The 60948-nt window shown below is 42.6% G+C and overlaps 2 protein-coding genes and 1 pseudogene across 2 annotated transcripts; all 3 read left to right on the plus strand.

Moving 5' to 3' along the window:
- Positions 1–48699: 48699 nt before the first annotated feature.
- Positions 48700–50813, plus strand: LOC140992007 (uncharacterized). Its single transcript, XM_073462204.1, has 3 exons — positions 48700–49969; positions 50012–50729; positions 50810–50813. Exons 1-3 carry the CDS (start codon positions 48700–48702, stop codon positions 50811–50813), a joined length of 1992 nt encoding a protein of 663 aa, XP_073318305.1.
- Positions 50814–51324: 511 nt separating this feature from the next.
- LOC140992017 (uncharacterized) lies at positions 51325–52168 on the plus strand. Its single transcript, XM_073462216.1, is given in 2 exon segments — positions 51325–51852; positions 51854–52168. Coding segments are annotated over 2 exon segments (843 nt in total).
- A 1-nt stretch (position 52169) lies between these two features.
- Positions 52170–55984, plus strand: LOC140992023 (uncharacterized; annotated as a pseudogene).
- The last annotated feature ends 4964 nt before the right edge of the window (positions 55985–60948 follow it).

Below are 60948 nucleotides of genomic sequence, written 5' to 3' on the forward strand. Positions count from 1 at the left end.
TACACTCATTGCCAATGGCCTCCTGAGGACAGCTGATGAAGGTGTTACCGATCTGACACTAGGTGGCGCTCTGGTGGCAGTTTCATTTTATAATTGGCACTGTGCCCACACCATAACACTTATGGATATGAAATTCATAGGGGCGGTATAGACTGGCATCTGTAACTCACACACCAAAAATCACCAGCAGGTGGCGCTATTATCAACACAAACCGTTTTTGCCTAATAACTCCCACATACTTTGTCGCACATTCAAAAACCTTATATCCACGCGTTCAGTGAATCTTGCTGAATCTCCTGATATAGGCCACGCCCATTTGCGCCTAGCGTTTTTTTTCGCTAGCTCGCGAAATGTCGCAAACCTACTTTTTCGAACTCCTCCCAGGCAATTTCACCGATTTTCACCAAACTTTGCACACAGCATCAGTGGACCCTTCTGACAAAAAGTTATTAAAAGAATTTTGATACGCCAAAGAATACTCAACTTATTAAATAACAACTTCCTGTGGATTCGGGTCAAAACAGGAAGTGTTGCATATCTCCACATTGGTGTGTCCAAATGACATGAAACTGAGGACACTACTTCCCCATGAGCCCCTAAGGCTCTGTGCAAAATCTTGGCCCATGACCACTAGGTGGCGCTATTTAAATTGAAGTATTTTATATCTCGACGTCAGTTGGTCGGATTAACACGAAACTTGGTACACTGATTGCCAATGGCCTCCTGAGGACAGCTGACGAAGGTGTTACCGATCTGACACTAGGTGGCGCTCTGGTGGCAGTTTCATTTTATAATTGGCACTGTGCCCACACCATAACACTTATGGATATGAAACTGATTGGGCCGGTATAGACTGGCATCTGTAACTCACACACCAAAATTCACCAGCAGGTGGCGCTATTATCAACACAAAACCGCTTTTTGGCTATCAGTTAAGACATGCGCGCACAATAACGGGGCAATGGGTCCGGGTAAGGAGCACGCCCCGACAGCAGCACGGCCCGACCCGCGTGGCCTGCGAGGGCCCGTTCATCGCTGCTTGCAGCTTTAATTATTATTATTATTTTTCTTTGTCCGTAATGATCGCATTTTTCACTGCCTGAACATACCCCAAAAGTCACCAAACTTGGAATATAGATCAGACCTGGCGAAAAATTTTATAATCTGTTGTCGTTGTGGACTTTCACCACTAGGTGGCGCTATAATCAAGAAAAGTGTGTTTTGGCTAATAACTCCCACATACTTTGTCGCACATTCAAAAACCTTACATCCACGCGTTCAGTGAATTGTGCTGAATCTCCTGATATAGGCCACGCCCATTTCTGCCCACCATTTTTTTTCGCTAGCTCGCCAAATGTGGTAAACCTACTTTTTCGAACTCCTCCCAGGCAATTTCACCAATTAGCACCAAACTTTGCACACAGCATCTGTGGACCCTTCTGACAAAAAGTTATTAAAAGAATTTAAAAATGCCAAAGAATACTCAAGTTATTAAATAACAACTTCCTGCAGATTTCGTTCCAAACAGGAAGTGTTGCATATCTCCACATTGGTTTGTCCAAATGACGTGAAACTCAAGATACTACTTTCCCATGAGCCCCTAAGGCTCTGTGCTAAATCTTGGCCCATCACCACTAGGTGGCGCTATTTAAATAGAAGTATTTTATATCTCGACATTGGTTGGTCGGATTAACACAAAACTTGGTACACTGATTGCCAATGGCCTCCTGAGGACAGCTGACGAAGGTGTTACCGATCTGACACTAGGTGGCGCTCTGGTGGCAGTTTCATTTTATAATTGGCACTGTGCCCACACCATAACACTTATGGACATGAAACTGATTGGGGTGGTATAGACTGGCATCTGTAACTCACACACCAAAAATCACCAGCAGGTGGCGCTATTATCAACACAAAACCATTTTTGGCTATCAGTTAAGACATGCGCGCACAATAACGGGGCAATGGGTCCGGGTAAGGAGCACGCCCCGACAGCAGCACGCCCCGACCCGCGTGGACTGCGAGGGCCCGTTCATCGCTGCTTGCAGCTTTAATTATTATTATTATTATTATTATTTTCCTTTGTCCGTAATGATCGCATTTTTCACTGCCTGAACATACCCCAAAAGTCACCAAACTTGGAATATAGATCAGACCTGGCGAAAAATTTTATAATCTGTTGTCGTTCAGAATTTTCACCACTAGGTGGCGCTACAATCAAGGAAAGTGTGTTTTGGCTAATAACTCCCATATACTTTGTCGCACATTCAAAAACCTTATATCCACGCGTTCTGTGAATTCTGCTGAATCTCCTGATAGAGGCCACGCCCATTTGCGCTGGCGTTTTTTTTCGCTAGCTCGCGAAATGTCGCAAACCTACTTTTTCGAACTCCTCCCAGGCAATTTCACCAATTTGCACAAAACTTTGCACACAGCATCTGTGGACCCTTTGGACAAAAAGTTATTAAAAGAATTTTGATATGCCAAAGAATACTCAAGTTATTAAATAACAACTTCCTGTGGATTCGAGTCAAAACAGGAAGTGTTGCATATCTCCACATTGGTGTGTCCAAATGATGTGAATCTCAGGATACTACTTCCCCATGAGCCTCTAGGGCTCTGTGCAAAATCTTGGCCCATGACCACTAGGTGGCGCTATTTAAATTGAAGTATTTTATATCTCGACATTGGTTGGTCGGATTAACACAAAACTTGGTACACTCATTGCCAATGGCCTCCTGAGGACAGCTGACGAAGGTGTTACCGATCTCACAATAGGTGGCGCTCTGGTGGCAGTTTCATTTCATAAGTGGCACTGTGCCCACACCATAACACTTATGGATATGAAACTGATTGGGGTGGTATAGACTGGCATCTCTAACTCACACACCAAAAACCACCAGCAGGTGGCGCTATTATCAACACAAAACCGTTTTTGGCTATCAGTTAAGACATGCGCGCACAATAACGGGGCAATGGGTCCGGGTAAGGAGCACGCCCCGACAGCAGCACGCCCCGACCCGCGTGGACTGCGAGGGCCCGTTCATCGCTGCTTGCAGCTTTAATTATTATTATTATTTTTATTTTTAGTTTTTTTTCTTTGTCCAAAATGATCGCATTTTTCACTGCCTGAACATACCCCAAAACTCACCAAACTTGGAATATAGATCAGACCTGCCGAAAAATTTGATAATCTGTTGTCGTTGTCAATTTCCACCACTTGGTGGCGCTACAATCAAGGAAAGTGCGTTTTGGCTAATAACTCCCATATACTTTGTCGCACATTCAAAAACCTTATATCCACGCGTTCAGTGAATTGTGCTGAATCTCCTGATATAGGCCAGGCCCATTTTTGCCTATCGTTTTTTTTCGCTAGCTCGCGAAATGTCGCAAACCTACTTTTTCGAACTCCTCCCAGGCAATTTCACCAATTTGCTCCAAACTTTGCACACAGCATCTGTGGACCCTCCTGACAAAAAGTTATTAAAAGAATTTTGATATTCCAAAGAATACTCAAGTTATTAAATAACAACTTCCTGCAGATTTCGTTCCAAACAGGAAGTGTTGCATATCTCCACATTGGTTTGTCCAAATGACGTCAAACTCAGGATCCTACTTCCTCATGAGGTCCTAAGGCTCTATGCTAAATTTTGGTTGATGACCACTAGGTGGCGCTCTTTAAATTGAAGTATTTTATATCTCGACATCGGTTGGTCGGATTAACACAAAACTTGGTACACTCATTGCCAATGCCCTCCTGAGGATAGCTGACAAAGGTGTTACCGATCTCACAATAGGTGGCGCTCTGGTGGCAGTTTCATTTTATAATTGGCACTGTGCCCACACCATAACACTTATGGACATGAAACTGATTGGGGTGGTATAGACTGGCATCTGTAACTCACACACCAAAAACCACCAGCAGGTGGCGCTATTATCAACACAAAACCGTTTTTGGCTATCAGTTAAGACATGCGCGCACAATAACAGGACAATGGGTCCGGGTAAGGAGCATGCCCCGACAGCAGCACGCCCCGACCCGCGTGGACTGCGAGGGCCCGTTCATCGCTGCTTGCAGCTTTAATTAGGGCCCGAGCAGTGAAACTGCGAGGACCCTATTGTAATTGTAATGATTATTAGGGCCCGAGCAGTGAAACTGCGAGGACCCTATTGTAATTGTAATGATTATTATTATTATTATTATTATTATTATTATTTTCCTTTGTCCGTAATGATCGCATTTTTCACTGCCTGAACATACCCCAAAAGTCACCAAACTTGGAATATAGATCAGACCTGGCGAAAAATTTTATAATCTGTTGTCGTTCAGAATTTTCACCACTAGGTGGCGCTACAATCAAGGACAGTGTGTTTTGGCTAATAACTCCCATATACTTTGTCGCACATTCAAAAACCTTATATCCACCCGTTCTGTGAATTCTGCTGAATCTCCTGATATAGGCCACGCCCATTTCTGCCTACCATTTTTTTCGCTAGCTCGCCAAATGTCGTAAACCTACTTTTTCGAACTCCTCCCAGGCAATTTCACCCATTTGCGCCAAACGTTGCACACAGCATCTGTGGATGCTCCTGACAAAAAGTTATTAAAAGAATTTTGCTATTCCAAACAATACTCAAGTTATTAAATAACTACTTCCTGCAGATTTCGTTCCAAACAGGAAGTGTTGCATATCTCCACATTGGTTTGTCCGAATGACGTGAAACTCAGGATACTACTTGCTCATGAGCCCCAAAGGCTCTGTGCTAAATTTTGGCCGACGACCACTAGGTGGCGCTATTTAAATTGAAGTATTTTATATCTCGACATTGGTTGGTCGGATTAACACAGAACTTGGTACACTCATTGCCAATGGCCTCCTGAGGACAGCTGACAAAGGTGTTACCGATCTCACAATAGGTGGCGCTCTGGTGGCAGTTTCATTTTATAATTGGCACTGTGCCCACACCATAACACTTATGGACATGAAACTGATTGGGGTGGTATAGACTGGCATCTGTAACTCACACACCAAAAACCACCAGCAGGTGGCGCTATTATCAACACAAAACCGTTTTTGGCTATCAGTTAAGACATGCGCGCACAATAACAGGGCAATGGGTCCGGGTAAGGAGCATGCCCCGACAGCAGCACGCCCCGACCCGCGTGGACTGCGAGGGCCCGTTCATCGCTGCTTGCAGCTTTAATTATTATTAGGGCCCGAGCAGTGAAACTGCGAGGACCCTATTGTTTTTGTAAGGATTATTTTTTGTTATATTTAGTTTTTCTTTGTCGCAAATGATTGCATTTTTCACTGCCTGAACATACCCCAAAACTCATCAAACTTGGAATATATGTCACACCTGGTGAAAAATTTTATAATCTGTTGTCATGGTGAACTTTCGCCACTAGGTGGCGCTACAATCAAGGAAAGTGCGTTTTGGCTAATAACTCCCACATACTTTGTCGCACATTCAAAAACCTTATATCCACGCGTTCAGTGAATTGTGCTGAATCTCCTGATATAGGCCACGCCCATTTCCGCCTAGCGTTTTTTTTCGCTAGCTCGCGAAATGTCGAAAACCTACTTTTTCGAACTCCTCCCAGGCAATTTCACCGATTTGCACGAAACTTTGCACACAGCATCTGTGGACCCTTCTGACAAAAAGTTATTAAAAGAATTTTGATACACCAAAGAATACTCAAGTTATTAAATAACAACTTCCTGTGGATTCAGGTCACAACAGGAAGTGTTGCATATCTCCACATTGGTGTGTCCAAATGACGTGAAACTCAAGATACTACTTCCCCATGAGCCCCTAAGGCTCTGTGCAAAATCTTGGCCCATGACCACTAGGTGGCGCTATTTAAATTGAAGTATTTTATATGTCGACATTGGTTGGTCGGATTAACACAAAACTTGGTACACTCATTGCCAATGTCCTCCTGAGGACAACTGACGAAGGTGTTACCGATCTGACACTAGGTGGCACTCTGGTGGCAGTTTCATTTTATAATTGGCACTGTGCCCACACCATAACACTTATGGATATGAAACTGATTGGGGTGGTACAGACTGGCATCTGTAACTCACACACCAAAAATCACCAGCAGGTGGCGCTGTTATCAACACAAAAGCCTTTTTGCCTATCAGTTAAGACACGTGCGCACAATGATGGGGCAATGGGTCCGGGTAAGGAGCACGCCCCGACGGCAGCACGCCCCGACCCGCGTGGACTGCGAGGGCCCGTTCATCGCTGCTTGCAGCTTTAATTATTATTATTTTTCTTTGTCCGTAATGATCGCATTTTTCACTGCCTGAACATACCCCAAAAGTCACCAAACTTGGAATATAGATCAGACCTGGCGAAAAATTTTATAATCTGTTGTCGTTGTGGACTTTCACCACTAGGTGGCGCTATAATCAAGAAAAGTGTGTTTTGGCTCATAACTCCCACATACTTTGTCGCACATTCAAAAACCTTACATCCACGCGTTCAGTGAATTGTGCTGAATCTCCTGATATAGGCCACGCCCATTTCTGCCCACCATTTTTTTTCGCTAGCTCGCCAAATGTCGTAAACCTACTTTTTCGAACTCCTCCCAGGCAATTTCACCAATTAGCACCAAACTTTGCACACAGCATCTGTGGAGTCTTCTGACAAAAAGTTATTAAAAGAATTTAGAAATGCCAAAGAATACTCAAGTTATTAAATAACAACTTCCTGCAGATTTCGTTCCAAACAGGAAGTGTTGCATATCTCCACATTGGTTTGTCCAAATGACGTGAAACTCAAGATACTACTTCCCCATGAGCCCCTAAGGCTCTGTGCTAAATCTTGGCCCATCACCACTAGGTGGCGCTATTTAAATAGAAGTATTTTATATCTCGACATTGGTTGGTCGGATTGAGACAAAACTTGGTACACTGATTGCCAATGGCCTCCTGAGGACAGCTGACAAAGGTGTTACCGATCTGACACTAGGTGGCGCTCTGGTGGCAGTTTCATTTTATAATTGGCACTGTGCCCACACCATAACACTTATGGACATGAAACTGATTGGGGTGGTATAGACTGGCATCTGTAACTCACACACCAAAAATCACCAGCAGGTGGCGCTATTATCAACACAAAACCATTTTTGGCTATCAGTTAAGACATGCGCGCACAATAACGGGGCAATGGGTCCGGGTAAGGAGCACGCCCCGACAGCAGCACGCCCCGACCCGCGTGGACTGCGAGGGCCCGTTCATCGCTGCTTGCAGCTTTAATTAGGGCCCGAGCAGGGAACCTGCGAGGTCCCTATTGTTTTTCGAATGATTAGGGCCCGAGCAGGGAACCTGCGAGGTCCCTATTGTTTTTCGAATGATTATTATTATTATTATTATTATTATTATTATTTTATTCCTTCGTCCAAAATGATCGCATTTTTCACTGCCTGAATGTGAATGAAAACTCGATTTTATTTGGCAAAGTCATTAGGCTTGGCGAAAAATTTTATAATCTGTTGTTGTTGTGAATGTGCACCACTAGGTGGCGCTATTATCAAGGAAAGTGCGTTTTGGCTAATAACTCCCACATACTTTGTCGCACCTTCGAAAACCTTATATCCACACGTTCAGTGAATTGTGCTGAATCTCTTGATATAGGCAACGCCCATTTATGCTTTGCGTTTTTTTCACTAGCTCGCGCAATGTCGCAAACCTACTTTTTCGAACTCCTCCCAGGCAATTTCACCGATTTGCACCAAACTTTGCACACAGCATCTGTGGACCCTCCTGACAAAAAGTTATTAAAAGAATTTTGATATTCAAAAAAATACTCAAGTTATTAAAAAACAACTTCCTGCAGATTTCGTTCCAACCTGGAAGTGTTGCATATCTCCACATTGGTTTGTCCAAATGACGTGAAACTCAGGATACTACTTGCTCATGAGGCCCAAAGGCTCTGTGCGAAATTGTGGCCGATGACAACTAGGTGGCGCTATTTAAATTGAAGTATTTTATATCTCGACATCGGTTGGTCGGATGAACACAAAACTTGTTACACTCATTGCCACTGCCCTCCTGATGACAGCTGACAAAGGGGTTAGTGATCTGACACTAGGTGGCGCTCTGGTGGCAGTTTCATTTTATATTTGGCACTGTGCCCACACCATAACACTTATGGATATGAAATTCATAGGGGTGGTATAGACTGGCCCCTGTAACTCACACACCAAAAATGACCAGCAGGTGGCGCTATCATCAACACAAACCATTTTTGCCTAATAACTCCCACATACTTTGTCGCACATTCAAAAACCTTATATCCACACGTTCAGTGAATCTTGCTGAATCTCCTGATATAGGCCACGCCCATTTGCGCCTAGCGTTTTTTTTCGCTAGCTCGCGAAATGTCGCAAACCTACTTTTTCGAACTCCTCCCAGGCAATTTCACCGATTTTCACCAAACTTTGCACACAGCATCAGTGGACCCTTCTGACAAAAAGTTATTAAAAGAATTTTGATACGCCAAAGAACACTCAAGTTATTAAATAACAACTTCCTGTGGATTTGGGTCAAAACAGGAAGTGTTGCATATCTCCACATTGGTGTGTCCAAATGACATGAAACTGAGGACACTACTTCCCCATGAGCCCCTAAGGCTCTGTGCAAAATCTTGGCCCATGACCACTAGGTGGCGCTATTTAAATTGAAGTATTTTATATCGACGTCAGTTGGTCGACTTAACACGAAACTTGGTACACTGATTGCCAATGGCCTCCTGAGGATAGCTGACGAAGGTGTTACCGATCTGACACTAGGTGGCGCTCTGGTGGCAGTTTCATTTTATAATTGGCACTGTGCCCACACCATAACACTTATGGATATGAGACTGATTGGGGTGGTATAGACTGGCATCTGTAACTCACACACCAAAAACCACCAGCAGGTGGCGCTATTATCAACACATAACCGCTTTTTGGCTATCAGTTAAGACATGCGCGCACAATAACGGGGCAATGGGTCCGGGTAAGGAGCACGCCTCGACAGCAGCACGGCCCGACCCGCGTGGCCTGCGAGGGCCCGTTCATCGCTGCTTGCAGCTTTAATTATTATTAGGGCCCGAGCAGGGAACCTGCGAGGACCCTATTGTTTTTCGAATGATTATTAGGGCCCGAGCAGGAAACCTGCGAGGTCCCTATTGTTTTTCGAATGATTCTTATTATTATTATTATTTTTATTTTTATTGTTCCCAAATGATCGCATTTTTCACTGCCTGAACATACCCCAAAACTCACCAAACTTGGAATATAAATCAGACCTGGCGAAAAATTTTATAATCTCTTGTCGTTGTGAATTTTCACCACTAGGTGGCGCTACAATCAAGGAAAGTGTGTTTTGGCTAATAACTCCCATATACTTTGTCGCACCTTCAAAAACCTTACATCCACGCATTCAGTGAACTGTGCTGAATCTCCTGATATAGGCCACGCCCATTTCCGCCTACCGTTTTTTTTCGCTAGCTCGCAAAATGTCGCAAACCTACTTTATCGAACTCCTCCCAGGCAATTTCACCAATTTGCACCAAACTTTGCACACAGCATCTGTGGATGCTTCTGACAAAAAGTTATTAAAAGAAATTTGGTGTTCCAAACAATATTCAAGTTATTAAATAACAACTTCCTGCACATTTCGTTCCAAACAGGAAGTGTTGCATATCTCTACATTGGTTTGTCCGAATGACGTCAAACTCAGGATACTACTTGCCCATGAGCCCCTAAGGCTCTGTGCAAAATTTCAGCTGATGACAACTAGGTGGCGCTATTTAAATTGAACTATTTTATATCTCAACATCGGTTGGTTGGATTAACACAAAACTTGGTACACTCATTGCCAATGGCCTCCTGAGGACAGCTGACAAAGGGGTTACCGATCTGACACTAGGTGGCGCTCTGGTGGCAGTTTCTTTTTATATTTGGCACTGTGCCCACACCATAACACTTATGGATATGAAATTCATAGGGGTGATATACACTGGCCCCTGTAACTCACACACCAAAAATGACCAGCAGGTGGCGCTATTATCAACAAAGAAAGTTTTTTGCTAATTACTCCCACATAATATGGTGCACATTGTTAAACATTATATCTATATGTTCCCTGAATACAGCCGAACCGTGTGATGTAGGCCACGCCCACGTTCGCACTGAATTTCCATTTGCAAATTCGCCAAATGTCGCAAACCTACTTTTTCGAACTCCTCCCAGGCAATTTTTCCAATTTGCACCAAACTTTGCACAGAGCATCTGTGGACTCTCCTGACAAAAAGTTATTAAAAGAATTGTGATAGTCTTAAGAACGACCAAAATATAAAACACAGTTTGGTGCTCTATGGAAGTTGTTGCATATACAAGCCTCGACAGCAGCATGCCCACACAGCAGCATGTAACGACAGCAGCATGCCACGACAGCAACATGCCCCGACAGCAGCATGTCACGACAGCAGCATGCCCCGACAGCAGCATGTCCCGACAGCAGCACGCCCCGACCCGCGTGGACTGCGAGGGCCCGTTCATCGCTGCTTGCAGCTTTAATTATTATTATTATTTTTCGGCCAAAATGATCGCATTTTTCACTGCCTGAACATACCCCAAAAGTCACCAAACTTGGAATATAGATCAAACCTGGCGAAAAATTTTATAATCTGTTGTCGTTGTGGATTTTCACCGCTAGGTGGCGCTGTAATAAGGAAAGTGCGTTTTGGCTAATAACTCCCACATACTTTGTCGCACATTCAAAAACCTTGTATCCACGCGTTCAGTGAATTGTGCTGAATCTCCTGATATAGGCCACGCCCATTTCCGCCTACCGTTTTTATGCTAGCTCGCGAAATGTCGAAAACCTACTTTTTCGAACTCCTCCCAGGCAATTTCACCAATTTGCACCAAACTTTGCACACAGCATCTGTGGACCCTCCTGACAAAAAGTTATTAAAAGAATTTTGATATTCCAAAAAATACTCAAGTTATTAAATAACAACTTCCTGCAGATTTCGTTCCAAACAGGAAGTGTTGCATATCTCCACATTGGTTTGTCCAAATGACGTCAATCTCAGGATCCTACTTCCTCATGATGCTCTAAGGCTCTGTGCTAAATTTTGGCCGATGACCACTAGGTGGCGCTCTTTAAATTGAAGTATTTAATATCTCGACATCGGTTGGTCGGATTAACACAAAACTTGGTACACTCATTGCCAATGGCCTCCTGAGGACAGCTGATGAAGGTGTTACCGATCTGACACTAGGTGGCGCTCTGGTGGCAGTTTCATTTTATAATTGGCACTGTGCCCACACCATAACACTTATGGATATGAAACTGATTGGGGTGGTATAGACTGGCATCTGTAACTCACACACCAAAAATGACCAGCAGGTGGCGCTATTATCAACACAAAACCGTTTTTGGCTATCAGTTAAGACATGCGCGCACAATAACGGGGCAATGGGTCCGGGTAAGGAGCACGCCCTGACAGCAGCACGCCCCGACCCACGTGGACTGCGAGGGCCCGTTCATCGCTGCTTGCAGCTTTAATTATTATTAGGGCCCGAGCAGGGAACCTGCGAGGTCCCTATTGTAATTGCAATGATTATTATTATTTTTAGTTTTTTTTCTTTGTCCAAAATGATCGCATTTTTCACTGCCTGAATGTGAATGAAAAGTCAATTTTATTTGGCAAACACATTAGGCTTGGCGAAAAATTTTATAATCTGTTGTCGTTGTGATTTTTCACCACTTGGTGGCGCTACAATCAAGGAAAGTGCGTTTTGGCTAATAACTCCCACATACTTTGTCGCACATTCAAAAACCTTATATCCACGCGTTCAGTGAATCGGGCTGAATCTCTTGATATAGGCCACGCCCATTTCCGCCTACGGTTTTTTATGCTAGCTCGCAAAATGTCGCAAACCTACTTTTTCGAACTCCTCACAGGCAATTTCACCGATTTGCACGAAACTTTGCACACAGCATCAGGGGACCCTCATGACAAAAAGTTATTAAAAGAATTTTGGAATTCCAAACAATACTCAAGTTATTAAATAACAACTTCCTATAAAATCGGGTCAAAACAGGAAGTGTTGCATATCTTCACATTGCTTTGTCGAAATGACATGAAACTGAGGATACCACTTTCCCATGAGCCCATAAGGCTCTGTGCGAAATTGTGGTGGACGACCACTAGGTGGCGCTCTTTAAATTGAAGTATTTTATATCTCGACATTGGTGGGTCGGATTAACACAAAACTTGGTACAATTCTTGCCACTGCCCTTCTGAGGACAGCTGACGAAGGTGTTATTGATCTGACACTAGGTGGCGCTCTGGTGGCAGTTTCATTTTATAATTGGCACTGTGCCCACACCATAACACTTATGGATATGAAACTGATTGGGGTGGTACAGACTGGCATCTGTAACTCACACACCAAAAATCACCAGCAGGTGGCGCTGTTATCAACACAAAAGCCTTTTTGCCTATCAGTTAAGACACGTGCGCACAATGATGGGGCAATGGGTCCGGGTAAGGAGCACGCCCCGACGGCAGCACGCCCCGACCCGCGTGGACTGCGAGGGCCCGTTCATCGCTGCTTGCAGCTTTAATTATTATTATTTTTCTTTGTCCGTAATGATCGCATTTTTCACTGCCTGAACATACCCCAAAAGTCACCAAACTTGGAATATAGATCAGACCTGGCGAAAAATTTTATAATCTGTTGTCGTTGTGGACTTTCACCACTAGGTGGCGCTATAATCAAGAAAAGTGTGTTTTGGCTCATAACTCCCACATACTTTGTCGCACATTCAAAAACCTTACATCCACGCGTTCAGTGAATTGTGCTGAATCTCCTGATATAGGCCACGCCCATTTCTGCCCACCATTTTTTTTCGCTAGCTCGCCAAATGTCGTAAACCTACTTTTTCGAACTCCTCCCAGGCAATTTCACCAATTAGCACCAAACTTTGCACACAGCATCTGTGGAGTCTTCTGACAAAAAGTTATTAAAAGAATTTAGAAATGCCAAAGAATACTCAACTTATTAAATAACAACTTCCTGCAGATTTCGTTCCAAACAGGAAGTGTTGCATATCTCCACATTGGTTTGTCCAAATGACGTGAAACTCAAGATACTACTTCCCCATGAGCCCCTAAGGCTCTGTGCTAAATCTTGGCCCATCACCACTAGGTGGCGCTATTTAAATAGAAGTATTTTATATCTCGACATTGGTTGGTCGGATTGAGACAAAACTTGGTACACTGATTGCCAATGGCCTCCTGAGGACAGCTGACAAAGGTGTTACCGATCTGACACTAGGTGGCGCTCTGGTGGCAGTTTCATTTTATAATTGGCACTGTGCCCACACCATAACACTTATGGACATGAAACTGATTGGGGTGGTATAGACTGGCATCTGTAACTCACACACCAAAAATCACCAGCAGGTGGCGCTATTATCAACACAAAACCATTTTTGGCTATCAGTTAAGACATGCGCGCACAATAACGGGGCAATGGGTCCGGGTAAGGAGCACGCCCCGACAGCAGCACGCCCCGACCCGCGTGGACTGCGAGGGCCCGTTCATCGCTGCTTGCAGCTTTAATTAGGGCCCGAGCAGGGAACCTGCGAGGTCCCTATTGTTTTTCGAATGATTAGGGCCCGAGCAGGGAACCTGCGAGGTCCCTATTGTTTTTCGAATGATTATTATTATTATTATTATTATTATTATTATTTTATTCCTTCGTCCAAAATGATCGCATTTTTCACTGCCTGAATGTGAATGAAAACTCGATTTTATTTGGCAAAGTCATTAGGCTTGGCGAAAAATTTTATAATCTGTTGTTGTTGTGAATGTGCACCACTAGGTGGCGCTATTATCAAGGAAAGTGCGTTTTGGCTAATAACTCCCACATACTTTGTCGCACCTTCGAAAACCTTATATCCACACGTTCAGTGAATTGTGCTGAATCTCTTGATATAGGCAACGCCCATTTATGCTTTGCGTTTTTTTCACTAGCTCGCGCAATGTCGCAAACCTACTTTTTCGAACTCCTCCCAGGCAATTTCACCGATTTGCACCAAACTTTGCACACAGCATCTGTGGACCCTCCTGACAAAAAGTTATTAAAAGAATTTTGATATTCAAAAAAATACTCAAGTTATTAAAAAACAACTTCCTGCAGATTTCGTTCCAACCTGGAAGTGTTGCATATCTCCACATTGGTTTGTCCAAATGACGTGAAACTCAGGATACTACTTGCTCATGAGGCCCAAAGGCTCTGTGCGAAATTGTGGCCGATGACAACTAGGTGGCGCTATTTAAATTGAAGTATTTTATATCTCGACATCGGTTGGTCGGATGAACACAAAACTTGTTACACTCATTGCCACTGCCCTCCTGATGACAGCTGACAAAGGGGTTAGTGATCTGACACTAGGTGGCGCTCTGGTGGCAGTTTCATTTTATATTTGGCACTGTGCCCACACCATAACACTTATGGATATGAAATTCATAGGGGTGGTATAGACTGGCCCCTGTAACTCACACACCAAAAATGACCAGCAGGTGGCGCTATCATCAACACAAACCATTTTTGCCTAATAACTCCCACATACTTTGTCGCACATTCAAAAACCTTATATCCACACGTTCAGTGAATCTTGCTGAATCTCCTGATATAGGCCACGCCCATTTGCGCCTAGCGTTTTTTTTCGCTAGCTCGCGAAATGTCGCAAACCTACTTTTTCGAACTCCTCCCAGGCAATTTCACCGATTTTCACCAAACTTTGCACACAGCATCAGTGGACCCTTCTGACAAAAAGTTATTAAAAGAATTTTGATACGCCAAAGAACACTCAAGTTATTAAATAACAACTTCCTGTGGATTTGGGTCAAAACAGGAAGTGTTGCATATCTCCACATTGGTGTGTCCAAATGACATGAAACTGAGGACACTACTTCCCCATGAGCCCCTAAGGCTCTGTGCAAAATCTTGGCCCATGACCACTAGGTGGCGCTATTTAAATTGAAGTATTTTATATCGACGTCAGTTGGTCGACTTAACACGAAACTTGGTACACTGATTGCCAATGGCCTCCTGAGGATAGCTGACGAAGGTGTTACCGATCTGACACTAGGTGGCGCTCTGGTGGCAGTTTCATTTTATAATTGGCACTGTGCCCACACCATAACACTTATGGATATGAGACTGATTGGGGTGGTATAGACTGGCATCTGTAACTCACACACCAAAAACCACCAGCAGGTGGCGCTATTATCAACACATAACCGCTTTTTGGCTATCAGTTAAGACATGCGCGCACAATAACGGGGCAATGGGTCCGGGTAAGGAGCACGCCTCGACAGCAGCACGGCCCGACCCGCGTGGCCTGCGAGGGCCCGTTCATCGCTGCTTGCAGCTTTAATTATTATTAGGGCCCGAGCAGGGAACCTGCGAGGACCCTATTGTTTTTCGAATGATTATTAGGGCCCGAGCAGGAAACCTGCGAGGTCCCTATTGTTTTTCGAATGATTCTTATTATTATTATTATTTTTATTTTTATTGTTCCCAAATGATCGCATTTTTCACTGCCTGAACATACCCCAAAACTCACCAAACTTGGAATATAAATCAGACCTGGCGAAAAATTTTATAATCTCTTGTCGTTGTGAATTTTCACCACTAGGTGGCGCTACAATCAAGGAAAGTGTGTTTTGGCTAATAACTCCCATATACTTTGTCGCACCTTCAAAAACCTTACATCCACGCATTCAGTGAACTGTGCTGAATCTCCTGATATAGGCCACGCCCATTTCCGCCTACCGTTTTTTTTCGCTAGCTCGCAAAATGTCGCAAACCTACTTTATCGAACTCCTCCCAGGCAATTTCACCAATTTGCACCAAACTTTGCACACAGCATCTGTGGATGCTTCTGACAAAAAGTTATTAAAAGAAATTTGGTGTTCCAAACAATATTCAAGTTATTAAATAACAACTTCCTGCACATTTCGTTCCAAACAGGAAGTGTTGCATATCTCTACATTGGTTTGTCCGAATGACGTCAAACTCAGGATACTACTTGCCCATGAGCCCCTAAGGCTCTGTGCAAAATTTCAGCTGATGACAACTAGGTGGCGCTATTTAAATTGAACTATTTTATATCTCAACATCGGTTGGTTGGATTAACACAAAACTTGGTACACTCATTGCCAATGGCCTCCTGAGGACAGCTGACAAAGGGGTTACCGATCTGACACTAGGTGGCGCTCTGGTGGCAGTTTCTTTTTATATTTGGCACTGTGCCCACACCATAACACTTATGGATATGAAATTCATAGGGGTGATATACACTGGCCCCTGTAACTCACACACCAAAAATGACCAGCAGGTGGCGCTATTATCAACAAAGAAAGTTTTTTGCTAATTACTCCCACATAATATGGTGCACATTGTTAAACATTATATCTATATGTTCCCTGAATACAGCCGAACCGTGTGATGTAGGCCACGCCCACGTTCGCACTGAATTTCCATTTGCAAATTCGCCAAATGTCGCAAACCTACTTTTTCGAACTCCTCCCAGGCAATTTTTCCAATTTGCACCAAACTTTGCACAGAGCATCTGTGGACTCTCCTGACAAAAAGTTATTAAAAGAATTGTGATAGTCTTAAGAACGACCAAAATATAAAACACAGTTTGGTGCTCTATGGAAGTTGTTGCATATACAAGCCTCGACAGCAGCATGCCCACACAGCAGCATGTAACGACAGCAGCATGCCACGACAGCAACATGCCCCGACAGCAGCATGTCACGACAGCAGCATGCCCCGACAGCAGCATGTCCCGACAGCAGCACGCCCCGACCCGCGGGGACTGCGAGGGCCCGTTCATCGCTGCTTGCAGCTTTAATTATTATTATTATTTTTCGGCCAAAATGATCGCATTTTTCACTGCCTGAACATACCCCAAAAGTCACCAAACTTGGAATATAGATCAAACCTGGCGAAAAATTTTATAATCTGTTGTCGTTGTGGATTTTCACCGCTAGGTGGCGCTGTAATAAGGAAAGTGCGTTTTGGCTAATAACTCCCACATACTTTGTCGCACATTCAAAAACCTTGTATCCACGCGTTCAGTGAATTGTGCTGAATCTCCTGATATAGGCCACGCCCATTTCCGCCTACCGTTTTTATGCTAGCTCGCGAAATGTCGAAAACCTACTTTTTCGAACTCCTCCCAGGCAATTTCACCAATTTGCACCAAACTTTGCACACAGCATCTGTGGACCCTCCTGACAAAAAGTTATTAAAAGAATTTTGATATTCCAAAAAATACTCAAGTTATTAAATAACAACTTCCTGCAGATTTCGTTCCAAACAGGAAGTGTTGCATATCTCCACATTGGTTTGTCCAAATGACGTCAATCTCAGGATCCTACTTCCTCATGATGCTCTAAGGCTCTGTGCTAAATTTTGGCCGATGACCACTAGGTGGCGCTCTTTAAATTGAAGTATTTAATATCTCGACATCGGTTGGTCGGATTAACACAAAACTTGGTACACTCATTGCCAATGGCCTCCTGAGGACAGCTGATGAAGGTGTTACCGATCTGACACTAGGTGGCGCTCTGGTGGCAGTTTCATTTTATAATTGGCACTGTGCCCACACCATAACACTTATGGATATGAAACTGATTGGGGTGGTATAGACTGGCATCTGTAACTCACACACCAAAAATGACCAGCAGGTGGCGCTATTATCAACACAAAACCGTTTTTGGCTATCAGTTAAGACATGCGCGCACAATAACGGGGCAATGGGTCCGGGTAAGGAGCACGCCCTGACAGCAGCACGCCCCGACCCACGTGGACTGCGAGGGCCCGTTCATCGCTGCTTGCAGCTTTAATTATTATTATTATTATTATTTTATTCCTTCGTCCAAAATGATCGCATTTTTCACTGCCTGAATGTGAATGAAAAGTCGATTTTATTTGGCAAAGTCATTAGGCTTGGCGAAAAATTTTATAATCTGTTGTTGTTGTGAACGTGCACCACTAGGTGGCGCTATTATCAAGGAAAGTACGTTTTGGCTAATAACTCCCACATACTTTGTCGCACCTTCAAAAACCTCATATCCACGCTTTCAGTGAATTGTGCTGAATCTCCTGATATAGGCCACGCCCATTTCTGCCTGGCGTTTTTTTTCACTAGCTCGCGAAATGTCGCAAACCTACTTTTTCGAACTCCTCCCAGGCAATTTCACCAATTTGCACCAAACTTTGCACACAGCATCTGTGGACCCTCCTGACAAAAAGTTATTAAAAGAATTTTGATATTCCAAGAAATACTCAAGTTATTAAATAACAAGTTCCTGCAGATTTCGTTCCAAACAGGAAGTGTTGCATATCTCCACATTGGTTTGTCCAAATGACGTCAACCTCAGGATCCTACTTCCTCATGAGCCCCTAAGGCTCTTTGCTAAATTTTGGTTGATGACCACTAGGTGGCGCTCTTTAAATTGAACTATTTTATATCTCCATATTGGTGGGTCGGATTAACACAAAACTTGGTATAATTCTTGCCACTGCCCTTCTGAGGACAGCTGACGAAGGTGTTACCGATCTGACACTAGGTGGCGCTCTGGTGGCAGTTTCATTTTATATTTGGCACTGTGCCCACACCATAACATTTATGGACATGAAATTCATAGGGGTGGTGTAGACTGGCCCCTGTAACTCACACACCAAAAATGACCAGCAGGTGGCGCTATTATCAACATAAAGCAGTTCTTGGCTAATAGCTCCCACATAATATGGTGCACATTGTTAAACCTTATATCTACGTGTTCCCTGAATTCAGCTGGACTGTGTGATGTAGGCCACGCCCACTTTCTCGCCAGAACTCAATTGGCAAATTCGCCAAATGTCGCAAACCTACTTTTTCGAACTCCTCCCAGGCAATTTCACCAATTTGCACAAAACTTTGCACGCAGCATCTGTGGACCCTTCTGACAAAAAGTTATTAAAAGAATTTTGATATGCTAAAGAATACTCAAGTTATTAAATAACAACTTCCTGTGGATTCGGGTCAAAACAGGAAGTGTTGCATATCTCCACATTGGTGTGTCCAAATGACGTGAAACTCAGGATAGTACTTCCCCATGAGCCCCTAAGGCTCTGTGCGAAATCTTGGCCCATGACCACTAGGTGGCGCTATTTAAATTGAAGTATTTTATATCTCGACATTGGTTGGTCGGATTAACACAAAACTTGGTACACTGATTGCCAATGGCCTCCTGAGGACAGCTGACGAAGGTGTTACCGATCTGACAATAGGTGGCGCTCTGGTGGCAATTTCATTTTATAATTGGCACTGTGCCCACACCATAACACTTATGGATATGAAACTGATTGGGGTGGTATAGACTGGTATCTGTAACTCACACACCAAAAATCACCAGCAGGTGGCGCTATTATCAACACAATACCATTTTTGGCTATCAGTTAAGACATGCGTGCACAATAACGGGGCAATGGGTCCGGGTAAGGAGCACGCCCCGACCCGCGTGGCCTGCGAGGGCCCGTTCATCGCTGCTTGCAGCTTTAATTAGGGCCCGAGCAGGGAACCTGCGAGGTCCCTATTGTTTTTCGAATGATTATTATTATTATTAGGGCCCGAGCAGGGAACCTGCGAGGACCCTATTGTTTTTCGAATGATTATTATTATTATTATTTTTCGGCCAAAATGATCGCATTTTTCACTGCCTGAACATACCCCAAAAGTCACCAAACTTGGAATATAGATCAAACCTGGCGAAAAATTTTATAATCTGTTGTCGTTGTGGATTTTCACCGCTAGGTGGCGCTGTAATAAGGAAAGTGCGTTTTGGCTAATAACTCCCACATACTTTGTCGCACATTCAAAAACCTTGTATCCACGCGTTCAGTGAATTGTGCTGAATCTCCTGATATAGGCCACGCCCATTTCCGCCTACCGTTTTTATGCTAGCTCGCGAAATGTCGAAAACCTACTTTTTCGAACTCCTCCCAGGCAATTTCACCAATTTGCACCAAACTTTGCACACAGCATCTGTGGACCCTCCTGACAAAAAGTTATTAAAAGAATTTTGATATTCCAAAAAATACTCAAGTTATTAAATAACAACTTCCTGCAGATTTCGTTCCAAACAGGAAGTGTTGCATATCTCCACATTGGTTTGTCCAAATGACGTCAATCTCAGGATCCTACTTCCTCATGATGCTCTAAGGCTCTGTGCTAAATTTTGGCCGATGACCACTAGGTGGCGCTCTTTAAATTGAAGTATTTAATATCTCGACATCGGTTGGTCGGATTAACACAAAACTTGGTACACTCATTGCCAATGGCCTCCTGAGGACAGCTGATGAAGGTGTTACCGATCTGACACTAGGTGGCGCTCTGGTGGCAGTTTCATTTTATAATTGGCACTGTGCCCACACCATAACACTTATGGATATGAAACTGATTGGGGTGGTATAGACTGGCATCTGTAACTCACACACCAAAAATGACCAGCAGGTGGCGCTATTATCAACACAAAACCGTTTTTGGCTATCAGTTAAGACATGCGCGCACAATAACGGGGCAATGGGTCCGGGTAAGGAGCACGCCCTGACAGCAGCACGCCCCGACCCACGTGGACTGCGAGGGCCCGTTCATCGCTGCTTGCAGCTTTAATTATTATTATTATTATTTTCCTTTGTCCGTAATGATCGCATTTTTCACTGCCTGAACATACCCCAAAAGTCACCAAACTTGGAATATAGATCAGACCTGGCGAAAAATTTTATAATCTGTTGTCGTTCAGAATTTTCACCACTAGGTGGCGCTACAATCAAGGACAGTGTGTTTTGGCTAATAACTCCCATATACTTTGTCGCACATTCAAAAACCTTATATCCACCCGTTCTGTGAATTCTGCTGAATCTCCTGATATAGGCCACGCCCATTTCTGCCTACCATTTTTTTCGCTAGCTCGCCAAATGTCGTAAACCTACTTTTTCGAACTCCTCCCAGGCAATTTCACCCATTTGCGCCAAACGTTGCACACAGCATCTGTGGATGCTCCTGACAAAAAGTTATTAAAAGAATTTTGCTATTCCAAACAATACTCAAGTTATTAAATAACTACTTCCTGCAGATTTCGTTCCAAACAGGAAGTGTTGCATATCTCCACATTGGTTTGTCCGAATGACGTGAAACTCAGGATACTACTTGCTCATGAGCCCCAAAGGCTCTGTGCTAAATTTTGGCCGACGACCACTAGGTGGCGCTATTTAAATTGAAGTATTTTATATCTCGACATTGGTTGGTCGGATTAACACAGAACTTGGTACACTCATTGCCAATGGCCTCCTGAGGACAGCTGACAAAGGTGTTACCGATCTCACAATAGGTGGCGCTCTGGTGGCAGTTTCATTTTATAATTGGCACTGTGCCCACACCATAACACTTATGGACATGAAACTGATTGGGGTGGTATAGACTGGCATCTGTAACTCACACACCAAAAACCACCAGCAGGTGGCGCTATTATCAACACAAAACCGTTTTTGGCTATCAGTTAAGACATGCGCGCACAATAACAGGGCAATGGGTCCGGGTAAGGAGCATGCCCCGACAGCAGCACGCCCCGACCCGCGTGGACTGCGAGGGCCCGTTCATCGCTGCTTGCAGCTTTAATTAGGGCCCGAGCAGTGAAACTGCGAGGACCCTATTGTAATTGTAATGATTATTATTATTATTATTATTAGGGCCCGAGCAGGGAACCTGCGAGGACCCTATTGTTTTTCGAATGATTATTAGGGCCCGAGCAGTGAAACTGCGAGGACCCTATTGTAATTGTAATGATTATTATTATTATTATTATTATTATTATTATTATTATTATTATTTTCCTTTGTCCGTAATGATCGCATTTTTCACTGCCTGAACATACCCCAAAAGTCACCAAACTTGGAATATAGATCAGACCTGGCGAAAAATTTTATAATCTGTTGTCGTTCAGAATTTTCACCACTAGGTGGCGCTACAATCAAGGAAAGTGTGTTTTGGCTAATAACTCCCATATACTTTGTCGCACATTCAAAAACCTTATATCCACGCGTTCTGTGAAGTCTGCTGAATCTCCTGATAGAGGCCACGCCCATTTGCGCTGGCGTTTTTTTTCGCTAGCTCGCGAAATGTCGCAAACCTACTTTTTCGAACTCCTCCCAGGCAATTTCACCAATTTGCACAAAACTTTGCACACAGCATCTGTGGACCCTTTGGACAAAAAGTTATTAAAAGAATTTTGATATGCCAAAGAATACTCAAGTTATTAAATAACAACTTCCTGTGGATTCGAGTCAAAACAGGAAGTGTTGCATATCTCCACATTGGTGTGTCCAAATGATGTGAATCTCAGGATACTACTTCCCCATGAGCCTCTAAGGCTCTGTGCAAAATCTTGGCCCATGACCACTAGGTGGCGCTATTTAAATTGAAGTATTTTATATCTCGACATTGGTTGGTCGGATTAACACAAAACTTGGTACACTCATTGCCAATGGCCTCCTGAGGACAGCTGACGAAGGTGTTACCGATCTCACAATAGGTGGCGCTCTGGTGGCAGTTTCATTTCATAAGTGGCACTGTGCCCACACCATAACACTTATGGATATGAAACTGATTGGGGTGGTATAGACTGGCATCTGTAACTCACACACCAAAAACCACCAGCAGGTGGCGCTATTATCAACACAAAACCGTTTTTGGCTATCAGTTAAGACATGCGCGCACAATAACGGGGCAATGGGTCCGGGTAAGGAGCACGCCCCGACAGCAGCACGCCCCGACCCGCGTGGACTGCGAGGGCCCGTTCATCGCTGCTTGCAGCTTTAATTATTATTAGGGCCCGAGCAGTGAAACTGCGAGGACCCTATTGTTTTTGTAATGATTATTATTAGGGCCCGAGCAGGAAACCTGCGAGGTCCCTATTGTTTTTCGAATGATTCTTATTATTATTATTATTTTTATTTTTATTGTTCCCAAATGATCGCATTTTTCACTGCCTGAACATACCCCAAAACTCACCAAACTTGGAATATAGATCAGACCTGGCGAAAAATTTTATAATCTGTTGTCGTTGTGAACTTTCACCACTAGGCGGCGCTATAATCAAGGAAAGTGTGTTTTGGCTAATAACTCCCACATACTTTGTCGCACATTCAAAAACCTTATATCCACGCGTTCAGTGAATCTTGCTGAATCTCCTGATATAGGCCACGCCCATTTCCGCCTACCGTTTTTTTTCGCTAGCTCGCAAAATGTCGAAAACCTACTTTTTCGAACTCCTCCCAGGCAATTTCACCGATTTGCACGAAACTTTGCACACCGCATCTGTGGACCCTCCTGACAAAAAGTTATTAAAAGAATTTTAATACACCAAAGAATACTCAAGTTATTAAATAACAACTTCCTGTGGATTCGGGTCACAACAGGAAGTGTTGCATATCTCCACATTGGTGTGTCCAAATGACGTGAAACTCAGGATACCACTTCCCCATGAGCCCCTAAGGCTGTGTGCAAAATCTTGGCCCATGACCACTAGGTGGCGCTATTTAAAATGAAGTATTTTATATCTCCACATCGGTTGGTGGGATTAACACAAAACTTGGTACACTCATTGCCACTGCCCTCCTGAGGATAGCTGACAAAGGGGTTACCGATCTGACAATAGGTGGCGCTCTGGTGGCAGTTTCATTTTATATTTGGCACTGTGCCCACACCATAACACTTATGGATATGAAACTGATTGGGGTGGTATAGACTGGCATCTGTAACTCACACACCAAAAATCACCAGCAGGTGGCGCTATTATCAACCCAAAGCAGTTTTTGACTAATAACGCCCATATAATTTGTCGGACATTGTTAAACCTTATATCTACGTGTTCCCTGAATTCACCTGAATTGTATGATGTAGGCCACGCCCACTTTTGCGCAACATTTCCATTCGCAAATGCGCACAATGTCACAAACCTACATTTTCGAACTCCTCCCAGACAATTTCTCCGATTTGCACCAAACTTTGCACGCAGCATCTGTGGACCCTCCTGACAAAAAGTTATTAAAAGAAATGTGCTAGTCCACAGAACGGCCAAAATATAGAACAACAATTTCCTGCACATTGTGGTCAAACAGACATTCTTGTGTATCTTGATGAAATACAGTCCGATTAACACAAAACTTTTCCCAGTTGTGTTCCATGGCCACATGACGTTTTCTGACAAATTTGGTGCAAATCGGCCAATAGGGGGCGCTTTTATTGCTAAATGACTAAATAACAGCTTGACTGCCTTCACTTTTGATTCCTCAACGGAAGTTGTTGCATGAACAAGCCCCGACAGCAGCATGTAACAACAGCAGCATGTAACGACGGCACCATGCCGCAACAGCAGCACGCCTCGACGCGCGTGGACTGCGAGGGCCCGTTCATCGCTGCTTGCAGCTTTAATTATTATTATTTTCCTTTGTCCGTAATGATCGCATTTTTCACTGCCTGAACATACCCCAAAAGTCACCAAACTTGGAATATAGATCAGACCTGGCGAAAAATTTTATAATCTGTTGTCGTTCAGAATTTTCACCACTAGGTGGCGCTACAATCAAGGAAAGTGTGTTTTGGCTAATAACTCCCATATACTTTGTCGCACATTCAAAAACCTTATATCCACGCGTTCTGTGAATTCTGCTGAATCTCCTGATAGAGGCCACGCCCATTTGCGCTGGCGTTTTTTTTCGCTAGCTCGCGAAATGTCGCAAACCTACTTTTTCGAACTCCTCCCAGGCAATTTCACCAATTTGCACAAAACTTTGCACACAGCATCTGTGGACCCTTTGGACAAAAAGTTATTAAAAGAATTTTGATATGCCAAAGAATACTCAAGTTATTAAATAACAACTTCCTGTGGATTCGAGTCAAAACAGGAAGTGTTGCATATCTCCACATTGGTGTGTCCAAATGATGTGAATCTCAGGATACTACTTCCCCATGAGCCTCTAAGGCTCTGTGCAAAATCTTGGCCCATGACCACTAGGTGGCGCTATTTAAATTGAAGTATTTTATATCTCGACATTGGTTGGTCGGATTAACACAAAACTTGGTACACTCATTGCCAATGGCCTCCTGAGGACAGCTGACGAAGGTGTTACCGATCTCACAATAGGTGGCGCTCTGGTGGCAGTTTCATTTCATAAGTGGCACTGTGCCCACACCATAACACTTATGGATATGAAACTGATTGGGGTGGTATAGACTGGCATCTGTAACTCACACACCAAAAACCACCAGCAGGTGGCGCTATTATCAACACAAAACCGTTTTTGGCTATCAGTTAAGACATGCGCGCACAATAACGGGGCAATGGGTCCGGGTAAGGAGCACGCCCCGACAGCAGCACGCCCCGACCCGCGTGGACTGCGAGGGCCCGTTCATCGCTGCTTGCAGCTTTAATTATTATTATTATTAGGGCCCGAGCAGGGAACCTGCGAGGACCCTATTGTTTTTCGAATGATTATTAGGGCCCGAGCAGTGAAACTGCGAGGACCCTATTGTAATTGTAATGATTATTATTATTATTATTATTATTATTATTATTATTATTATTATTTTCCTTTGTCCGTAATGATCGCATTTTTCACTGCCTGAACATACCCCAAAAGTCACCAAACTTGGAATATAGATCAGACCTGGCGAAAAATTTTATAATCTGTTGTCGTTCAGAATTTTCACCACTAGGTGGCGCTACAATCAAGGAAAGTGTGTTTTGGCTAATAACTCCCATATACTTTGTCGCACATTCAAAAACCTTATATCCACGCGTTCTGTGAAGTCTGCTGAATCTCCTGATAGAGGCCACGCCCATTTGCGCTGGCGTTTTTTTTCGCTAGCTCGCGAAATGTCGCAAACCTACTTTTTCGAACTCCTCCCAGGCAATTTCACCAATTTGCACAAAACTTTGCACACAGCATCTGTGGACCCTTTGGACAAAAAGTTATTAAAAGAATTTTGATATGCCAAAGAATACTCAAGTTATTAAATAACAACTTCCTGTGGATTCGAGTCAAAACAGGAAGTGTTGCATATCTCCACATTGGTGTGTCCAAATGATGTGAATCTCAGGATACTACTTCCCCATGAGCCTCTAAGGCTCTGTGCAAAATCTTGGCCCATGACCACTAGGTGGCGCTATTTAAATTGAAGTATTTTATATCTCGACATTGGTTGGTCGGATTAACACAAAACTTGGTACACTCATTGCCAATGGCCTCCTGAGGACAGCTGACGAAGGTGTTACCGATCTCACAATAGGTGGCGCTCTGGTGGCAGTTTCATTTCATAAGTGGCACTGTGCCCACACCATAACACTTATGGATATGAAACTGATTGGGGTGGTATAGACTGGCATCTGTAACTCACACACCAAAAACCACCAGCAGGTGGCGCTATTATCAACACAAAACCGTTTTTGGCTATCAGTTAAGACATGCGCGCACAATAACGGGGCAATGGGTCCGGGTAAGGAGCACGCCCCGACAGCAGCACGCCCCGACCCGCGTGGACTGCGAGGGCCCGTTCATCGCTGCTTGCAGCTTTAATTATTATTATTATTATTTTTCGGCCAAAATGATCGCATTTTTCACTGCCTGAACATACCCCAAAAGTCACCAAACTTGGAATATAGATCAAACCTGGCGAAAAATTTTATAATCTGTTGTCGTTGTGGATTTTCACCGCTAGGTGGCGCTGTAATAAGGAAAGTGCGTTTTGGCTAATAACTCCCACATACTTTGTCGCACATTCAAAAACCTTGTATCCACGCGTTCAGTGAATTGTGCTGAATCTCCTGATATAGGCCACGCCCATTTCCGCCTACCGTTTTTATGCTAGCTCGCGAAATGTCGAAAACCTACTTTTTCGAACTCCTCCCAGGCAATTTCACCGATTTTCACCAAACTTTGCACACAGCATCAGTGGACCCTTCTGACAAAAAGTTATTAAAAGAATTTTGATACGCCAAAGAATACTCAACTTATTAAATAACAACTTCCTGTGGATTCGGGTCAAAACAGGAAGTGTTGCATATCTCCACATTGGTGTGTCCAAATGACATGAAACTGAGGACACTACTTCCCCATGAGCCCCTAAGGCTCTGTGCAAAATCTTGGCCCATGACCACTAGGTGGCGCTATTTAAATTGAAGTATTTTATATCTCGACGTCAGTTGGTCGGATTAACACGAAACTTGGTACACTGATTGCCAATGGCCTCCTGAGGACAGCTGACGAAGGTGTTACCGATCTGACACTAGGTGGCGCTCTGGTGGCAGTTTCATTTTATAATTGGCACTGTGCCCACACCATAACACTTATGGATATGAAACTGATTGGGCCGGTATAGACTGGCATCTGTAACTCACACACCAAAATTCACCAGCAGGTGGCGCTATTATCAACACAAAACCGCTTTTTGGCTATCAGTTAAGACATGCGCGCACAATAACGGGGCAATGGGTCCGGGTAAGGAGCACGCCCCGACAGCAGCACGGCCCGACCCGCGTGGCCTGCGAGGGCCCGTTCATCGCTGCTTGCAGCTTTAATTAGGGCCCGAGCAGGGAACCTGCGAGGACCCTATTGTTTTTCGAATGATTATTATTATTATTATTTTTCGGCCAAAATGATCGCATTTTTCACTGCCTGAACATACCCCAAAAGTCACCAAACTTGGAATATAGATCAAACCTGGCGAAAAATTTTATAATCTGTTGTCGTTGTGGATTTTCACCGCTAGGTGGCGCTGTAATAAGGAAAGTGCGTTTTGGCTAATAACTCCCACATACTTTGTCGCACATTCAAAAACCTTGTATCCACGCGTTCAGTGAATTGTGCTGAATCTCCTGATATAGGCCACGCCCATTTCCGCCTACCGTTTTTATGCTAGCTCGCGAAATGTCGAAAACCTACTTTTTCGAACTCCTCCCAGGCAATTTCACCAATTTGCACCAAACTTTGCACACAGCATCTGTGGACCCTCCTGACAAAAAGTTATTAAAAGAATTTTGATATTCCAAAAAATACTCAAGTTATTAAATAACAACTTCCTGCAGATTTCGTTCCAAACAGGAAGTGTTGCATATCTCCACATTGGTTTGTCCAAATGACGTCAATCTCAGGATCCTACTTCCTCATGATGCTCTAAGGCTCTGTGCTAAATTTTGGCCGATGACCACTAGGTGGCGCTCTTTAAATTGAAGTATTTAATATCTCGACATCGGTTGGTCGGATTAACACAAAACTTGGTACACTCATTGCCAATGGCCTCCTGAGGACAGCTGATGAAGGTGTTACCGATCTGACACTAGGTGGCGCTCTGGTGGCAGTTTCATTTTATAATTGGCACTGTGCCCACACCATAACACTTATGGATATGAAACTGATTGGGGTGGTATAGACTGGCATCTGTAACTCACACACCAAAAATGACCAGCAGGTGGCGCTATTATCAACACAAAACCGTTTTTGGCTATCAGTTAAGACATGCGCGCACAATAACGGGGCAATGGGTCCGGGTAAGGAGCACGCCCTGACAGCAGCACGCCCCGACCCACGTGGACTGCGAGGGCCCGTTCATCGCTGCTTGCAGCTTTAATTATTATTATTATTTTTCGGCCAAAATGATCGCATTTTTCACTGCCTGAACATACCCCAAAAGTCACCAAACTTGGAATATAGATCAAACCTGGCGAAAAATTTTATAATCTGTTGTCGTTGTGGATTTTCACCGCTAGGTGGCGCTGTAATAAGGAAAGTGCGTTTTGGCTAATAACTCCCACATACTTTGTCGCACATTCAAAAACCTTGTATCCACGCGTTCAGTGAATTGTGCTGAATCTCCTGATATAGGCCACGCCCATTTCCGCCTACCGTTTTTATGCTAGCTCGCGAAATGTCGAAAACCTACTTTTTCGAACTCCTCCCAGGCAATTTCACCAATTTGCACCAAACTTTGCACACAGCATCTGTGGACCCTCCTGACAAAAAGTTATTAAAAGAATTTTGATATTCCAAAAAATACTCAAGTTATTAAATAACAACTTCCTGCAGATTTCGTTCCAAACAGGAAGTGTTGCATATCTCCACATTGGTTTGTCCAAATGACGTCAATCTCAGGATCCTACTTCCTCATGATGCTCTAAGGCTCTGTGCTAAATTTTGGCCGATGACCACTAGGTGGCGCTCTTTAAATTGAAGTATTTAATATCTCGACATCGGTTGGTCGGATTAACACAAAACTTGGTACACTCATTGCCAATGGCCTCCTGAGGACAGCTGATGAAGGTGTTACCGATCTGACACTAGGTGGCGCTCTGGTGGCAGTTTCATTTTATAATTGGCACTGTGCCCACACCATAACACTTATGGATATGAAACTGATTGGGGTGGTATAGACTGGCATCTGTAACTCACACACCAAAAATGACCAGCAGGTGGCGCTATTATCAACACAAAACCGTTTTTGGCTATCAGTTAAGACATGCGCGCACAATAACGGGGCAATGGGTCCGGGTAAGGAGCACGCCCTGACAGCAGCACGCCCCGACCCACGTGGACTGCGAGGGCCCGTTCATCGCTGCTTGCAGCTTTAATTATTATTATTATTATTATTATTATTTTCCTTTGTCCGTAATGATCGCATTTTTCACTGCCTGAACATACCCCAAAAGTCACCAAACTTGGAATATAGATCAGACCTGGCGAAAAATTTTATAATCTGTTGTCGTTCAGAATTTTCACCACTAGGTGGCGCTACAATCAAGGAAAGTGTGTTTTGGCTAATAACTCCCATATACTTTGTCGCACATTCAAAAACCTTATATCCACGCGTTCTGTGAATTCTGCTGAATCTCCTGATAGAGGCCACGCCCATTTGCGCTGGCGTTTTTTTTCGCTAGCTCGCGAAATGTCGCAAACCTACTTTTTCGAACTCCTCCCAGGCAATTTCACCAATTTGCACAAAACTTTGCACACAGCATCTGTGGACCCTTTGGACCAAAAGTTATTAAAAGAATTTTGATATGCCAAAGAATACTCAAGTTATTAAATAACAACTTCCTGTGGATTCGAGTCAAAACAGGAAGTGTTGCATATCTCCACATTGGTGTGTCCAAATGATGTGAATCTCAGGATACTACTTCCCCATGAGCCTCTAAGGCTCTGTGCAAAATCTTGGCCCATGACCACTAGGTGGCGCTATTTAAATTGAAGTATTTTATATCTCGACATTGGTTGGTCGGATTAACACAAAACTTGGTACACTCATTGCCAATGGCCTCCTGAGGACAGCTGACGAAGGTGTTACCGATCTCACAATAGGTGGCGCTCTGGTGGCAGTTTCATTTCATAAGTGGCACTGTGCCCACACCATAACACTTATGGATATGAAACTGATTGGGGTGGTATAGACTGGCATCTGTAACTCACACACCAAAAACCACCAGCAGGTGGCGCTATTATCAACACAAAACCGTTTTTGGCTATCAGTTAAGACATGCGCGCACAATAACGGGGCAATGGGTCCGGGTAAGGAGCACGCCCCGACAGCAGCACGCCCCGACCCGCGTGGACTGCGAGGGCCCGTTCATCGCTGCTTGCAGCTTTAATTAGGGCCCGAGCAGGGAACCTGCGAGGTCCCTATTGTAATTGCAATGATTATTATTAGGGCCCGAGCAGGGAACCTGCGAGGACCCTATTGTTTTTCGAATGATTATTATTATTATTATTTTTCGGCCAAAATGATCGCATTTTTCACTGCCTGAACATACCCCAAAAGTCACCAAACTTGGAATATAGATCAAACCTGGCGAAAAATTTTATAATCTGTTGTCGTTGTGGATTTTCACCGCTAGGTGGCGCTGTAATAAGGAAAGTGCGTTTTGGCTAATAACTCCCACATACTTTGTCGCACATTCAAAAACCTTGTATCCACGCGTTCAGTGAATTGTGCTGAATCTCCTGATATAGGCCACGCCCATTTCCGCCTACCGTTTTTATGCTAGCTCGCGAAATGTCGAAAACCTACTTTTTCGAACTCCTCCCAGGCAATTTCACCAATTTGCACCAAACTTTGCACACAGCATCTGTGGACCCTCCTGACAAAAAGTTATTAAAAGAATTTTGATATTCCAAAAAATACTCAAGTTATTAAATAACAACTTCCTGCAGATTTCGTTCCAAACAGGAAGTGTTGCATATCTCCACATTGGTTTGTCCAAATGACGTCAATCTCAGGATCCTACTTCCTCATGATGCTCTAAGGCTCTGTGCTAAATTTTGGCCGATGACCACTAGGTGGCGCTCTTTAAATTGAAGTATTTAATATCTCGACATCTGTTGGTCGGATTAACACAAAACTTGGTACACTCATTGCCAATGGCCTCCTGAGGACAGCTGATGAAGGTGTTACCGATCTGACACTAGGTGGCGCTCTGGTGGCAGTTTCATTTTATAATTGGCACTGTGCCCACACCATAACACTTATGGATATGAAACTGATTGGGGTGGTATAGACTGGCATCTGTAACTCACACACCAAAAATGACCAGCAGGTGGCGCTATTATCAACACAAAACCGTTTTTGGCTATCAGTTAAGACATGCGCGCACAATAACGGGGCAATGGGTCCGGGTAAGGAGCACGCCCTGACAGCAGCACGCCCCGACCCACGTGGACTGCGAGGGCCCGTTCATCGCTGCTTGCAGCTTTAATTATTTTTAGTTTTTTTTCTTTGTCCAAAATGATCGCATTTTTCACTGCCTGAATGTGAATGAAAAGTCAATTTTATTTGGCAAACACATTAGGCTTGGCGAAAAATTTTATAATCTGTTGTCGTTGTGATTTTTCACCACTTGGTGGCGCTACAATCAAGGAAAGTGCGTTTTGGCTAATAACTCCCACATACTTTGTCGCACATTCAAAAACCTTATATCCACGCGTTCAGTGAATCGGGCTGAATCTCTTGATATAGGCCACGCCCATTTCCGCCTACGGTTTTTTATGCTAGCTCGCAAAATGTCGCAAACCTACTTTTTCGAACTCCTCACAGGCAATTTCACCGATTTGCACGAAACTTTGCACACAGCATCAGGGGACCCTCATGACAAAAAGTTATTAAAAGAATTTTGGAATTCCAAACAATACTCAAGTTATTAAATAACAACTTCCTATAAAATCGGGTCAAAACAGGAAGTGTTGCATATCTTCACATTGCTTTGTCGAAATGACATGAAACTGAGGATACCACTTTCCCATGAGCCCATAAGGCTCTGTGCGAAATTGTGGTGGACGACCACTAGGTGGCGCTCTTTAAATTGAAGTATTTTATATCTCGACATTGGTGGGTCGGATTAACACAAAACTTGGTACAATTCTTGCCACTGCCCTTCTGAGGACAGCTGACGAAGGTGTTATTGATCTGACACTAGGTGGCGCTCTGGTGGCAGTTTCTTTTTAGATTTGGTACTGTGCCCACACCATAACACTTATGGATATGAAATTCATAGGGGTGGTATAGACTGGCCCCTGTAACTCACACACCAAAAATGACCAGCAGGTGGCGCTATTATCAAGAAAAAACGTTTTTTGCTAATTACTCCCACATAATATGGTGCACATTGTTAAACATTATATCTACGTGTTCCCTGAATACAGTCGAACAGTGTGATGTAGGCCACGCCCACGTTCACACTGAATTTCCATTTGCAAATTCGCCAAATGTCGCAAACCTACTTTTTCGAACTCCTCCCAGGCAATTTTTCCAATTTGCACCAAACTTTGCACGCAGCATCTCTGGACCCTCCTGACAAAAAGTTATTAAAAGAAATGTGCTAGTCCACAGAACGCCCAAAATAAAAAACAACAATTTCCTGCGCATTGTGCTCAAACAGACATTCTTGTGTATCTTGATGAAATACAGTCCGATGAACACAAAACTTTTGGCAATTGTGTTCCATGGCACGATGAGCATTTTTACAAAATTTCTTGCAAATCGACCAATAGGTGGCGCTTTTATTGCTAAATGACCAAACAGCAGCTTCACTGCCTTCAGTTTTGTTTCCTCTACGGAAGTTGTTGCATGAACAAGCCCCGACAGCAGCATGCCCACACAGCAGCATGTAACGACAGCAGCTTGCCCCGACAGCAGCATGTAACGACGGCAGCACGCCCCGACGCGCGTGGACTGCGAGGGCCCGTTCATCGCTGCTTGCAGCTTTAATTATTAGGGCCCGAGCAGTGAAACTGCGAGGACCCTATTGTAATTGTAATGATTATTATTATTATTATTATTATTATTATTATTATTATTATTATTTTCCTTTGTCCGTAATGATCGCATTTTTCACTGCCTGAACATACCCCAAAAGTCACCAAACTTGGAATATAGATCAGACCTGGCGAAAAATTTTATAATCTGTTGTCGTTCAGAATTTTCACCACTAGGTGGCGCTACAATCAAGGAAAGTGTGTTTTGGCTAATAACTCCCATATACTTTGTCGCACATTCAAAAACCTTATATCCACGCGTTCTGTGAATTCTGCTGAATCTCCTGATAGAGGCCACGCCCATTTGCGCTGGCGTTTTTTTTCGCTAGCTCGCGAAATGTCGCAAACCTACTTTTTCGAACTCCTCCCAGGCAATTTCACCAATTTGCACAAAACTTTGCACACAGCATCTGTGGACCCTTTGGACAAAAAGTTATTAAAAGAATTTTGATATGCCAAAGAATACTCAAGTTATTAAATAACAACTTCCTGTGGATTCGAGTCAAAACAGGAAGTGTTGCATATCTCCACATTGGTGTGTCCAAATGATGTGAATCTCAGGATACTACTTCCCCATGAGCCTCTAAGGCTCTGTGCAAAATCTTGGCCCATGACCACTAGGTGGCGCTATTTAAATTGAAGTATTTTATATCTCGACATTGGTTGGTCGGATTAACACAAAACTTGGTACACTCATTGCCAATGGCCTCCTGAGGACAGCTGACGAAGGTGTTACCGATCTCACAATAGGTGGCGCTCTGGTGGCAGTTTCATTTCATAAGTGGCACTGTGCCCACACCATAACACTTATGGATATGAAACTGATTGGGGTGGTATAGACTGGCATCTGTAACTCACACACCAAAAACCACCAGCAGGTGGCGCTATTATCAACACAAAACCGTTTTTGGCTATCAGTTAAGACATGCGCGCACAATAACGGGGCAATGGGTCCGGGTAAGGAGCACGCCCCGACAGCAGCACGCCCCGACCCGCGTGGACTGCGAGGGCCCGTTCATCGCTGCTTGCAGCTTTAATTAGGGCCCGAGCAGGAAACCTGCGAGGTCCCTATTGTTTTTCGAATGATTCTTATTATTATTATTATTTTTATTTTTATTGTTCCCAAATGATCGCATTTTTCACTGCCTGAACATACCCCAAAACTCACCAAACTTGGAATATAGATCAGACCTGGCGAAAAATTTTATAATCTGTTGTCGTTGTGAACTTTCACCACTAGGCGGCGCTATAATCAAGGAAAGTGTGTTTTGGCTAATAACTCCCACATACTTTGTCGCACATTCAAAAACCTTATATCCACGCGTTCAGTGAATCTTGCTGAATCTCCTGATATAGGCCACGCCCATTTCCGCCTACCGTTTTTTTTCGCTAGCTCGCAAAATGTCGAAAACCTACTTTTTCGAACTCCTCCCAGGCAATTTCACCGATTTGCACGAAACTTTGCACACCGCATCTGTGGACCCTCCTGACAAAAAGTTATTAAAAGAATTTTAATACACCAAAGAATACTCAAGTTATTAAATAACAACTTCCTGTGGATTCGGGTCACAACAGGAAGTGTTGCATATCTCCACATTGGTGTGTCCAAATGACGTGAAACTCAGGATACCACTTCCCCATGAGCCCCTAAGGCTGTGTGCAAAATCTTGGCCCATGACCACTAGGTGGCGCTATTTAAAATGAAGTATTTTATATCTCCACATCGGTTGGTGGGATTAACACAAAACTTGGTACACTCATTGCCACTGCCCTCCTGAGGATAGCTGACAAAGGGGTTACCGATCTGACAATAGGTGGCGCTCTGGTGGCAGTTTCATTTTATATTTGGCACTGTGCCCACACCATAACACTTATGGATATGAAACTGATTGGGGTGGTATAGACTGGCATCTGTAACTCACACACCAAAAATCACCAGCAGGTGGCGCTATTATCAACCCAAAGCAGTTTTTGACTAATAACGCCCATATAATTTGTCGGACATTGTTAAACCTTATATCTACGTGTTCCCTGAATTCACCTGAATTGTATGATGTAGGCCACGCCCACTTTTGCGCAACATTTCCATTCGCAAATGCGCACAATGTCACAAACCTACATTTTCGAACTCCTCCCAGACAATTTCTCCGATTTGCACCAAACTTTGCACGCAGCATCTGTGGACCCTCCTGACAAAAAGTTATTAAAAGAAATGTGCTAGTCCACAGAACGGCCAAAATATAGAACAACAATTTCCTGCACATTGTGGTCAAACAGACATTCTTGTGTATCTTGATGAAATACAGTCCGATTAACACAAAACTTTTCCCAGTTGTGTTCCATGGCCACATGACGATTTCTGACAAATTTGGTGCAAATCGGCCAATAGGGGGCGCTTTTATTGCTAAATGACTAAATAACAGCTTGACTGCCTTCACTTTTGATTCCTCAACGGAAGTTGTTGCATGAACAAGCCCCGACAGCAGCATGTAACAACAGCAGCATGTAACGACGGCACCATGCCGCAACAGCAGCACGCCTCGACGCGCGTGGACTGCGAGGGCCCGTTCATCGCTGCTTGCAGCTTTAATTATTATTATTTTCCTTTGTCCGTAATGATCGCATTTTTCACTGCCTGAACATACCCCAAAAGTCACCAAACTTGGAATATAGATCAGACCTGGCGAAAAATTTTATAATCTGTTGTCGTTCAGAATTTTCACCACTAGGTGGCGCTACAATCAAGGAAAGTGTGTTTTGGCTAATAACTCCCATATACTTTGTCGCACATTCAAAAACCTTATATCCACGCGTTCTGTGAATTCTGCTGAATCTCCTGATAGAGGCCACGCCCATTTGCGCTGGCGTTTTTTTTCGCTAGCTCGCGAAATGTCGCAAACCTACTTTTTCGAACTCCTCCCAGGCAATTTCACCAATTTGCACAAAACTTTGCACACAGCATCTGTGGACCCTTTGGACAAAAAGTTATTAAAAGAATTTTGATATGCCAAAGAATACTCAAGTTATTAAATAACAACTTCCTGTGGATTCGAGTCAAAACAGGAAGTGTTGCATATCTCCACATTGGTGTGTCCAAATGATGTGAATCTCAGGATACTACTTCCCCATGAGCCTCTAAGGCTCTGTGCAAAATCTTGGCCCATGACCACTAGGTGGCGCTATTTAAATTGAAGTATTTTATATCTCGACATTGGTTGGTCGGATTAACACAAAACTTGGTACACTCATTGCCAATGGCCTCCTGAGGACAGCTGACGAAGGTGTTACCGATCTCACAATAGGTGGCGCTCTGGTGGCAGTTTCATTTCATAAGTGGCACTGTGCCCACACCATAACACTTATGGATATGAAACTGATTGGGGTGGTATAGACTGGCATCTGTAACTCACACACCAAAAACCACCAGCAGGTGGCGCTATTATCAACACAAAACCGTTTTTGGCTATCAGTTAAGACATGCGCGCACAATAACGGGGCAATGGGTCCGGGTAAGGAGCACGCCCCGACAGCAGCACGCCCCGACCCGCGTGGACTGCGAGGGCCCGTTCATCGCTGCTTGCAGCTTTAATTATTATTTTTATTTTTAGTTTTTTTTCTTTGTCCAAAATGATCGCATTTTTCACTGCCTGAACATACCCCAAAACTCACCAAACTTGGAATATAGATCAGACCTGCCGAAAAATTTGATAATCTGTTGTCGTTGTCAATTTCCACCACTTGGTGGCGCTACAATCAAGGAAAGTGCGTTTTGGCTAATAACTCCCATATACTTTGTCGCACATTCAAAAACCTTATATCCACGCGTTCATTGAATTGTGCTGAATCTCCTGATATAGGCCAGGCCCATTTTTGCCTATCGTTTTTTTTCGCTAGCTCGCGAAATGTCGCAAACCTACTTTTTCGAACTCCTCCCAGGCAATTTCACCAATTTGCTCCAAACTTTGCACACAGCATCTGTGGACCCTCCTGACAAAAAGTTATTAAAAGAATTTTGATATTCCAAAGAATACTCAAGTTATTAAATAACAACTTCCTGCAGATTTCGTTCCAAACAGGAAGTGTTGCATATCTCCACATTGGTTTGTCCAAATGACGTCAAACTCAGGATCCTACTTCCTCATGAGGTCCTAAGGCTCTATGCTAAATTTTGGTTGATGACCACTAGGTGGCGCTCTTTAAATTGAAGTATTTTATATCTCGACATTGGTTGGTCGGATTAACACAAAACTTGGTACACTCATTGCCAATGCCCTCCTGAGGATAGCTGACAAAGGTGTTACCGATCTGACACTAGGTGGCGCTTTGGTGGCAGTTTCTTTTTATATTTGGCACTGTGCCCACACCATAACACTTATGGATATGAAATTGACAGGGGTGGTATAGACCGGCCCCTGTAACTCACACACCAAAAACGACCAGCAGGTGGCGCTATCATCAACACAAACCGTTTTTGCCTAATAACTCCCACATACTTTGTCACACATTCAAAAACCTTATATCCACGCGTTCAGTGAATCTTGCTGAATCTCCTGATATAGGCCACGCCCATTTGCGCCTAGCGTTTTTTTTTACTAGCTCGCGAAATGTCGCAAATCTACTTTTTCGAACTCCTCCCAGGCAATTTCACCGATTTTCACCAAACTTTGCAAACAGCATCAGTGGACCCTTCTGACAAAAAGCCATGGAACACAACTGGGAAAAGTTTTGTGGTAATGGGACTATATTTGGTAAAGATATGCAAGACTGTCTGTTTGACCACAATGTGCGGGAAATTGTTGTTTTATATTTTGGGCGTTCTTTAGACTATCACAATTCTTTTAATAACTTTTTGTCAGGAGGGTCCACAGATGCTGCGTGCAAAGTTTGGTGCAAATCGGAGAAATTGCCTGGGAGGAGTTCGAAAAAGTAGGTTTGCGACATTTCGCGAATTTGCGAATGGACATTCAGTGCGAACGTGGGCGTGGCCCACATCACACAATTCAGCTGAATTCAGGGAAGAGGTAGATATAAGGTTTAACAATGTGTGACAAATTATGTGGGAGTTATTAGCCAAGAACTGCTTTATGTTGATAATAGCGCCACCTGCTGGTCATTTTTGGTGTGTGAGTTACAGGGGCCAGTCTATACCACCCCTATGAATTTCATGTCCATAAGTGTTATGGTGTGGGCACAGTGCCAAATATAAAATGAAACTGCCACCAGAGCGCCACCTAGTGTCAGATCGGTAACACCTTCGTCAGTTGTCCTCAGGAGGCCATTGGCAATCAGTGTACCAAGTTTTGTGTTAATCCGACCAACCAATGTGGAGATATAAAATACTTCAATTTAAATAGCGCCACCTAGTGGTCATGGGCCAAGATTTTGCACAGAGCCTTAGGGGCTCATGGGGAAGTAGTATCCCGAGTTTCATGTGATTTGGACACACCAATGTGGAGATATGCAACACTTCCTGTTTTGACCCGTATCTACAGGAAGTTGTTATTTAATAACTTGAGTATTCTTTGGAATATCAAAAATCTTTTAATAACTTTTTGTCACGAGCATTCACAGATGCTGTGTGCGTATTTTGGTGCAAATTGGTGAAATTGCCTGGGAGGAGTTCGAAAAAGTAGGTTTGCGACATTTTGCGAGCTAGCGAAAAAAAACGGTAGGCGGAAATGGGCGTGGCCTATATCAGGAGATTCAGCACAATTCACTGAACATGTGGATATAAGGTTTTTGAATGTGCGACAAAGTATATGGGAGTTATTAGCCAAAACGCACTTTCCTTGATTATAGCGCCACCTAGTGGTGAAAATTCACAATGACAACTGATTATAAAATTTTTCGCCAGGTCTGATCTATATTCCAAGTTTGGTGAGTTTCGGGGGATGTTCAGGCAGTGAAAAATGCGATCATTTGCGACAAAGAAAAAAAATCATTCGAAAAACAATAGGGACCTCGCAGGTTTCCTGCTCGGGCCCTAAAAAATTAAAGCTGCAAGCAGCGATGAACGGGCCCTCGCAGGGTATGCTGATGTCGGGGCATGCTGGTGTTGCGGCATACTGCTGTTGGGGCGCGCACGTCCTTCCTCTAGAAAATTTAAGACAAATATCATTTCAGCTGTGAACAGAGGTTTGGCAAAATGTTTGAGCAAAGCTTAAACAGTCTTAAAAGTAGTATTGTCAAAGTCGTCCACAGTTATTGAATTGAATTGTGCTTTCTTTACACAGCACAACCAAAACCAGATAGTCCGTGAAACACCAACTTGCTGTGCCTTCCAGCAGAAAGAGAGTGTTGCAAAGAGGAGAGAGGAGTGACAAGTCATTGCAACTGATTATGACAACAAACGGCATGCCTGTCTCCCTACAAGCATTTGGGTATACTTCAGGTGTTTAGTAATTGATCACAATTAGATACAATAACTCTACTGTTTGATTATTTTAGTCTACTGTAATTATTCTACAGTGATGTGCTGGTTTTTTGACTCATGCATGTCAATCAAGGTAGAAAAGATTTAGCAGAGGAGAGTGTTTCATACTGTAAGCACTTTTACCTACTCTGCATTGCTTTTGCATTTAAAGCTTCTGTGAAAAGGCTTTGACATTTGTCACTCTGCTTGAAACACGATATAATGGGTTTGGATTGAAAACTGGGAGGAATCCAATGTGATCACTGTTAATCTTGGTTGGGATTGTCCTTAGCTTTTTAATGATTGTGATTGTAAAATGTATCAGTCACGAAGAATAAATTTATTGTGTTATCATAGAAATGTAAAGATTTTCAGTGTTTTCAGTTTTATATAATGCCAGATTAAAGAAGACACATAATTTCCTTTTTACAGAAAATTCCAAATGATTCTGTTTGTTATCAGAAGAAGCTGTAATTAAGTTTTGGCTCTGTTTATTAGTAAGTTGTCATCTGTGTGGCCTCCTCCTTAACAGTGGTGTTTCTTCTTGCATGTGAACATATAGTTTTGCAGCTACATGTTATTTGTATGAAATGTGCTATATAAATAAAGTGTGATTGATGGATATGAGGCAGGCTTTTTATTTGCAGTGGGTGATGCCATGGAAAGGTGCTTACCTAAATATGATACATGTTACACAGAAGACAACAGTGAGATTTTTAATCTGCAATGTGAGGAGGTACTTACATTTGTGCCTGTGTTTTGTTTGAGAGAAAGTGTGTGTGTGTGTGTTTGTGTGTCTGGGTTTTTGTGTGTCTCGCTTTTGCAGCATTGTTTTGACACTTTGAAAAAAATAGCACTACTTAACACAACACAACACACTAAGGACACTACACTACACTCTAACCCTTTTCACATGGAGACTCAGCTGCGTTTCGCCAATTGTCCGCCGTTGTTTCTACACACACAGCCCACACCTCCAGCGTAAAAGACAAACCACAGTGTAATTCACACAGCAAGCCGGCGCTTCTCCTCCAAAAGAGGTGTCACGGTACACGTCATAATGATGACGTGTATGTTTTTTTCAAGGTGTTTCCCCGGTATCCTCCTGATAATTTAAACATATACTCGCTGACTGTTTAAGATCATATAGATGCTGTTATAATGTGTTGTGCTTGACATCCTCACCCACCAAACATCCTGGAAAGTGACAAAGTGACGATTTGCGCTCTAAATTACATAATAACATAATCGCCATCAGTAAACATGACGCTGTCTGACTCATTCACTCGCGGGGAGGGAGGCTGTATTTTTGGGGAAACTTAACTGAAGTGAAGGGAGGGAATATCGTCGCGGGACCGCGACAAGGACTTGGTGAGTTAGAGTTTTATGCCAGGGATTGACGCTGTTTTTCGGGCAGAAATGTTACTAAGAGTCTGTCCAACCGACAAGGCTGAAAGACACTTCTCGACGTATAACTGCGGTATTTGTTTACTCACATAAGTTGCCAAAGACAGTACGAATTACTACGTTATTGTGTTTTGTCCTGTAACGTTGCTTTGTGTGACATTTGTCTGTATTTTGTTGAGTGAACGACATGTTTACTTATCAGACTGTCACATCGACTACGGCTGTGATAGGCTACCGCCTCCGGGGGCGCATCAGAGCCGGATGCGAATGCGGAGAATTAGCTCAGCATCCCTGCATGCAAACGGCAGTGTGAATGGGGTAACTATAAAGTCCTAACACGCTAAATGTCAGAGATCTCAGAAATCACTAAGCTATTGCTTGCACTCTGTCATTGACGTCACTCCGACAACTTTCCCCTGTTGCTCAGCAATCAAATGCCGTGCGCTGCCATATCATTTGTTGATTGATTAATGTGTTGCATTTCTCCATCAATGATCACAGGGTGAGGTCATGTTGATATCCTCGCAATCAATTTAGTTTGCCAGCACTCTGTTGAGAATATTAATTGTTTCTTCCTTCATTAAACGCACATCAAACGTGACAAGAATATATTGTAATTGTAAATTATTTTTCATAAGTGTGGTTTTACTTTGCCTATCAGCAAATGGAAAAACTGGTATAAAGTCAGAAGTAGGCACTTTCGACACGTTTTGAAAGAAAACGAGTCGGCTGCGTGTGGCTGCCTCTTGCTGTTACGTCAAGTGCGACGTGATTGTCAGTCAACGATGTCTCCATGGTTTCCAGAGATTTCTGATAGGTTGTTTGAAAAACGTCTCCTCCCATACATTAGCGGGCTATAAAGTCCGCGGTACCTCTGCTTTGCCGGTCTTTTTCTCTGCGGAAGAAAAGGTAAGTACCTCACCTCTCATTCACCTGTAAGACAACAACTAAAATGACGATATTACACGTTAATAACAAAACATAGCTATTAGCAACACTGATAGTTGTCACGCTAGGTTGTTTTACCATTCAGACATTGTATTGAAAGTGTCTACTGATGTTGCATGTTATTGCTGGTTAGCTAGCTATCTGACTAACGTCAGCTACGAAGTGGCAACGTTAGCGTTGGGTGAACACACAAATTAAAATGTGCATTTTACAAGTAATATTAATATTGGTGTTGTTAGTGTGTGATTGAGTGATATGTAATAATTGTGAACGGGTTGTGTGTTTTTATAGAAAATGGCTTCAGCTATGTCACCGATGAAGTTTGCCGAAGTGCAAGACCCTGAGCTCGTGCAGCTCAGGCAGGATTTCCAGCTGCTTTGTGTAAGTATTTAATGTAGCATTTGGTGAGAGTGGTGTCATGTAATGTGTTTGAGTTGTTGTAGTTGTGAGTATTGTTAGGTAAATGTGTGTATGTTGTGTATGTTGCAGTATACTTCTGTAGATCCCGAGGTGTCCCCACAAGACAGATACGCACAGTGCGTCAACATGGGGCACCGCACTATTTCCATTACTTCGAAGTACTTGAAGAGGAGCATTGCGGCCAGCAAGCAGGTGGCCTTGCTGCGCAATGTAGTGGAGCAGCAGGAGGCAACAATTCAGCAGCTGCGGGCAGAACTGCAGCTGCTGAAGGAGGAGCCTTTGCCTCTTTCAGCTGGTAAGTATAGCTGTTGTGTCAGTCATCAGTACAAGTATATGGAAAGTATGTGTGGGAATAACTGAAAGACTTCGTGTAACAGAATGGTGATTGTGGCTATTTGCAGATATAAGTGATGCTGAAATCCTAGAGGCCTGTGTGGATGGTAAGTTTTAAATGTGGTAGTTTGTGACATTTGGTCCCTGCCTTTATATGTGAGTGTAATTAAAGTGTAATAACTTAGTTGACTGTGTTGTTTATGTTGTTTGTTGTAGTAGCAGAAGGTGAAGAAGCAGAAGGTGGCATTTCTCCAAGTCCTCCTGGCGCCATTTAAATTGTTTTTATGTTGTTTTGTTCATGTTCATGTTCAGGTTTAAGTTATTAATAAAGTTATTGTTTAGAACGTAGATGTGTGTTTGTTTCCTTTTGTATACATTTTGTATGGTGTTGAGGGTGTTTGAAATTGTCATAAGTTTTCACACAGAAAACAATCATAATCTTACAATGTTGGAAGTCTTCCAGATGTGTTACTGTTAGCCATTAGTTATCTTTGTGTGTGTAAAAGGTGGAATTCAATTTTTGTGATGTTTGACTGTAGCATGTGAGAGGCGGTTTGTTTTGTAATCAAAAACCTAAGAGAATTGATGGAGGCAAGTAAGCATTATTTGAAGTATAAAGTTAAGTTCATATTTCTCCTTAAAAGTTTTTTATGTTGAGTTGTTTGGTGTAATTATTTTCAGCACAATTTCACTTTTGATTTTAGACCGTTATTCATCCCACATTGGGGAAATATACTTGTTACAGTAGCAGGTAGACATACAATAAATACAAGAGCAGGTTGACAGACGTCCAATACGTACAGGGGACAACAAACAAGTGCACTTAAAAATTACTGAAAAAAGATTTAAATAAGATACAGAAAATATAAATATGTAGAAAAATTAAAAATGGTATTATTGCACAGGGTAATTGCACAAGATGGTGGAGGTAGAAATGTTAAGTAGTGCAAGATATGAAAGGTGCTTATGGTGCTATATTACTTTTCCAGTAGTATTTTAATTTAGTCATTGTATTAATATATTTAACTTAAAATCACACATAAAAATACAATGTCAGTAGGAAAAAGTGTGATTTATTACTGTCAACACATTGTGTTTTTCCACCAATAAGAAAAGGGGCTTGGCATGTTATTTTGCCTGCATACAGTGGGGCTGTGTGTCAATGCTACGTCATCTCAAATCTGTCATCTGTTACCTGCTCGTCATTTTTGGTGTGTGTGTTACAATCGCCAGTTTATAGCACCGATGAATTTTGTTGACATAAGTATTGTGATGTTTAATATTTCAGACTGAAGAATTAGGTGGTATTTATGGTGATCTCTGTCTTTCTGACGGTAATATGCTCACCTCGCAGCCATAGTCTCCTAACAATGTATCATATCTGTTGATTATGGAAAACGCTGCGAAAAAGCAGCGGAGTTGGATTTTTCTCAGCTTTTGAAATGGTTTGAACGCATCAACCAATCACGTCGTGAGAAAAATCACTCCAGTACACAATAGACTAAAAGACAGTACACTAGACACACACTCGCCCTTTTCATATAGAGACTCTGCATTATCGCCGCAGCTGCGTTTTGGCTAATTGTCCGCCATTGTTTCTACGCACACAGCCAAGCATCTCCGGCGTTAAAAAGCAACCGAGCCGGCGCTTCTGCTCCAAAAGAGGCGTGACGGTACACGTCATGATAATGACGTGTGTGTTTCCCCGGTGTCCTCCTGTTAATTTAAACATTTACCCGCTGACTGTTTGTCATCATATGGATGTTGTTATAATGTCTTGTGATTAATATCCTCACTCACCATGCCTTCTGGAAAGTGACAATTGTTTGACAAATGTTTAATATTTCAGACTGAAGAATTAGGTGGCATTTAAGGTAATCTGTGTCTTTCTCGCGGTAATATGCCCACCTGGCAGCCATAGTCTCCTAACACTGTATCATATTTGAACGCATCAACCAATCACGTCGTGAGAAATAACGTGACATCAGAGCTGCAATGTTTGAACCTCTTTGTCTGTTATCTGGATCTCGTCCTGTGCACACTCATCTACCCCTTCGCCGGCATTGTAGTGCTTGACTGCAGACAGAGAGAGAAAAAGGTGTATATGTATATATATATATATACATATATATATATATATATATATATATATATATATATATATATATATATATATATATGTGTGTGTGTGTGTGTGTGTATATGTGTGTATATGTGTGTATGTGTGTGTATATATGTGTATGTGTGTGTATGTGTATATATATATATATATATATAGATATAGATGTGTGTGTGTGTAAATCTAAAAAACAAGCAACTTAGTGATTGCACACTCTACTATACTCCTAATTTAGCAATATAATCAAACTGTAGAACGACAATCCACTAGCTGTAAAGAGCTTTTCAGTAATTATTGTTTACATGAATATAGCTATGTTTTGGGGAGAATGTTATTGTAAAATGGCTACATGGAAATAAGTTCTGTGTTCTCCCAATCAAAAATGACTGGCACAGAAAATGAAAGGATACTAGATTATTTTCATTCTCTCTCTCTTTTTCTCTGTCTCTCTCTCTCTCTCTCTTTGCTCTCTCTCACTCACTCACTCACTCACACACACACACAGAGATGACTGTTCATGTTGATTTTCTGATTTTCTGTGAATTTGGTCTGTGTTTTGATGATTATTCTAATTTTCAGTGTCTATTGTTTGGATATTCACTGCAGTTATTGATGTTCAGTGCTAGTTGGATACATTATTTACAGCAGTAAAAGGTGTTAAATAGAATTTGGTGCTGATTATGTTTGAATGAGGTTTTTGTGTTAATGTAAGAGCAGTTAAACCAGACCGGTCAAATTTGACCGGGAACACCAAAGTAAGGGGGGCAAACAAACATAATACAAGGGTTAAAGTAAACCATCACCATTTTAGTGTAGTATTTTTCTGTGTGTATGAATATTTAAAGTTAAGTAACAATTTAAATTCTTCTTCTGCCATCACTGCTTGCTTGTTAAATGTGTGTTTGAGATGTATTTGTTTAATTATTGCAGGCTAAAGATGAGTTGTAATGTCAATATTAATCAATTGTCTACATGTTATTAGATGCCACGGGGCAAGTCTTTTCGTCGTTCGGAGGCAGCCAAAAGACGCATGGCAGAACGGCGAACGGTTGACGTGGAACCGCAGCAGTCCGCCAATGTCTCTGTCGCACGTATGTAAATTTTTTCCTTGTATGTGTATGGTGGATATATTTGCCTAGTGGCAAGGTGTGTTGCCTTTACATGATTTGTGATGATGATTTGTAAGGTTTCATTAATTGTGTATTGTGGTGTCTTTCTTTTCTTTGTGTATTAATAGAGCACGGCACCGGTAACTGCAACCCTGTGCGACAATGGCCAAAGTCGTCACTGACGGGACGAAAGCACAAGTTGGTCATTCCGTGCCAACTCCCTGATGAGAAGGTAAAATAATAATAATAAGAATAATTATTATAATAATAATAACAAGACTTGGAATAATTAGTGAATTTCATTCTACAACAATCACATTTTTTTTTCCAGTTTGTTCTTCTTGTAGGAGATTCCCACCTGCGAGCTATCGCAGATGGCTTTGTCCCGATGCCAGAGGGCTCCCTCTCCTTTGGCATCATGTCCACGCCCGGGGCCTGTGCGAGGGAGCTGAGGACCGAGTTGCTGCATGCTGCTGTTCCTCGGTCTCCTGACGCAGTCCTGGTCTTGGCACCCAGCAACAACCTGACATCCAGCAGGACCATCGACGAGGCAGGGGCAGACTTCGCTAAGCTCCTGCACGCTGCCTGCGAGCGATGGTCTAACGTAGGTTTTTTTCTATTGTATTTATTGATATATTACCATAGTTAATGTAGTTGTATGAACTGTTGCAGAATAATGTATATTTATATTATTAGTTATGGCATTTTCAGAAAAAATTTATTTGTTATTAACAACCACTTTGCTCTACAGGTGTGTGTCACAGACTTCCCACCTCGTTTGGCCGCTGAAGTCCTTCAGCAAGACTTCATGCGTCAAGAGTTCCGCCGTGTGGCAGCACGTATGGGTAAGCTTTAAAAAGACTAGTTCGACCACAATTCCATGTATAATGCATCATATGTTGTTAGGCAGACTGTTTGAATGAATATTATAATTTCCATAATCATTCCGGTAAAACTTTAAATATAACACAGAGATATTACAATAATGTATGTTATTTGTCTTTTTAGGTGTCAGGTACTTCCCTACAGCTGGGCATTTTCCCATGAACTGCCGTGAGCTGTGGAGCAGAGATGGTGTAAGTAGAATACATAGTGTCATCTACACTTTCTCTGTAGTTGAATGACAAGTTTATTGCAGATACATATCATTTAATCTGTTTCATTTTCGTTATTTTCACAGGTTCACCTCAGCGATAGTGACGGCATGCCCATTCTAGCCAGTCTGCTGTGGACGACTGCATTCGAACAACTGCAGCCTCCAACACCGAAGCTACAGGCTGCTCCCAGAACGTCGCCGCCTCGTAGGCAGGTCGTCCCAAAGGTGGTTGTCAGGGGACAGGTCACCGTACCTCGTCCATCCAACCCCTTTGAGTGGACAGCTGTTGGCAAGGGCGGGAAGGTAAAAACCACGGTGTGGTTGATGTATTTTTGATCAGCTGACCTCTGTAATGGTTGACGGGGTGTTTAATACAAAATATCTTATTTTGTCATTACAGAGGAGAGCACCTGAGGAACTTGAGCAGTCCTCTGGTGCAGAGAGGGTGGTTCAGCAGCAGGTATGTTACGATCGATTTAACCTGGACTGTTTTGGATACGATTGTTGATTAGATGATGGCGTTTTGACAGAGCAGTCGTTCTCTATATGTATTTCACAGGTTGACGCAAGTGCACTGCAGCACTGTTTCATCCAGCCCAACCCTGTTTGGTTCAGCAGTTCAGTGTTGGCTGCGATGGATGCTGCTGTTCCATCCCATCTTCCTACCCCTGATTCAACTGCTGTTCCACGAAGCTCAAAGGTAAACTGCATGCAAGTTGTATCTCTTGGTTTGTTGAAGTCTGTTTAGTATCTCCTTTTTCCTGATACACTCACAACAACATGCAAAACTGCACAATATGGTCCACAAGGGCTTTTGCTCAAATATGGCTTCAGAAAGTGTATTTTGTTTTTCTTCTATTAGCGTCCAAAAGTGGAACATCTTCGGACTTCTGCGAGCCAGAAGGTTTGTCTTGATTTTATTCAATATTTGACTTATTGGGAATTTTTTTTTGTGCATGTCTGCAGTAATACAGCAATAATTGGATAATCATTGGAAAAAAATCTTCTCTAGGTCCCGGCGAGAGCTTTGCCCGTGGTGAAACCCGTGCCACCGCCTGCAACTGCTCATCTGAAAGTGGACGCCAGGGGCGAGGTTAGTACAGTTTGTGCAAAATGTGTGTCTAGTACCTTTTTATAATAATAGTAGTATAGTTTATTTATCCAGATCATTTAATTTTTTTTTTTTCTTCTAGGTTGCCGCCGCCGCCGCCGCCGCCACCACCACCACCGTCGTCGCTGCGCCGGGGGGGGACCTTCAGCCTGTCGTCGATCTTGGTGTCTCGCCGACACCAAGATCCAACAAAGGTAAGGGTGACGCTGACCCCGTTTCTTGCAGGTGTGCAGAGCCCCTGCAGTCTGTTGTTCCTGGTATTTATGTCAGAAGTGCACCAGACTCTTATGATATAAATACACCCATGGCATGTGGCGTTGCAGCAGTTATGCAACATGTCATTTCTCCAGTGTGTACGTGGAAAGGGACAGATATTGATAGCATAGGCGTAGAAGGTGGCAAACTGGCCAGTTACATTGAAGCTAGGCAGAAGAGCGACGCTAAACAGGAGTTGTGCAAGTTGATTGAACAGCACAATGTGTTTGGCAGGCAGTGGCAGGTAGCTATTCCTCCTCCAGCACGTAGTGATTTTAATTGGCTGGAGGAGGACACCGTGATGTACGAGAAGCTGCAAGAGCATTTGTTTAACCACGGCACGTGTCTGTTGAACCTCGGGGGTGCGGTTAGTGCCATTATTCTCCATAACGACTATTTTGTGGTTGTTGATTGTGGCACGCGTGATGCATCTGGGATGGCGTCTAGTATTGGCACATCTGTGGCTGTGTTCAACACATGCCTTAATGACTTGATGCTTCACATCAGTCATTTGAAGGAGTCTTTAGGTGCGAAGTGGTATGCCGTCCATGGCATTTCTGTCATGTCGTGTCCAGTAGATGGCGACAGGGAGAGTGCTAAATTGTTTGCAGACGAGACTGTTGACGTCGGCGTTGCAGCAGAGCTCGAGGATATTTCAGTCAGGCCAGAGACCGACGTAAGTTCCATCAGGGGAACTTTTCACCAAGGGGACGTTCGGTTCCAACACGGAGAGCTCCAGTGTATGGCTGTAAGTTTGGTAGCTTTAGCCAAACACAGCATCGATACTGTGTTTTCGTGGCAGTCCGGCGATCTGGATAAGGTTGTAGAGTTAGGGGACGAGCTCTACACGTCGTTGCGGGAAAGTAATTCCATCAGTGGGAGGTCTGAACTGCTGTGTGTTCCAGATTTGCCCAAAGAGTCCATTATTGATGGACAGAAATTTCAGTTTGAGTATGATGACTACGTTTCTGGTGATGTTGATGTGGTTGAGGGACAGCTTGTTGATGCAGGTGTGTACACCACTCTCAGGAATGGTTTGGGAAAGATGTGTAGCAAATATGACACATGCTTTCTGACTGTGAGTGGCACCACGTGTGCTATCATTGGTCGAGATGGGCAGTATGCCGTTGTTGACTCCCACGCACGCGATGCAGATGGCATGGTAGATGTGAACGGGTTTAGCGTTGTTGTGTATTTTAGTTGCCTTGACCGTGTGTTTGATCACATATGCAAATTTGCCACCGCAATGAACACTCCAATGCTGTTTGAGATTGCCGGTGTTTGTGTCACTCACAAAAGTCAAAGTGCAAATGAGGAAAGCAGAGAGGTTGACTTTGGTTGTAGCTTACCTCTTCAGCCAGCGCTTAAAGTGTCGGCTGAACAGGTAACACTTGACAGCAACAGTCAGACAGGTGTGAAACGCAAGATTTCAGTGGGTAATCGTGCATCCAAAAAGTTGAAAAGCAGGGATGTTAATGCGGTTAATTCAGACGTTTTATTTGTCAGCGATGTGACAAGTAAATGTCTTGAGTTTAATCCGCTGAGTAGTGACGTTGCACAAGCTTTGTGCAAACAGTGGAACGTAGAGTCGGAGAAACTTGATCTGGTATCGACAGAGGTCGGTGCATTAGGGGCTCCTTGTAAGAACGAGCAAATAGTTGGTGATGGTAATTGTTTCTTTAGATCGGTTAGTCAAGCTGTGTGTGGCACACAGAAGAATCATAGAAAAATTAGATTTGCTGTGTTTAAGCAATTACAGGCCAATCCTCTAGCATATATGTTGCGTCCCGAGTATACCTCAATGGCAGATTATCTGAGTAGATCAAGAATGCGCTATGTTGGTAGTTGGGCCACTGAAGTGGAGATTCAAGCAGCAGCAGATTGTTTGGGAGTAAATATTTTCACGTTTTGTGGTGATCGCTGGCTTGAGTACAGTTGTAAGAATAAGCAGTTGTGTAATCAGGCAGTGTACTTAGAAAATTGCAACGGTAACCATTATGAGACTGTTGTTTGTGTTAAGCGGCCTCAAATGCAGACTTGTTATTGTTACTGCAAAGTGAACGCGTCTTCTTGTGGAGGGTACAATTTTAGACTGCAAAGTAGAGAGAGTAGTGTTTGTGTTGACACTTCAAGTCCAGTTGTAGCTTCAGGTTGTGTAGCTGAAGAAGTTATAGATATTGAAAATAATGTTATACAACAGCAGGATAGTACTGTGTCTACGCAAGAGCAGACTTCATTTACATTGAAGTCAACTAATGTTAATTCTTCTAAGTATTTGAAAAGTAAAAAGAGCTTAAAAACAAAAACAAAATACCAGGAAAATGATTTGCATAGAGAGAAAGTGAAGGAAATTGGGAAAGGGAAATATAAGACAAATGTGTTGCATAGGATGAAAGTCATTGAAATCAATAAAAGGAAATATATCGAAAATGTAGTATATAAGCATAAAGTTAAGGAGAGGAGTCAAAGGCAATATAGAGAAAATGTAGTGCATAAGCATCAACTTATTGAAATGAACAAAAGGAAATACAGGGAAAATGTAGTATATAAGCATAAACCCATTGAAATGATTAAAAGAAAATATAGGGAAAGTGTAGTACATAAGCATAAACTTAAGGAGATGAGTAAAAGGAAATACTGGGAAAATGTTGTGCATAAGCAAAAACGTAAGGAGATGAGTAAAAGGAAATATAGGGAAAATGTTGTGCATAAGCATAAAGTTAAGGAGATGAGTAAAAGGAAATATAGGGAAAATGTTGTGCATAAGCATAAAGTTAAGGAGATGAGTAAAAGGAAATATAGGGAAAGTGAAGTGCACAGAAAGCATGTGAAAGCCATGAGTACAAGGAAGTATCATAGCAGTCTTGAGCATAAGAAGCGTGTTATAGCGTGAAACAAATTGAAGAGGGAAAAAAATAAAGAAAAGGCAGAGCAGTTTGATTATGTTAGGGAACAGTTTTGGGATAAAGTTAAAGATGGGCCAGATTTTGTGTGCTGTGTATGCCACAGAGGGTTGTTTAAGAATCAGGTTTTAAAGTGTAAAAGAGATGATTATACTAAAAGGAAAGAAATAAGTTTAATTGCAGATAAATGTATTAGTGAAGAGTATTTACATAAATGTAATGAAGACTGCGTATTGCCGTGTAAATGGTTGGATACAGCTAGAGGAGAGCTGTGGATTTGTAGCACGTGTCATTCTAAGATTAACAAAAGGTGTAGTGCCACCTGAATGTGCATTGAACAATTTGGTGGTTTGTCCCATTCCACCAGAATTGTCGTGTTTGAATAGTTTAGAGCAACATTTGATCGCGTTGCATATTCCGTTTATGAAGATGTTGGCGTTACCTAAAGGTGGGCAAAATGGAGTACATGGACCTGTAACATGTGTTCCTGCAAATATTGTGCAGACGAGCAATTTGCTGCCACGTACAGACATGGAAGGATCTTTGTTGCCGGTAAAGTTGAAGCGGAAGTTAACTTATAAAGGACATTATGAGTATCAGTTTGTTGATAGCTGATATGCGGTGGAAAAATCTCCTCAATAGTATTTTGAAGCAGGCAGGTAGAACAGAGACAGCTCAACAGTTAGAATGGGAAGATAGGTGTCAACTTTTGCGTGGCAATCCGGTCACTGCGGCCACAATGTTTGATTTTCGCTGGCATTGTTTTTTGAGAGAGGTGTTGATGTCTCCATGTAATCCTATTGGCAAAATAAAGGATTATTTTTATAGGGTAGAATTCCAGCAGCGTGGATCACCACATGTTCACTGCCTCTTTTGGATAGAGAATGCCCCAATAATTGATAAAAACACAGATGAAGAGGTAGTTCAATTTATTGATCAGTATATCACATGTGAATTACCAGCACAGGATGAAACATTATTGGACATTGTTACATCTGTGCAACAACATTCAAAACGACATTCAAAATCTTGTAAAAAGAACAAAACTGTTTGTCGTTTCAATTTTCCTAAGCTGCCGTCCGCAAAAGCTTTTATTTCACGTCAAGTCAGTGAAGAGGATGGCAAGAACTCTTGTAAATGTAAGGTAGATGAAGCACATAAATTGGACAGCTGTGCATGCAAAAATGAGGGGCAGAAAAAAACAGAGATCATGAAAAAAGAGATTGCAGTCGCCATTATGACAAAAATTAAAAAGGCTCTTTCAGATGAGAATGCCAGCTTTGATAGTGTGGAACAGTTGTTTAGACATTTAGGATTAAATCAAACTATTTTTGAGGCTGCGTATAATCGTGTTGGCAGGAAGACGCATGTTGTTTTGAAGAGGCAGGTGAACGAGGTTTGGATAAATCAGTATAGCAAACCACTTTTAAAATGCTGGAATGCTAATAATGACATCCAATATGTCGTTGATGCCTATGCTTGTGTAGTGTACATTATTTCTTACATCTCCAAGGCAGAAAAGGAGATGGGGTTGTTGTTAGGAAATGCTCAGAGGGAAGCAGCTAAAGAGGGTAATAGTAGTGCTAAAGATGCATTGAAAAATTTAGGAAGTGTGTATTTACACAACAGGGATGTTTGTGCTCAAGAGGCAGTTTATAGATTGACAAACATACATCTTAAGGAGTGCTCTAGGAAAGTTGTGTTTGTGCCGGTAGGGGAGAATACAGTTAGAATGAGTTTGCCTTTAAGTGTGTTAAAACAAAAGGCATCATCACATGATCTTACCGATGAAGATATGTGGATGAGGAATACTGTTGACAGGTACAAGAATAGGCCAAAGGATAGTACATTTAATGACATGTGTTTGGCAACATTTGCATCAGAGTATCGTGTTTTGAGTAAAAATGAAACGTGTCAATAGGGTTAAATTAAACAATAATTGTGGTTTTGTTGTGATAAGAACACGTACGCAGCCCGCCGTGGTTCGTTACGTGCGCTTTTCGGAGACTAAGAATCCGGAATTGTTCCATCAGAGCATTTTGCAGTTGTTCCTGCCGTATCGCAAAGACGGGCAGCTCAAACCGGCAGGGTTTGAGACGTTTGAGCAGTTTTATAGTCATGGTCGTGTGAGATTAGGTGATGAATTGCTACATTCGGTTAAAGCAGAATAGATGCAAATTTGAAAGAGATGCAGACGAGTTGGATGATATCCAAGATTCCATCAGTAGTGACGGTGTTGTAGAAGATGCCTGGTGCGAGCTGTGCCCAGAGCAGGAGTTGGAGCATTTAGAGTGTATAGAGGAACGTAGAGAGACCGAGCAGATAGTGGACGAACCCGTAGATAGCATTCCAGATTTAGCGGTAAAGGGTAAAGATGTTGCACATTTAGAAAAGAGGAACAATGTCCTCTGCAGACGTGACGGTTTGGCTTTAGTTAGGTCTCTGAATGAGACACAGATGTGTATTTTTTATCAGATTAGGCAGTGGTGCTTAGATAGGGTAAATGGAGCCAAGCCAGATCCGATACATGTATTTATTGCAGGCAGTGCGGGGAAAGGTAAGAGCCATTTGATCAAGGCTATACAGTACGAGGCAATGAGGTTGTTGTTGAAAGTGTGTCGCGATCCGGACGACATTTGCGTTCTACTAACAGCTCCTACGGGGATAGCTGCACACAATATAAATGCGGCTACTATTCACAATGCATTTAGCATTGGTAAAGATGTATGCTTACCTTATACTCCATTGGGTGAGGAGAAGCTGAATTCTTTACGTGCCCCGTTTGGAAATGTTAGTGTAATTGCAGTTGGAGATTTTTATCAGTTGCCTCCAGTGAAAGGGAAAGCTTTGTATTTAGATGACGTAGGTGTTGATTTGTGGTCTCGATTGTTTAAGATTGCAGAATTGAAAACAATTGTTCGTCAGAAAGATCAGGTATTTGCAGAGTTGTTGAACAGAGTTAGAAGTCGTTCAAAAGGTACCCCGATGTTGGATAGCGACATTGAAATATTACAACGTTGTGAAACCGGCGAAGACAGCTCAGCTTTGCACATATTTCCCACAAATCAACAAGTAAATGAGCATAATGTACAGCAGTTGTTGAAGAGTTGTCCAGATTATGTCGAGATAGAGGCTCAGGATTATGTGAATAGTAAGAAAACAGGCAAGCTCGAGTTGATAAGCGGACATCATTCCAGAGCATACGACACATGTCTGGATGAGACGCTGCTTTTAGGGAAAGATGCTCGTGTAATGCTGTTTAAGAACTTAGATGTAGTGGATGGTCTAGTTAATGGGGTGTGTGGCACTGTCACACACATAGTTTATCCAGAGAATGACAAAATGAGGTTTCCTCAGACGGTGTGTGTTAAATTTGATGACAATAGGGTAGGCGTACAGAAGAGGAAACGCTGTGCATTTGCCTCTGCAGTGGAAATGGGTTCCACGGGCATTGGACCTGAAGAGGATAGGGTAACTAAAAAGGGTGGAATGCGTAGGCAATTTCCACTGAAGCTTGCCTGGGCTTGTACAGTACATAAAGTACAAGGCATTACAGTAGATGAAGCGGTAGTGTTGCTTGAAAGAATTTTTGCAGCAGGACAGGCGTATGTAGCTTTGAGTCGGGTTAGAAATTTGTCAGGGTTGGTGATTAGAGATTTTAAGGAGAAAGCCATCTATTGTAAGGATACAATTAAAGATGCAATTGAGAACATGCCTCCCTTCATGGTCGAGAATATTACAAAGCACAAATTCAATACGCAGACCTTCACTGTGTTTTTGATGAATGTGCAGAATTTGACTCAACATGTATCCGATTTGGCATTGTGTACACAGCATTTGCAGCTGAACTGCATTGCTGTTACAGAAACATGGCTGCCTGCGGTTTCCTCATTTGAAACTGTAAAGATGGACGGTTATGTTTTTCATAATCAGTCAAGGAATTTATCCTACAGTAGCAGCAACCCAATTTTGACAGAAATTCAAGGCCAACAACATGGTGGAGTTGGCCTTTATAGTGCAGACAATTTGGCATGTAATGTTCTCCAGGTACCAAATGTAAATTTAGAATGTTTGGTTTACCACTGCACTACATACAGCATATTGATAGCAGTAATTCATAGACCACCATCTTATCCCATGACTTTGTTTAAACAAAATGTAGGCAAATTACTTGATTGGCTGAATCCACAAAGTGACACAATTGCTGTCATGGGAGATTTCAATGACGACATTTTGAAATCATCGTCAGTCGCCAAATTCATGACAAACAAAGGGTTTGTTCAATTTGTAAAACAACCGACAACAGAGAACGGCACAGTAATTGATCATGTGTATGTGAAAACAACACATTATATTGTTGAATCATTAGTGGTGCCAACTTATTTCAGTGACCATGAGGGGATCATGTGTTCTTTTACATCTAGGACCTAGAAGAATAGTTAGGGACAAAAGCAGAAATAGCTGTAGACCAAAAAACAGTTGTTGATAACATTTATATTGTAGTGATTTATATATATACATGTTTCCTTTTAGGAGTTTTATGTTGTGTGTTTTAATATATAAAAAAAACAAAAACAAAAGTTCTTCATAATGTTTAGTTATTTATATATGCATGTTTCCTTAGGAGTTTTGTGTAATTCTATATTTTGTGTTCAATAAAAAAAAAAAAAATAACAAAAAGAAAATATAAATAAAAAAACAAAAAAAAAAGTTCTTCATAATGTTTAGTTATTTATATATGCATGTTTAGTTTTTAGGAGTTTTGTGTCCTATATTGCGTGTTCACCATAAAAAAAACAAAAAAGTACCAAAAAAAATTGTTAGATATAAAAAGGGTTTCGTTTCCTGCATTACAACAGCATTTTAAACTAAAACATGTTATGAGAAACAGTAATAATAGTTCTAATCACTAATCTCAATGATAAACATTTGGAGTTTTATAAGTAAAACATTGTATTGAAAAAGATTTAGCTTATATATAGCAATTACTATACTGCAGTAATTGCATAATATGAATTGCTGCCAGTCATATGCTGTTGCTAATGCAGGTTTTGCTTTACCTTTCATGTAGCCTCAAAAAGCAAAAGGCACTGGTAATGGTACTCCTGGTTTACTGGGATGGGGTTCGATTCCCTGCGGTGTCATGCTGATAGTTTTGGCATTTACATGAAAGGCCATATTTTACTCAATTAAATGTATAACAAGTGTGACTAAACTCCATAACAGAAAATCAACATCAAATTACCCCTTATGTTCCCACAAAAAAAAACATAATTCGAACATAATCATCACGAAATTGTATTTAACAGCTTTTAATACTGTAAACAGTGTTTCCAAGTAGTGGTGAACATGCATAACTGCAGTGAAAATACAAAGAATAGACACTGAAAATTATAATAATCATCTTGTCACAATCTATGGCTGCAGTGTCTGTGTTGTGTTTTTTGTGCTTGTGTGTTGTGTTTGCTTGCAGAGGTGCACTGGAAGGCTGGGCAGAGTTTGCAGTCTCGGGAGGGATCACACTCACACGCACTTGCAGCAGGTTGACAATCAGCTCCCGCTTAAAAGCTCAGATCCTTACTCTAGCTGCTGCCAGATGATTTCAATTATAATTTAAATTAAAGCTGCAAGCAGCGATGAATGGGCCCTCGCAGTCCACGCGCGTCGAGACGTGCTGCTGTCGGGGCGTGCTGCTTACCCGGCCCAATTGCCCAATTATTGTGAGGGCAGTCAAGCTGTTCTTTCATCATTTAGCAATAAAATTGCCAGCTATTGGCCGATTTGCACCAAATTTTTCACAAACCGTTACCGGGCAATGGAACACAATTAAAAAAACTTTAGTGTTATTCGGACTGTATTTCATGAAGATATGCAAGACTGTCTGTTTGACCACAATGTGCAGGGAATTGTTGTTTTATATTTTGGGCGTTCTTTAGACTAGCACAGTTCTTTTAATAAGTTTTTGTCAGGAGGGTCCACAGATGATGTGTGCAAAGTTTGGTGCAAATTGGAGAAATTGCCTGGGAGGAGTTCGAAAAAGTAGGTTTGCGACATTTGGTGAATTTGCGAATGGAATTGTAGCATGAAAGTGGGCGTGGCCTACATCACACAATTCAGCTCTATGCAGGGAACATGTAGATATAAGGTTTAACAATGTGCGCCATATTATGTGGGAGTTATTAGCCAAAAACGGTTTTGTGTTGATAATAGCGCCACCTGCTGGTCATTTTTGGTGTGTGAGTTACAGGGGCCATTCTATACCACCCCTATGAATTTCATATCCATAAGTGTTATGGTGTGGGCACAGTGGCAAAAATAAAATGAAACTGCCACCAGAGCGCCACCTATTGTCAGATCAGTAAGACCTTTGTCAGCTATCCTCAGAAGGGCATGGGCAATGAGTGTACCAAGTTTCGGGTTAATCCAACCAACCAATGTCGAGATATAGAATACTTGAATTTAAACAGCGCCACCTAGTTGTCATCGGCCAATATTTTGCACAGAGCCTAAGCGGCTCATGTGGAAGTAGTATCCCGAGTTTCATGTCATTTGGACACACCAATGGAGAGATATGCAACATTTCCTGTTTAGACCCTAATCTACAGGAAGTTGTTATTTAATAAGTTGACTATTGTTTGGCATATCAAAATTCTTTTAATAACTTTTTGTCAGGAGGGTCCACAGATGCTGTGTGCAAAGTTTGGTGCAAATGGGTGAAATTGCCTGGGAGGAGTTCGAAAAAGTAGGTTTGTGACATTTTGCAAATTTGTGAAAAAAAACGGTAGGCGGAAATGGGCGTGGCCTATATCAGGAGATTCAGCATAATTCACTGAACGCGTGGATAACTCGCAGGTTTCCTGCTCGGGCCCTAATAATCCAAGCAAATTCAATAGGGCCTCGCACGAGATTCGTGCTCGGGCCCTAATAATCATTCAAAAAACAATAGGGTCCTTGCAGGTTCCCTGCTCGGGCCCTAAATAAGAATCACTACAAAAACAATAGGGTCCTTGCAGGTTCCCTGCTCGGGCCCTAAAAAATAATAATAATCATTCGAAAAACAATACGGTCCTTACAGGTTTCCTGCTAGGGCCCTAACTAATAATAATCATTCGAAAAACAATAGGGTCCTTGCAGGTTCCCTGCTCAGGCCCTAATAATCATTCGAAAAACAATAGGGTCCTTGCGGGTTCCCTGCTCAGGCCCTAATGATAATAATAATAATAATAAATAATCCGAGCAAATTCAATAGGGCCTCGCACGAGATTCGTGCTCGAGCCCTAAAACAGAATTACTACAAAAACTATAGGGACCTCACAGGTTTCCTGCTCGGGCCCTAATTAAAACTGCAAGCAGTGATGAACGGGCCCTCGCAGTCCACACGTATCGGGATGTGCTGCTGTCGGGGCATGGCGCTTATCGGGCCCCATTGGCCAATCATTCATGGGTATCCCTGTCTCTCCAGCTTTATGTAAACAGAAAATACATTTTTAGGACGGGATACCAATTTGATGTAGTGAAATTGAAAGTGATGCCATAAAGAAATGAGCTGACAAAATTTGAAGTGGAACACTATAAAACTGAAGCCGAATATGACTGGATGAAACTAGCAACCCTCCTGAAAATTTATTTGTGTATGCTCAAATTTGCATGCTAAAGCATGTCCTTGTGTTTGTGCCCCTGGTTTAACTGTGGGTGTATGGAATCTGTACATATGCTTTTGAAGTGCAACTACTGTTGTAAAGGCTGTAGGACACTCTGCATAGCCACACAGAAATCGAATGTTTGCAAGATTTCTGTGAATTTTAACATGCTGAATGAAAGCAGGAATTGACACAGTTCTGAATTTACAAACAGTACACGTGTAAGACATTTTGATCCTAACCAGAGAACTTATTAGTTAGCTTAAATTGGCAGAATTTGCAACTTGACCGCTTTTCCGTGAGGGTCGCGGAGATGTTGCCGCTTTACCCCCCCCCCCTTTCAGGGGGTTGCGGGGGTTACTGGGGCCAAATCCAGTTTTCATAGGGCGGAGGCCAGGGTATATCCCTGGACGAGTCGCCAGCTCATCGCAGGGCCCGCTGACGGCAGAGGCTGCCACACAAGGTGCCAACTGCGCGTCAGGAGCAGTTTCGGGGTTCAGTATCTTGCTCAAGGATACTTCGGCATGTAGCTCAGTTCCGCCCAGGGGAGCCGGGGTTTGAACCAGCGACCTTCTGGTCACCTGCTCTACCCACTGAGCTACAGCCGCCCCCTCTGATTACCGTATTTCCTTAAATAGGATGACTACCATATATGGCAGCATTGGGCAGGCTTTTCTTTTGTCCATACAAACACTTTAAACACTAGAATAAATAAAATAAAATAATAACATTAAAGCCAACATAGAAATCCAATTAAAACTACACATTAGCAGCTAAATGTGCATTTTACAAATACAAGTAAGTATTGTAGTATTGTAAATATAAACAAATAGAACCCCGAACGGAGACAAAGGGGCCATTGTTTGGCATATAGGCCTATAGCCTAGAGTATACTGAAAAAAACACCTTTAACCCTTCTATTGTGTACAGGGTTACATTTGATCATTTTTGAGTCAGGATTTGGCTCTATATTACCCTCAAAAACAGCTATAAAAACTCAGCAAAAATAATGGTCAATTCAGAAAGTCTCCAAAAACAAGAATGTTAGAATCTGTAGTTTCATGTGTCAAATATGACCAGACAGAGACTAATGGCTGTTACTAGTACGGCATAGTAAAGTAGGCTTGGGAGCCAACAGTTCCTAAGCTATGTGGCCCATAATAGGTCTGAACTCTATCTCCTGTTTAAGTGTGTGGATGTATGAGTGCACTCCCTGGACATGATGTACAAGTACACTCCCTGAACATGATAGTAGGCCTGCTGAGTGCCAAACAGGGAGGCATTTGGTATCATTAGGGCCCGAGCAGTGAAACTGCGAGGACCCTATTGTAATTGTAATGATTATTATTATTATTATTAGGGCCCGAGCAGGGAACCTGCGAGGTCCCTATTGTAATTGCAATGATTATTAGGGCCCGAGCAGGGAACCTGCGAGGTCCCTATTGTTTTTCGAATGATTATTATTATTATTATTATTATTATTATTATTTTATTCCTTCGTCCAAAATGATCGCATTTTTCACTGCCTGAATGTGAATGAAAAGTCGATTTTATTTGGCAAAGTCATTAGGCTTGGCGAAAAATTTTATAATCTGTTGTTGTTGTGAACGTGCACCACTAGGTGGCGCTATTATCAAGGAAAGTACGTTTTGGCTAATAACTCCCACATACTTTGTCGCACCTTCAAAAACCTCATATCCACGCTTTCAGTGAATTGTGCTGAATCTCCTGATATAGGCCACGCCCATTTCTGCC

This window comes from Pagrus major, chromosome 2 (assembly GCF_040436345.1).
Source record: "Pagrus major chromosome 2, Pma_NU_1.0".
Classification (NCBI taxonomy): domain Eukaryota; kingdom Metazoa; phylum Chordata; class Actinopteri; order Spariformes; family Sparidae; genus Pagrus; species Pagrus major.

Bases quoted from the DNA above. Each gene is read 5' to 3' on its own strand.
- LOC140992007 (XM_073462204.1), top strand. From the start codon at position 48,700: ATGGCATGTGGCGTTGCAGCAGTTATGCAACATGTCATTTCTCCAGTG. The intron at 49,970-50,011 runs GCAGAGAGGTTG...CTCTTCAGCCAG, and splicing joins TCAAAGTGCAAATGAGGAAA to CGCTTAAAGTGTCGGCTGAA.